The 66,225-nt window shown below is 31.4% G+C and overlaps 6 protein-coding genes and 2 long non-coding RNA genes across 10 annotated transcripts in view; 5 read left to right on the top strand and 3 right to left on the bottom strand.

The window, feature by feature from the left end:
* The window catches only part of LOC130806819 (transcription factor TCP19), a 3,199-nt gene extending 1,028 nt beyond the window's left edge, over positions 1-2,171 (top strand). Inside the window, exon 1 of the mRNA XM_057672023.1 lies at positions 1-2,171. This exon is cut by the window's left edge and continues 1,028 nt beyond it. Within this exon, the coding sequence (XP_057528006.1) occupies positions 1-417 (417 nt within the window). The 3' untranslated portion in view covers positions 418-2,171.
* Positions 2,172-8,541: 6,370 nt separating this feature from the next.
* LOC130806302 (peroxidase 66-like) lies at positions 8,542-10,123 on the top strand. Its single transcript, XM_057671319.1, has 3 exons — positions 8,542-8,982; positions 9,226-9,414; positions 9,515-10,123. Exons 1-3 carry the CDS (start codon positions 8,740-8,742, stop codon positions 10,100-10,102), a joined length of 1,020 nt encoding a protein of 339 aa, XP_057527302.1. The 5' UTR covers positions 8,542-8,739; the 3' UTR covers positions 10,103-10,123.
* A 2,786-nt stretch (positions 10,124-12,909) lies between these two features.
* Positions 12,910-14,727, top strand: LOC130806304 (peroxidase 66-like). Its single transcript, XM_057671320.1, has 3 exons — positions 12,910-13,267; positions 13,369-13,557; positions 13,804-14,727. Exons 1-3 carry the CDS (start codon positions 13,055-13,057, stop codon positions 14,365-14,367), a joined length of 966 nt encoding a protein of 321 aa, XP_057527303.1. The 5' UTR covers positions 12,910-13,054; the 3' UTR covers positions 14,368-14,727.
* A 3,487-nt stretch (positions 14,728-18,214) lies between these two features.
* LOC130806301 (peroxidase 66-like) lies at positions 18,215-20,338 on the top strand. Its single transcript, XM_057671318.1, has 3 exons — positions 18,215-18,572; positions 18,961-19,149; positions 19,627-20,338. The coding sequence occupies exons 1-3, from the start codon at positions 18,294-18,296 to the stop codon at positions 20,188-20,190; spliced, it is 1,032 nt and encodes a 343-aa protein (XP_057527301.1). The 5' UTR covers positions 18,215-18,293; the 3' UTR covers positions 20,191-20,338.
* Positions 18,466-21,840, bottom strand: LOC130806305 (uncharacterized). 2 transcript variants are annotated; one of them, XR_009040298.1, is made up of 3 exons: positions 21,640-21,840; positions 20,453-20,548; positions 18,466-18,597 (listed from the first exon to the last, which is right to left on the bottom strand). It is a non-coding gene; the product is annotated as an uncharacterized LOC130806305 (long non-coding RNA). The 2 variants fall into 2 exon arrangements; XR_009040299.1 differs by having other exon boundaries at positions 18,567-18,854.
* Positions 21,841-34,355: 12,515 nt separating this feature from the next.
* Positions 34,356-37,693, top strand: LOC130806889 (uncharacterized). Its single transcript, XM_057672115.1, has 4 exons — positions 34,356-34,783; positions 35,048-35,121; positions 35,209-36,213; positions 36,597-37,693. Exons 1-4 carry the CDS (start codon positions 34,540-34,542, stop codon positions 37,338-37,340), a joined length of 2,067 nt encoding a protein of 688 aa, XP_057528098.1. The 5' UTR covers positions 34,356-34,539; the 3' UTR covers positions 37,341-37,693.
* Positions 37,694-45,741: 8,048 nt separating this feature from the next.
* On the bottom strand, positions 45,742-57,072 carry LOC130805945 (uncharacterized). Of its 2 annotated transcripts, XR_009040244.1 has the most exons (8): positions 56,502-57,072; positions 56,372-56,403; positions 54,461-54,558; positions 53,756-53,838; positions 52,354-52,431; positions 52,183-52,281; positions 51,011-51,331; positions 45,742-46,096 (listed from the first exon to the last, which is right to left on the bottom strand). XR_009040244.1 is itself a non-coding variant. In XM_057670800.1 (7 exons), exons 1-7 carry the CDS (start codon positions 56,589-56,591, stop codon positions 51,071-51,073), a joined length of 741 nt encoding a protein of 246 aa, XP_057526783.1. In that variant the 5' UTR covers positions 56,592-57,069; the 3' UTR covers positions 50,861-51,070. The 2 variants fall into 2 exon arrangements, 1 of the variants encoding a protein (XP_057526783.1); XM_057670800.1 differs by lacking the exon at positions 45,742-46,096 and having other exon boundaries at positions 50,861-51,331; positions 56,502-57,069.
* Positions 57,073-63,385: 6,313 nt separating this feature from the next.
* Positions 63,386-66,225, bottom strand: part of LOC130807029 (uncharacterized) — a 2,984-nt gene continuing 144 nt past the window's right edge. Inside the window, exons 1-3 of the long non-coding RNA XR_009040436.1 lie at positions 65,923-66,225; positions 64,901-64,973; positions 63,386-64,480 (exon numbers count right to left, since the gene is read on the bottom strand). The exon at positions 65,923-66,225 is cut by the window's right edge and continues 144 nt beyond it. This is a non-coding gene — a long non-coding RNA (uncharacterized LOC130807029). The remainder of the gene's footprint in view (positions 64,481-64,900; positions 64,974-65,922) is intronic.

Here is a 66,225-nt window from a genome sequence, read left to right as displayed (position 1 = left end):
GGGGCCCAAGGACTTGTACCAATTTGGCCTGCTAATATCTTATTGTTACCCAATGCTGGTGGTGGGGCCCAACAGACTCAGTTTTGGGCCACCCCTCTTTTTGGGTTGGCTGCTAGGCCCATATCTAGCTTTGTGTCCGAAGTGGTTAGTGGTGGTAGTAGTGGTGTTGGTGGGGTCAGTGTGGGCCCTTGTTCATCACATTCCGGGACTAGCAATGGAAATGCTAATACTACAACAAATACACAATTACTAAGGAATTTTTCAATGGAAGTAAATGATAAAAGGGAATTACAATTGATGAGTGGTAGTAGTAGACAAATTAATAATGAAAGTAATCATAATCAACAAGGAATGTCTAAAGAACAAGTACAAGCAAGAGGGAGTAGTACAACAAAAACAAAATCTTCACTTTCTTGATCATAATGGATGGATGGATGGATGATAGATGATGGATGATGGATGATGAATGATGATCATGTTATGTTATGTCATGTCATGGCATATAAGATGTAAGTATTGGTGGGATTTTTTGGGTTATTTTAGAGGAGTCAATTTCATAAAATTAAGTGTTTGATATTGTTAACTCCATTACATTATGTTGGATGATTCTATTGGTGGTGGGTTTGTTTAGCCACTTTAGGCTTTTAATTAGTCATTAGTAGCTAATATGATGCTTAGTAATTTGCTTTTTGCTTTCTAATGGTCTTTCTAATGTGATTATGCTAAACTTTTAGCTAGGTTTTAGCCGTATAAACAATCTAAGTTCAGAGGATTGTTCTACCTTATTTATTTCATAGAAATTACTATATCAAAGTTTAAAGCTCTTGTTTCAATTGCAGAACGCTAGGATCTTAATGAAATGGAATTAAAGTTTCTGTAAATTTAACATGCTTTCGTACTATCTAGTTACCGTCATGTTACCATTTAGTGTTTGCAAATCGAAATTGTTTCTCATGCCAATAGTACGTCAAAGTGAAATCAAAATCAAAGTCTATCTAAATTATGACCCGGATCATTTAATCAAAAATCTATTTATATGAAATTGTAGAACTTATTAGATATAACATAAAAGATCGATAGTTTAATTTGTTTTATAGAAATGTGAGTAGACTCATTCACTCATCTTGTAATCACATCCATGATCCCTAATGCTAATGGTATTTGGAAGTTGTGATTGTAAAGACTTATTCATCCTCCTCCATCACTTGAATTGAGCTCCTTTTGCGTAAGTTGAGATCATACTTCTTTGACTACTTTTGTCTTGCATACATTACATCATCACGCAACTTCTTGAATCTCTATTTTTCAAAATAATATTTTATTTCAAGGTCAAATTATTCCAATTTTAACAATACATAGTAATTTTAATCCTAAGAGTACCTTAATGGTTTATTTAGCATCATACAAACTAGTGCACATGTGCAATCGGTAATTGGTTAATGTTATTGTATTATATATATTCTATATATATCCTTTAAAATTTGTTAGTACATCACAAATATAGATTATATATGCCTAAATGATTTACTATTACATAAACGCTAACAAAAATGTAAAATCAAAAAAGATTTTCAAGATATTTACTTACTCTTAGAGCTAAAATTAATCTAAATTGTAACATTATATCTGAAATCTACTAAATAATTGAATGTACACCTCTATACGACCTCTTTGAACACCTCTTGGTGTGCACAAATGGTAGGATCAAACCCACCAATAAGAACGAAGAGCTTATAATCATCGCAAACATTCTTTAAATTTGTATAATATCATAATTACTTTTCTACCCTTATGCAAAGAAGAAAGTTAACACACAAATATGATGAAAATGAGTGATTTTGGTGGGATCCATCACTAAGTGTGTGGTCCTTTTGGGGAAAGCAAAAAGTTCGCACGTGAGCCCTGAGTATTGCACGTGTAAGGTGCTCTCTTCTTTGGAGATTGTGCTTGGTAAAATTATGGGTCCTACTTTATGGTGGGTCAACAAATTAAGGTGGTGGCCCGTGGACCAAAAGCAGAGTGGTTTTAATTGTGGGGTCCATCCTATTTGTGGGGGACGCCTTGCAATTTGTGGTTCTTATTTTTTTTTTCTTGGAGTGTGGGGCCTCATTTCTTTCTTCTAGGCGGGTCCAGTGGTGGTCCCTACATCTCCCTTTATGTGGTGAGGGTCTACCTCTGTATGTTGACACGTGGCTTTCTCCCTGCTGTTAGATGAAACTAACCATTTTATTTTGTGAACATGGATTAAAGCATTCTTAATTCTCTATCTGTCCAGTTTGCCGCAATTATAAATTTTGTGAAAATTAAGAAAAAGAGAAAAGTATGGGAAAATATGTGATTAATGGGAGGAGAGTAGGCCAAATGGTTAGTGAGAAAAACAATAATTGTATGGATGAAAATTTTTTTTGTAAGAAAATGTGGATTAAGATCAAAATAAATTTAAACATAAAATTTTGTTAAACACATAAAAATAAAAAATGTAATAAAAGCCCTAGTACATACTGAGTATATATTTTTGCTTAATGCTTTTGGAATGCAAACAAAGAGTCTATAATGCTCCTCTAATCTTAATGAATATGTAAATCATAAAAAAAGTTATGCCATATTTAATGTCTGATATATAAATTATTGAGATTTGTCTTACTTATGATATATTTCAGGTCTTTTGTTTATATTTGTATGTATTTCTCAAGTTAAAAATCTCATAAATCACAATCTCGTTATTTCATTTCATAAATATAAGATACGCAATTATTTATTCTTTCTTAAAACGCTAGTCACAACTTATTTGAAGGGAATTTTTTGAATATCATAATGGATTGAGATATGACATTTATAGGAGTATTATTATACTATATATTGGGTAATTTTTTTTACTGAGTTACATTTAAGTCTAGTCAAAGTTTAAAGCGTGTCACTTTTAGATTTAATTATTTTTAAGTTGAAATTGTTTTTAATTTGATAATGGTTCATGTTGAGTCAACAAATAAGGTTTAAATTTTTTTCTCTTGTCATTAGAAAACTAACAAAAGAAAAAATATTCAAAACAATCTAATTTAAATTACATTTGGTTTTGAGCCACTTTGCAATCTTGATTCTCGTACTCGCTCATGTTGGGAAGTCAAGTCAAGTTAATGTTTAAGCTTCATACTCGCTCGCTAAGTCTTCATGCTTTATTATCTACTTGTCAGCATGTTCCAAATTAGTTGTAATATGTAAAAATAACACTATTTATTAATCATTCTTAATTTGTGATTAATTTTTAATTTATTGGTTAAAATATAATTAAGTGAGATCTTTTTTGATTTGTTTCATTGGAAAGATTATTAATATCAAATTTTTATAATTTTTTATTATACATTAATATCAAATTTTTATAATTTTTTATTATATATAATTAGAGATATTAAAGATTAAATTAGTGCATTGGACTGCGTGAAAAAACAAACGTTGCAAGTAATACTTCCATTATATTTGTATTTGGATTGGGTCAGTAGCTCTAATTAGGGATGTTTAAGATTAAATCAGTGTATTGGATTGTGTACAAAATCTAAACACTAATTCTTTATTGAGACCGTGTCACCATGAGATGGCCTCAATTAGGTCAGCCTAAACTTAAAAAAAATGTTGCTTTTTACAATTCAAATTTCATTGTTTTTTTTTTATGTTTCTTCTTAATGGACTGCTTATATGGGCTCGTCTTACGATGAGACGGTCTCATACAAGACTTGTTGAAATCTAAATGGGACAACTGATGTGAATTGGAGGGAGTAATAATTTCTCACAAACTTTTATAAAAGACAGTGTCTTTGAAAGACCATTTCTAATTGAGTGAGCCTATTATCATTCTTTGTTTAATTAAGCTTTAGTAGACTGTGCCTGACAAACGAGGAAAATTTGAAAAAAATAAGACAATTGAACAACTTTTTTCCCAAAATAAGCTCCGTGAAAACTTAATTCCCAAAATAAGCGTTCGTACATCCAAACCTAGGTTTGGTAAAAGTCGCTATTAGTAACAGCGAAAGACAAAAAAAAAAAAAAAAAAAAAAAAAAACCCATAAGTCGCTGTTACTAACAGCGACTTAAGGAGTTGACTTAAGTCGCTGTTAGTAATAACGACTTATGGGTTTTATGTTTTTCCAGTTTCCTTTTTCTCATTTCAGTTCACGCATTCTGTTTTGGTTTTGCTAGCCTTACGAGTTCTTCTTCTTCATTCCACCATTAAAATCAACTTCAATTCTTCAACTAAACTCATCAAATTTCAAGTTTGTACCACTAATTAGTTCTGTCATCTTCCTACATTGCCCTAAGGTACGTGTTTTTTGTGTTTTTTCCATTTTCGAAAAATTAGGGTTTACAAACTTTTAATCAACTTTCACATAAATGTAGGTTCATAAACTTTCAATTTACTACTTCTTGTTGATCTACAGCTTATTGAGGTACGTTTTTATTACAAATTTTTTTATTTGGTGTTGATTTTAAAATGTATGTCATGTATAGTGGTCATTTACACTTAAACTCTACGAATATGTCGAATGTAGTTTTTATTTACCTTGATCTTCATAATTAAAAGTTTGTTCGTGAATTTGTTGTTGAATTTAAAATGTATAGTGGTCATATATTTATGAACATGATGGTGATGTTGATTTTGAATGTGTTGTTGTAGAAATGGATTCATTTCGTGTGACTGTTGTATGCTTTTGGAATGGTTCAATTCGACCAACTAGTAACAATGTTAAGTATGTTGGGGGTAGACGTAAACTGTTTGCATTCAACTCATACATGGATTTGAATGAATTTAAACATTTTATATGCTCTAAGATTGGCATTGACAATACAAGATTGTCATTTTATATGTTTAATTCGATCGAGGCTGTAGGCGCACCTACTTCTGCGGATTACATGCCGTGGTTCCTCTCCATCACTCGTCGATGGATGACACCACGAGGTATCATGGCGGCAGCCCAGTACGCTCCCGCAACACCGACGATGACACACTTTGTAAGTATTTTTCAACGTTGATTATTATCCATAGAACTTACACGTTATACATTTCATTAATACTTACCTCTTACTGCAGGCACATGGCATTGCATTTGTCATCAGCTCCTCCCAAGAGGAGCCTGTACGGGAGATTTCTCAAGGCATACTCCTAGGGATGCAGTTTCAACACTTCATTCCGGAAGTTACTGCGCCCGACACCACTATGTACGAGTACGGTTCATCTCCTCATCATGCTGACGTTCATCTTGAGGAGGTTGACTTAAAGTGCCCGGACTACGGTGCCTGGTCCTCACAAGGTGCCACATCATCACATTATCAATCACCTCCCCTACCCGAGCGTCATGCGACGGCCTCTTACAATCGTAAGAGGCGTCGTAAACCGTCACAGTTAGACAGGGTACAGGAGGAGGATTAGCATTAGAATACTGTTTGTATATTTTGAACATTTGTACATACTCAATATTTGTAACATTTGGTCTTTTGTGTATAAATTGTAACATATATGTAGATGTATATATTTTTATCGTATTATCACACGTTTATTATGAATGCAATGATGTTAAGTACTCAGACTTTTCGGCGATGACTCATTCCGCCAAAAATGCAGTATGAATTTAATCAAAAACAAACAGACAATCATATTCAAATAGGGAAAACGCTATCGAAAATTCAACACAATTTCATTCATGTTCAACAAATCCATATCAAATTACATAGTTCATTCGTTAAGTTAAACTACCGTCGCTAACTAAGATTGCTTCTTAAACTTTCTCATAATCCTTTCAGTCTCTTCTTTCCTATGTGCCATATCATCTATTTGTGTCTTAAGATTAAATACCTCATCTTTAAGCTCTTATTTTTCCTTTTCAAGCCGTATTATTAAGTCTCTCTGCCATTTGGTACCCTCCGGAGCAATCCATCTAAAGTATGTGCACCCTAATCCTTCAACCAAATAAAAAGGGCAAGCAACAAAATCACGCCCTGGATCGAAGTCGCTCCAATCTGTATTAATCTCAACTTCATAACCACAATCACAAAGCTCTTCAATACAATGCTCCTTTGATATCTACAAAACACATATAATATAGTAACGTATTTAAACTTTCAAAAATAATATTAACATTTATAAATTGAGAGTAAGACTAACATAATACCTTATGTTACCTTTAAAAATTGATTCAATAGAACAAGATTGATGTAGATTGGATATAATGAAGTAGGGAAATGATGGAGTTATTTATAGAACATCATTACAACGGTTATTTTCACGTTCGTAACGGCTATTTTTCTAATTAACAGCGACTAGTTTAATTCGTACCCAAAAAAAAACAAAAAAAAAAAAATTAAGACAGATGAGTCAACCCCTTAAGTCGCTGTTACTAACAGTGACTTATACCAAACCAGTGGTTTGGATGTACGGACGCTTATTCTGGAAATTAAGTTTTCACGGAGCTTATTTTGGGAAAAAGGTTGTTCAATTGTCTTATTTTATTCAAATTTTCACAAACGGGAGATGCTGTAGACAGGCTAATTTTTTGACCCATATAATATCATGACTTAATTTTCAAGAATACCGGATTGGGTTCTCCAATTTCCCCACTCTTTAATAATTACTTGGGGCCTAGACTCCAGGAAATCACCAAGCTAGATGCTGGCTAAAAGTATAAAATGTAGTTTGTTCGAAGAAGAGGCCCAAAAGAAAATTTAGTCCAAAATAAAACTAGTGCTTGATCTGAAACTTGTATAATTATGGTAGAAATTGGAAGATTTTTGATTCATAAATTATTTAGTGCGTTAATTAATTTTCATTAACATAATATATTGAATCACATATAACATGTGTATATATTATATCTAAGTTAATGTATATAGAGAAATTTCACATGATAGCATCCAATTTTTATGAAATGTAAGTGGTAGTACTTTTTCAAGAAAATTCCACATGGTAGCATCCAATTTATGCACAAACTAATTGCCGTAGCATTTTCTGTTAAGTTCTTGTTAAATTCCGTTTAATTCATCATTTTTGTAAGTTTTTTCCACATGGTAGCATCCAGTTTTTGTCTAATTCACAATTTTAACGTTTAATTCACCAATTTAATGTTTAATTCACCGTTTAATTTATTAACGCCCATAAATGTTGTAATAATTTTGTTTTCATTCAAATTGTTGGCATTATAAAATTCAAAAGGTAAGTAGCCAAGCACTGTTACTAATACATTTACTTCAAGCAAAATTAGAGATAATTCTAATAATAATAAAATGATGCACAAGTGGATACAACAAAAGACTAAGGTTTTGTTAGGGGTTATGAACACTGGTTCCCCATCATCTCCATCAACACCAAATCCTACTTGCCATCTTCCTATTTGTTAACGGCGTTAATCATTAGCTTTTTGTAATATTGGTTTATATATTTTTTTTTCATAAATTGTAAAGAAAAAGATAAAAAATAGGTAACTTTTTTGTAGCAAATCTTTTTTAGCAGGAAAATACTTGCTTTTATTATTAAAATTATCTCTAATTTTGCTCGAAGTAAATATGTATTAGTGTTAGTGCTTGGCTACTTACCTTTTGAACTTTATAATGCCAACAATTTGAATGAAAACAAAATTATTACAACGTTTATGGGCGTTAATGAATTAAACGGTGAATTAAACATTAAATTGGTGAATTAAACGTTAAAATTGTGAATTAAACAAAAACTGGATGCTACCATGTGGAAAAAACTTACAAAATGATGAATTAAACGGTATTTAACAAGAACTTAACGGATAATGCTACGAAAATTAGTTTGTCCATAAATTGGATGCTACCATGTGAAATTTTCTTAAAAAAGTACTACCACTGACATTTAATTAAAAACTGAATACTACCATATGAAATTTTCCTAATTTTTTTTTATACGAACGCATATACCAATTAAACTTCCACCTAATCAGTCTCAATATCAACATCAATAGCCAACTGAGGTGATTCATACACAACTCAATGTTAAAGAAATACCATGCCTTTGTTTTAATGTTTTCCTTTTCTAGTGAGTAGTCCCTCCGTTTCCTAATGTTCTTCTCGTTTAAAATATTCTATTTTAGAGAAAGAAATTTGATTAAGATTTTTAAAACATATATAAATGATAAAATATATTCATGTGAGATATCGTTAGATTCGTCTTAATGTATACTTTTTTATTATATATTTTTTATAACTTTTTATGATGCGTATTTAGTGATATTAAGACTTAAAATTAACGTTAAAAACTGTGAAAAAATAAATAGAAAGAACAAATAAAAATAAAGAGAGTAGTTTTTAAAAGCGTAGTAACAGACTATATTTTTTTAAAGACCACCAACTCTTATGAAGAATAGCACTTAAAGTACATTTATTACTTTAAAAAGATACTTAAACAACAAACAAACTCATAAATTAATCATTTTTCTTGCATTATGGTAGGTACCAATTTTCAATACTTATAATTCCCTATTTATAAAAGCACACAAGAAATTTTGGTCTAGTTTTAGAAATTTCATAAGAGTGACTCTACATACTTCAACATACCTTGATGTTCTAATTCAAAATAGTTCTATACTTTAGGCTATTTATAGCATGTTGTAGTGAGGTAGTGGTTACTATAAATAGAAATCCCATCTTCACAAACAATTCTCCAACCATATAGTAAGTGTATTCACCATCTACTCTTATAGTAAAGTCAAGTACTCCAAAGCTAAGCTCTAATCAATGGCAAGTTTATTACATGAGAACTTGATCATCTTCCATATCCTTGTATGTCTTTCAATTTTGTTGTTGCATGTGGAGGCAAAGCCAAAGCATCATCATCATGGCCTTGAAGTATATTACTATAAGCATACATGTCCATTTGCCGAGAAAATAATTAGGGAAGAGGTTCATAAGGCATCCATACATGATTATAGAGTTCCTCCTCGCCTTCTTCGTATGTTTTTCCATGACTGTTTTGTTAGGGTACGTATGCGATCTAATAATGCATTTACACATATACAAACACATTACGTTCATGTATTCTTTCGTCTTAATCAAATTGCTACTAATACATTTTACTTGTAAGTTTTTTTTGCTTAATTGTAGCAATCTGATTGGATGGAGTAATAGGGTGCATAATTAAGTTAATATATGTATTATATTTTATATTAGTTACTTGTGTATATGTTTGAGATGATTTTCAATGTGCATGAAAAATTTTTCTAGGGGTGTGATGCTTCGATTTTATTAGACTCTATGAAGCACCATGATGCAGAGAAAGATGCAGACATAAACATGTCAATACGATCATATTATGTGATTGACAAGATAAAAAAAAAGCTCGAAAAGGCTTGCCCTAAGACGGTATCATGTGCAGATATTATTGCTTTGGCTGCTAGGGACGTAGTTGTTCTGGTAACAAATTCAATAATAAAAATCAAATTGTACGTAGAAAAAATCCTATCAAAACTTGTATTGTTGATATGATTACTTTGACTTTGCTAATGTAAATCAGGCTGGAGGACCATATTGGGATGTTCCGACTGGGAGAAAAGATGGAAAGATATCGAACGCAAAAGAGGCTAAAGAGGAGCTACCAGTACCATCCTTTAACACAACAAAGCTCATAAAAAATTTCAAGAGAAAAGGCCTAAGCATCAAAGATTTGGTTGCCCTTTCGGGTGCCCATACAATAGGGTTTTCACATTGTTCATCCTTTGAAGCTCGTTTACACGATTTTAACAAAGATTTCGATTTTGATCCTAGCATGGACTTCATCTTAGCACAAACACTTAAAGAAAAATGTCCTCATAAACATAAAAGAAGCAATAATGCAGGGTATCACTTGGATTCGAGTTATTTAGAGTTCGATAATGAATACTATAGAAGATTAATTGCGCGTAGGGGTGTACTTCATTCGGATCAATCTTTATACAATGATTATCGGACTAAGTTTTTGGTTGAATCATACGCTAAATATGAAACATTGTTCTTCATGGAATTTTCTGATGCCATGGTTAAAGTCGGAAATTTGGGTGCAAAAGATCATCATAAGGGGGAAGTACGTAAAAATTGTAGATTAGTGAATAAAAAACGTGATTAGTCGTATGCAATGCGATAATGAAGGGGAAAGATCAAATTAAATGAGAAAAATATTTTTTTTCTTAATACTTATGTAATTTGTTTGTTTGGTTTACCTATGGTTTTTCTAATTTATGCTTCGGATGCATAGGTTTAGACAATAAATTTGAATATTATTTGAAATTACATTCAGAATATTCTCTGAAATGTTTCTCTCTCTATTCCTTATAGTTGTTCCTGCAAACAATGTTTACATTTCTTAAAAAAACTATAATCTTTTAGATGATAAATATATTATTTTATTAAAATTAAATTTAATAGAGAAAAAGGAAAGTCCGTAAACTTTAAAAATATTAAAACAAATTAGTGGAAAAATAAAGGGACCACAACAATTAAAAAATATTTTAACAAAGTTAGCGAAAAACATATAAGGAACATAAGCAATATACAAATGTTAAAATGAAGTTCGAAACCATAAACATTATTAAAGTATTAGAATGAGGATGAATAATATTAATTATGTTCGATAACCACGAATAGAACAACCAGAAATGACAAATGAAAACAATTTTAAAGGAAAGAAAAGAGTATTATATTTAGATATTTTTTAGGGAAATTTCACATAGTAACCCTGAAGTTTTGAATTTTCTATATGGTACCCAAAACTTTTAAAAAATCCACACGATAACCCTAAGGTTTACCAAATTATTCTACCGTGACCTTTTTGAACATAAAAAGTTAGTAAATGTTAAATTTGAAGTTTTAAGGCTGTTGTATGCTTATTTATGAGACTCGTCATTTCAAATGCCATCAGTTTCAACCTTATCCCCAAAACATAAACCCTAACTCTACAACTTTTCAAACAAATCATATTTTTTTTCCAAATACAAAGATGGTAGAGTTAGGGTTTATGTTTTGGGAGAAAAGGTTGAGATTGATATAATTTGAAATGATGAGTTGCATAAATAGGTGTACAACAGCTTTAAAACTTTGAAATTAACATTTTTGCTAACGTTTTGTGTGTAAAAAGGTTACAGTGGAACAATTTGGTAGACTCAAGGTTATTGCGTGAATTTTCTAAAAGTTTTGGTTACCACGTGGATAACCCAAAACCTCAAAGTTACCACGTGAAATTTTCCTATTTTTTATTAGAGTCAATAACTACTAGATTTATTGTCTAAATAAAAATTGTTTTAATTATATGATGTTATGATTTATTTGTGTAATGTTTTATTAGGTTAAGAAGAATATGCAAAGAAGAATGCAAATATTGCCTGTAAATCTGCTTAACTAAACCCTATATCACTCTCTTTGTATTAGAAAAACAGTTCAAATGAATGAAGCAAGCCGATTAATTGGCCAAAATTTTAGTCATACACCATTTGTTTAAAGTTTAAACCACTTTCTTGAAAAAAAAATTCTCATTCAAAGACTTTTGTATTGAGCGTGTTCGACAATTAATAATTACTGTAGTATTGACTTTTTTTATTGATTGTTAAGTCATTATTTAAGTCAACTGCTATAGAGATATTTTGTAAAATTAGTTGTAAGTTATTGCCTATTTATAAAAGAAATAATTAGTCAAAAGATTATTAGTCATGGTAATTTTTTATTTTGGCTTCTTATTAGTGTTCTTATGGCGATGAATTCACCTTATTAAGCTAATTGGACTCCAAATTGAGAGTTAGAGACAAGGCAAGAGCACATGACAACACGGTCTGCTATTCATAATAACGAGTCATGTCATATCATGTCGGTTACCCTAAAAGAAAATGACGACTTGAGAGTTGAGACAAGGTAAGGGCGCAAGGGTCGATCAAGTTAAGTAGAGTCATGCCCGAGTCACAACACAAATTTCTAATTTTTCTTCATAATTATAAAATGACGGATTTGAAGATTCATACTTGGAATAGTTTTTTCATGAACAAAACAACTATCGACTTCAATAGTTAGAATGCTAATTAAATTAGTATTCGCCGTAGTATGAATAACTTGTATTCCCATTAAATTACACTTTAATGGGAGTAGTTTAAAACGCTAATCAATACTCTCTTATCCCTCTCAATTTACATTATTATTTATTTTAATTTAATCTATTGATTTTATACACTTTTTTTTGACAATGGTCTTATTCTCCTTTTAATCTCATCAATAAACTTATACTCTTTCTTCATTTTAACCCCTCATTTTTATCATCTACTTGTTTTTTTTTATCTCATTTTCCAACTTAATACTTATTTCCACTAAGAGCATGCTTGGATTGGATGTAAGTATTTAAGGGGTGAAAAAAGTCAAAGTAAAAAAATAAAGTTGATAATGAAAAATTAGTGAAATTTGATTGTTATAGAGGTGAAAGAATAGTTGCAAAGTGATGAAAAATAAAGGGAGCTCTCAATTTTGTAGAGTAAATATTTATCCTAGGAGAGGGTGGGGGAATGTATTACCTCCATAATAGGGAAATTATCTTCTTTTTCCTTTATTATTTTTATTTTATGCTCATTTTACCTTCTTTACATTTATCTCAACTACTTCAAATGCATCTCTATGTGCTGTTATTTCATTAATTTGACTTTATTTTTCCCCGTAATTATTTACACCAAATCCAAGCATGTCCTAAATTTCAACCAGTTTGCAGCTTGTACAAAATGATATGACACAGGGAGTATAATCTTCCCAAAATCAAGGACAAACCATAAGAAAGTAGTACAACTTATTTAGCAAGAACATACTTAAAACTTTCTCACAAGCTTTGATAACAACAATACTTGATCTTAAAGCACACTATAGAGTTGGTCTAATTTCCTGGCTTTACAAAGTTCAATGAGTGCCTTGAAAGCTCAATCCATTCCTAGCCAAAAAATTTACCTTTTACTAAAACTGTATCACCAAAACTATAAATACTTCTCCAAGTTTAGGGCAATTCCATAACAATCAGCCAAGCACAAATTCCTCTCGTTATCTTGTAGGACTAGACATGGCTGCTCTATCAACCAGCAAAGCCCTTTTCGTCGTTCTCCTCTCCATCGCAGTGTTCGGTTCACAAGCAGCACTCGACGCTCACTATTATGATCAAACATGTCCACAAGCTGAGTTTATTGTAGCACAAACGATTCGCAATGCTTCTATATTTGATCCTAAGGTTCCTGCTCGTATTCTTCGTATGTTCTTCCACGATTGTTTCATTAGGGTATGAACTATGAACTTACTCTAACCCATCAAAAGGCCTTAATATGTTCCTTATTTTGCTCTTAACTAACATTCAATTCTTTTGCATTGACGCAATATTAGGGGTGTGACGCATCACTTTTACTCGACTCAACACCAGGCAACACAGCAGAGAAGGACGGCCCTCCTAATGTCTCAGTTCAAGCATTCTATGTCATCGATGATGCAAAAGCTAAGCTAGAGAAATCATGTCCACACACAGTTTCATGTGCTGACATAGTCGCCATGGCTGCTAGAGATGTTGTCGCTATGGTAAGTCACCAACTATTTTATCCATGATCATTTACTAATAGACTTTCTATTGTTGGAAAATAACCCAACATCGAACTATCAAAGAGAGGTTGACTAACATATATATACTTGATGGGCTACTTCTAATAACATTTTGTTTTAAGATGGAACTGCATCGGGTATATTTCCATTCAACTCTCCTCTTGTATGAGTCTTGTGTACAAGTCCAAATTTATCATCTGTTTCATTCCCTTTACTCGTTCTCAGACCGGAGGACCGTCTTGGGGCGTGCTCAAAGGAAGGAAAGACGGAAGAATATCAAAAGCAAGCGACACCATAAATCTTCCAGCACCATTCCTGAATGCGACTCAACTAATTCAAACATTTGCAAACAGAGGATTAGGGATTAAGGATCTAGTCGCGCTATCTGGTGGCCACACGCTAGGCTTCTCACATTGTTCTTCCTTTGTACCTCGCCTTCATAACTTCAGCATCGTACATGACACTGATCCGAGCATGAACGTTGAATTCGCTAACTTACTGAAGGCGAAATGCCCTTCACCGAACAATAATGGAGCTGCAGGACAATTCTTAGACTCAACTTCAGCACAATTTGATAACGACTACTACAAACAGGTTATAGCAGGAAAGGGTGTTTTTGGAACGGATCAAGCTTTATATAATGATCAAAGGACTAGGCCAATAATCGAGTCATTTGCCAAAAATCAAAACTTGTTCTTTACTGAGTTCGCGGCTTCAATGATAAAGCTTGGAAATGTTGGAGTAAGCGAACAAGGAGAAGTGCGAATGAATTGTAGAAGAGTGATTTAATTTTCGGAACTTGAATTGAGTACTTACATGGGCGGACCCAAGTGCCTTCTAGGGTCTGCACGTGAGGGCACTTTATTCAAATAATGTGATTTCCGATGATAATTTTATGTGTATATTTTTGTATTGGATTTTTTCTGTATCTACTAATGATGTGTGCTTTTACTAACTATTTTCCTGGGTTTGCCGCTCGGTATACATGTACCAACGTACATGGAAGCACTTCATCATATTCTTGAGATATGTAATAATGTTCAAGTGTACGAAGATGATTTACAAACTAATCAATTTTCTCAACTTGAGAGATGTAAAGGATTGGTATCATATATATAACATGGTTTGTTGACTTGTGTGTATGAGGCTTTTAAGTTATTGAAGTTACAGAAATTTTGCTTAGCAATAGTAGAAATCCGTGTCCCAAAAAGGGTAAAAATCCCAACAAAATGGCTACATTAATAACCATCCCAAACTATAAAAAATTATCTCAAGTTCAATTTCTATAAGATGGTAAGCAATAAGCATCTCAACGGTACTACCTTTCTATGTCCCATAAAATTTGTGTCACTTTTTATTTAGTCATTTCTATTAAAGTTGAAACATTTTTATTTTTGGCTATGAGTTACGCTCTTTAATTGTCATCAACATAATTAACTTTTTTTATCTAATCCACGCATTTTTTTCATCTCTCTGTAAAATATCACTTGTATCTATTTTTCTTGATTTATGTTCATCAGTTATATATAGAGTAAATTTAGTGGGATTAAGAAAGTATGAATTAAGAACGTGCTTGCACATAATTTAAAGTTCAAGCTAGTCGACAATCATTCATTTTGATTTTGTTTTGTTTCATATAGCAAATAATAATAACTGACATTTGACATCATTGTTGTTTCACTAATCTAACATAGACTTAGTTAAGCAACAATTTTGCTAAGTCCGATTAATTGTTTTTAGATTCGTACAATTTGCAAGCTAGTTCTTAATCGATGTTGTTGGTCGTTGGAGACGCACAAGCCCCTTGTATATGTGAATCAATTAATCATACATCCTGTCAAGTTCATATAGGTCGAAAGTCGAAAAATTACTATTTTAAGGATTATTGCCTAGACTATGCAAACGGCCCAATTGGGTCAGTGTTGGGTAGGGCTAAAACTCAGCCCGGTCTATATGGGTTAACTCAGCTTCATGTTGGAAACGTTTTGGGTTAAGTCATTAATTGAATTTTAAGTATTACTAACTCCGTCCCTTTGTTTTTGCTATATTGCAAAGGTCAAAGTAAAAAAATTTATGAATTAAGTCGTAAAAGGGACTATATATATAATAACGGCTTGTTCTCTTCGTCTGATCTGATTGGATCTAATCTGAATTTACTAAGATCTGATCTAATTTGATTTGATCTGGTTTGATCTGATCTTGGCTGGTCTGATTTGATGTTATTTGGTTTCATAAAGTTATTATTATTATTATTATTATTATTATTATTATTATTATTATTATTATTATTATTATCATCTTATAAAGAAATTAATTAATATTAATATTATTTAATTAATTAATTAATTAATAAATTAATAATAATGTCATTAACATTATTACAATTATTAAATAATCATTTAATTTAATAATATATTTTTATTATTTAATTAATTAATTCAATTTTAAGTTTCTTTTTGTTATTATTATTACTCCCTTCGTTTCTTTTTGTTTATTCATTTTAAGTTTTTCCACTTTATGAGAAGGAAAATTAAATTTGATTTTTGAAGTATATATTCAAAACAAAATATATTAATGTGGGATTTTGTTATTAATTAATAAATGATATTTGTAGTGTCTCTTTTGTATATGGCAACAGACTCCTTACTTGAATGAATCCGAATTGAACGATAACACCATAGAGAAGATTAGTTCGCGACGATGAACGTCACCAGAAATCTTGATATAGATTGAAGGTGACTACAAGCTTTCCTATTGTGATATTTCCCTCACAAAGGTACTTAGGTTATGAGACCGAAATTCACAATGAGATACAATCAATCACATCAACCGATTAGTACAAACCGATTGAAATAAATGATTATGTGTTTATATAGAGATTAAAATCAGAAAACAATAAAAGATTTGATTACTCTCTTCTATGTTTCAAGAGATTGAGAAAAAGATGACTGAAATGGATATTTCAAAGATGTAAAAGATTTTCATGCACTCACTTTTATTTATAGAGTTGAAGTGACATATGGATTCATCCAAAACCATACATCAATGATAACTGATGATTATCAGTATATTATGATGTAAAACATTCGTTAATAAGAACACTTTATGATACAAAGTTTCGTATCACGAACTGATGTTCTGTTTCAATGTGCCCGAACGAGTATAATATGTGCTCAAACGAACATAAGCCAAAATACTTTCTAGAAATTTTCTGACGCGAAAATTCTTAAGTGCTCGAACGAGCACATGCCCAGAACCCCAAACAGATGAAACACACTGCCTGACAAAACAAAACATGCTCGAACGAGCACCTGTTTGCTCGAGCAAGCTGGTGTCGAGCATGCTTGTTTTGGTTACGTTGTTACGTCTTTGCTTAGTCTATGCATTTCGTACATGTCTTAAATCTTTGGATATGTCCTATATGCTCTAAATACTCAACAGAAATTTTCCTAATGAACTTTGTAAAACGGATGAAGACATGAAGTAATCTACAAAACGAGTACAGTTATGGATAAGTTGTTTAAGCAAAATATAAACAAAGATAATAGTTAATGACAAAGCCAGAGGTTATCTCCATATTCCGTTATACAATAACCTCGATCCCCTTAAAGCTGTCGTTGATAAAGTTTTCGACTTAGTTGGTGTGGATAGCAAGAACAAATAAAATGTAGTACAACGTATAAACGTACATGTACTACGGTTTAAGAATCACCAGCTGTACTCGTTCAAACATACCTGATCTGATTGATCAGTATGAACCAACACTCTTAGACTTATCTTTGGGCGAAATTCAATATTCTTTCTAAAGAAGAGGCCTTGGTGAACGCTTGTAACTAAGCTTGGGTAATAATTAACCAATCAAAACCATCAACTATACGAATTAAATATGCTTTTTCCGTTTTTATTTGATGTTTCCGTAAAAAATTTAAACATGGACTAAGAAATGTATTTTCTTCATTGATTTAGTATTATTTGTTATTTGGTCAGTCCAACAATTTGGAGAATAATTCACAATTCACACGTAGCACCGAAATTAACGCAAAATTGGACATTAGAAAAAACAAAAGAAATGAATAGGAGAAGATGCTAAAAGTAAGGATGGGAAAGAAAAACTTTTTCAACACTTCCCATATTGGTTGCAAACTTGCAACATGCTAAGGTTTTTTTGCACATTATTATTTTAATAGTTAAATAGAATTGAATGGATCATATTAGGTAAGGTTTGATAAGTTTACTACATAAGCAAAATTTTAAAACTAATTAGAGATAACAAAAAAATATGTGTTGGAAAATGAACAAACCAATTTTACGCAGCATCAGACGTGTAACAGATGTGTAACGGTAAGCTCAAAATTCATTATAAAGCGGTTGTAAAGTGACAAAACGACCTCATTTTTATTCCATGGTTACACTACATTACTCTAATATCTTTACATTGATAAAAAAACAGAGGTACGTAACTTTACCCTTGCAAAACCAAAAAGTCTGTTTCCCATCGGCTAAAATTAATAAAAGGGGAATGTATTTTTTGTTAGAACTTGGAAGTTTAGATAAGATTAAAAAGAAATACTTGATCTCAAAGTGCAATCTGGACAGGTGGTTTCCTGGGGTTCTAGAGTTCAATGAGTGCCTTCAAAGCACAAAACATTGCCCTTACATTACCAAATTTGGTTCAGTCACTGTACTACATTACCTATAAATAATACTTCAATTTAATGGTACTTCCATCACCAAAAGCCTGGCTAAGAACAATAATCTTCCCTTCAAAACACCAAATGGCTACTCAAAACACCAAATCCCTCTTCTTGTCAGCTCTTATACTTCTTTTTAGCGCCGTTTTCGGCTCTCAGGCAGCACTAGATGCTCACTACTATGCAAAAACATGTCCACAAGCTGAGTCTATTATAGCGCAGACGGTTCGTAATGCTTCCATATATGATCCCAAAGTCCCTGCTCGCCTTCTTCGCATGTTTTTCCATGACTGCTTCATCAGGGTAAGAAAATCTCCCTGTTGGAAAACTGTTGGGATTTGTTATCCCACATCGATGAATTAAAGATGGTGTGCACACTTTGTAAGTTATTAGAGTCTTTCTCGTAATTCCATATGGTTTTGTGATGGTATCTCCTTAGCTTATGAAGTGTGTGCACTTATGTTTTTCCGATTATATACTTACATTGACAATAAATCCAGCCAAACTTAATAGATCCTATTTAGATTACTTCCTCAGGTTTGAGCAAAATATTCCAGTCTAAAACCTGAACCCGCTTAGGAAGGCCTACATATAAACAGATTTAGCCATAATAGATTGTACCAGTTCAAAATAGGCTGATTTACATTTGTTTCTATACTAATACAATAACTAATGTACTGAATCATGTTAGGGATGTGATGCATCGATTTTACTAGACTCGACACCAGAAAACAAAGCAGAGAAGGATGGGCCTCCTAACATCTCAATTCGAGCATTCTATGTTATTGACGATGCAAAGGCCAAGCTAGAGAAAGCATGTCCACACACAGTTTCATGTGCAGACACAATTGCCATAGCTGCTAGAGATGTAGTCACTATGGTAAGTTCTAGTTAGGGGTGTTCAACGGGCCCGGCCCATAGCCAGGTTGAAAACGGGCTCTACTACAATTAAGATAGAGCGGGCTATAAAGGGCCTAATCAGGGCCGTAAACGGGCCTTTATAAATTAGAAAAAAAAACTCTACTACAATTATTATAAATGACAATGCAAATGTGGATTATCAACGTTTCTACAATTTAATTATTATAAATTGATCAATGGAGATAATAATAATTTCAATTAATGAAAATGGATCGTGCCGGTCTTTTCAAGCCCCGCCCAAATAGAGCCCATATTAAATTTTAAGGTCCCTTATCCGACCTGACTTGACCCACATTTACTCAGACCCAGCCTGACCCGTATCATGCCCATGGAACACCCCTAGCTAGTCATTCACCTATCTCTCCTCTTCCTCGATCCTGAAACTCAATAAATCTTCACTTAATCCACTGACGGACTTTCACTTCCGATTTCTCAGACAGGGGGACCTTTCTGGAATGTGCTAAAAGGACGAAAAGATGGAAGGATATCAAAAGCTAATGATACTATCAATCTTCCACCTCCATTTTTGAATGTGACACAACTAATTCAGAGTTTTGCTAATAGAGGATTGGGAATTAAGGATCTAGTGGCTCTATCGGGTGGCCACACACTAGGTTTCTCACATTGTTCTTCGTTTGTAGCTCGCGTCCACAATTTCAGCTTAGTACACGAGACTGATCCTAGCATGAACCCTGAATTCGCTAGCTTGCTAAAGAAGAAATGTCCTAGGCCAAACCATAATGGAAATGCAGGACAGTTCTTGGATCCAACTTCAGCAAAATTCGATAATGAATACTACAAACAGATAATCGCTGGAAAGGGTGTGTTTTTAACAGATCAAGCCATGTATAATGATCAACGCACTAAATCAATGATTGAGGCATTCGCAAAAGATCAAAACTTGTTCTTCGGAGAATTTGCAGCCTCAATGATAAAGCTCGGAAATGTTGGGGTTAATGAAGTAGGAGAAGTGCGACTGAACTGCCGAAGAGTAAACTAAGTTCTGACACTGGCCGGGATTGTGTGCAAATAAAAAGGGACTAAGAGACAGAAGTAAGGCTTTCTTTAGATACTCAAGAGTTGAGAGAGTAATAATGTACGAGTTTTATATTCTACACTTTGATTAATATAACGCAACATTTATCGAATTCTTCCAAATTAGTACTAATTGTGTTTGGTTAGACCTTGCATAACATTCTTGACTATCGATAAATAATGCTTAGTAAGATCAAGCAAAAACTACATCTGAACGAAAAACATACTTGACCGCTTTGGTGACATTCCGAGCTTTATGCAGCATACACTTGTCCCCATGGATATGATCATACGAACAAGTGCTATCCCCTCACTGGAGCCACCTGCATATGAAACATTTTGGTTTTGGTCATATATAATCTCAAAACTTTGCATCAAATTATTAAGAAGACAAAGGCACATTAGGCCATGCTTGAAATGAGGTAAAATTGAAGGAAGTCTTAAGAGAACAATATTGGTAAAATGATTGAGGTAGGTGGTGGTGGTTGAGCGAGGAGGCGAAGGTTGGGAACTACTTCCCATTTAAGAAGTTTGACGAAACCCCTTCATTCGCTAAGGTGATAAATCCCCAAAATACTATACACGAACAATTCCAAACACCGCCTGTGCTATTTCATTCAGTAATCCCCACGCAATTAGCAAATTGAGACGAGCAATTTATGATTGGTTTGGTATATTTTTTAGGGAATTATGTAAATACTAAACACGACCATATAATCATCCATTACAAGCATTCATACACATATCATTCAACATATGCATAACAGAATAACATGGACAAACATTGAGTATATGTTCTGTTTTCACACCATCAGAGACTAGTGAATAACACCATACACCAGTAGATCCATACATATCTTCAAGCCTCAACTATCAGCTTAAGCTTTTGGTTGAATTGGTTACTTGACATGGACACCTTGTATCAAAAGCCAACGTGACAAAAGGTCACGGGTTCGAATTTCAACAACCCTCATTTAAAGTGGAATATTCGGCACTTTTGGTTGCGTTAGTTTCTTGATACCAACCGGCCAACAAAAATTTAGCATTTTTGATCCAAAATGAAGAAATGATAGTACATAACCATGTTAGAAAAACTTGTACCATCAATATAATACCCATTCATCTTTCTCTAATGCAAATTCATTATCATGCAAAATTACCTTAACCCAAAAGGGAATCCTCCATTTTTCAACTAATAGTTCATCAAAAAGAAAAATACTTCTCAACCCTAAACCACAAAAAATTCACTAATTTACAAATTTTCACCGAATTGATTAATTCCCTGCATTGATTAGTCCTCGGATTATGATATATTGTCAATTAAAATTTAGTAAACGTTCAAGTATGTATCTAACAAAAGTACTAAAATTTAACACAAACAGATGAAAATGGAGAAAAGTAGAAAGATGATTACAGTGAGAAAACTTTGTACTTAAGTTTGATAACAAGCCATTCCATTCTCTAAATCTTCGTCTTTGATCTCCTGTTCCACTTCATTTTCTTGTTCTGAAGAGAAAACGGGTCGGGTTATCTGGGTTGAGTTGAGTTAAGCAGGGTTGAATTGGGTTGGGTTGTCTTGTCAGTTATAGAGGTGAGACTTGAGAGTTGCGTTTGGAATTTGTTCATTGGATCGAGATTTTGTTACACAGCCTGATTCTTGGGCTAAACTAATAATAAAACTATGATTTTGTTATATGGCCCAAATTGAATGAGACGGTCTCACGGTGAGACCATTTTTATTGGGCTGGCCCAATATATATTTTTTGTCTTAAATTGATCACTTATAACACTAAAGTGATCACTTATAATTTTAATATATATATTTTTATAGCCTTAGAGTAATTACTTATAATCTTAAAATGACTTATGATTTCAAAGTAATTAATTGAAAAAATGGGCTATTATATGGACCCGTCTCATGATGAGAAGGTCTCATACAAGACGAGCTGTTTGTATTTTGCTGTTTGAGAAATACTCCCTCCAATTCAGAATTAATTTGTTGTTTTTTTTGCCAATACACTAGTTCAATTTATAATATCTCTAATTGCGTATAATTAAGAATGATAAAAAGTTGATATTAATAACATGTACATTTAAGATAGATTAAACAAGATTTCACTTGACTATATATTTTAAGTTATAGAGTTGGAATTAAATACTAATTAAGAGTGAAATGTTAAACAGTATCTAAAAAGCAAATCGAACATTAACATTGAATTGAAGGGAGTACTTATTTGTAAATAGATTCACCACTTTTTTATAATTTCATTCATACCTTTTAACTATCTTTAAATTTTATGCACACAATTTAATTTTTTTTCTTTATTTATTAGCTAATACCTATATTTTCCTTAAGAATAATTTATTTTCACTTTTACGCTATTTCAAAGAGAGGGATTGGTAAGACTTGAACTAAAAGACAATAAATAATGTTAAACTCAACTTTAATAAACTAAGACAAACAAATAGCTATCTCTTGGAGATTGAAAGTTTGATACGTCACTATATGGTCTTCAAAGACCACTAACCTTCAAAATAAGAAAACAAAAGGAATTATAAGAAAACTTAAACAATTAGAAAATTGAACAATTTTAGCTCAATCTCATAAAAAATATTTAAATAGAAAAAAAATCCAAAAATTATATAATCCTAGTAAATTTGACAATTAATGTATCATTTTATTCATGTCAATTTTTGTTCAATAATATAAGCATAAAGTGTAATCAGTATAATTTTAAATTATCCAATATTTAGTTATATATTACTTCTAATTTGAAAATTAGCAATTTATTATGAAACATTATTTTCTTAATTTATTTATTTTAGAAAAAATTATTATCATCATGCATCAATGCACGAATACTAATATAAACTAATTAATTACTAAAACTATTAACATGCATACAATTAGAGATTGTCATTAAAATTAATATGTTACTACCTTACAAAATTGTACATTATTGTATGAGACGGTGATCTCATTGTAAGACGTGCCATATATATGAATTATATGGTCCAACTAATACAAATTATAAAAATATAAACTTTTTATTTTAAAATTGTGTTATATAAAGACGATCTCTGCCTTAATTATGAAAAATAATGGGGACAATAGACGAAAATTCACCACATTTTCCCCAATTTCTATGCTTATTTTCCTGTGTTCAATAATGAGTCTTATTTGTTTTCACAAAAATATTGACCCTATTTTTCTGTAAGCCTCAAACAAACGCTCCTAATTATTGTCCTTTTTCCCACATTTGTTCCCAAATAGGAGTATTATTCTATACTCTTTATTTTATTGTCAATTGTCTTAATATATTAATAAGTAACATGTAGCAACTACATAGCAAGCTACACAAATCTCATAATATACATACTTGTACATGTGGTAAACCTTTAATTTATACATATATACATTAAGTTTAGGTTTAGCCAATAATGTAAAATATTATTTACCGTGACTGTATGTTGTAAGCTAACATCAACTTGGTGCTCCTCAAAAGCACTAAGAAGTCAAGTCGGCTTTTTATCGTACGCCCAAAGTTTTGATTCATTAGCTAACGTTGAGTCGGCAGTAATAAGGTTGGCCGTAAAACCGATTTTCATGTTCCAGTAGGTAACGCTATGACTAACTTCTTGAGATAATTTTTAAGTCGTCATGACTAACTTCTAAAATTCGAGTAGGCCTTTTCTTCTAGAGATAATTTTTTACTTAAGACAATTTAAGCTTTTTTTAAAAAAAAATTATTTTGATTGAGTCCTAGCATTAGTAATCAACCATGACTCGCACCAAAATATCTGAAATAACCAAAAATAGCTTGAATGCTCATAAACCATCATAAATATATAATTGCACTTATCAACCACTTTCACCTGCCCTAAACCTATTAACAGATTGAATTCGTAATTTTTTTATTATATTAACTTCTAGTACTATATAATTTTTGAAACCAATAGAACCAAAAAGATTAATTTTATAATTTTAGCTCCACGATATATTACCTATTCTATATATAAAAAAAAGTACACTTATTACAACACAATTCATTTTATATCACTAAACTTTATACTTCCTCCGTTCCAATTTACTTGCATTATTTTTTTTTCCACGCAGTTCAATGCACTAATTCAATTCTTAATATCTTTAATTAATGTATAATAAAAAATTATAAAAATTTAATATCAATAATCTTTGCAATGAGACGAATTAAATAATATTTCACTTGACTATATTTTAACCTGTAGATTAAAAACTAATCACAAATTAAAATTGATGAATAAACAGTGCCATTTATGTCAATATTGTAACTAATATGGAACAGAGAAAGTACGTTTAATTACCCCATCCACATTGTAAAAGTCTTTGTATTAATCTGGTACACACTAAAATATGATACACCTATTCATATACGGATGAAAGTCAAGTGATACAAGTAGAAAATAAGAGAATATTAGAAGTATTAAAGGGGCACAATATTTTAGTGTGAACTAATTCTACTTAAAAATTACTTATGCCATTAAATAGCTCTTTCTAAGGTGAGTGGAACTTGAAAGGTTGGATGTATACAATCTTAACCTTATTAGCAAAGAACTTTCCAACTAACCTTTGTCTTCCTTGTCATTGACATTATACTCCCTCCTATTCTAATCAAATATCTCATTGATATTTTAGCTTTTATTCATCTATGACTCTTAATTTATATTTTATTCTCAATTTATAAGTTAAAAAAAATTAAAGTGAGATCTTCTAAATTTGATTCGTCTCATTGTAAATTTTATTAATATCAACTTTTCATAATTTTAACCAAATGTGCAAAATCAAAACTGTATATTAATAAATGTTCAAAATTATACAAAATCGAGTATAATATTAAAACAGTTATATTAAAAAATGTGCAAAATGAAATAGCATCGAGTATAAAGAGTAGTGACTAGTCAAAAGACATAATGAGACATTATCCTTATAACACTATTACTAATTTATGGCATAATATTAATAATTTAGTTACACATCCCTAACTTCAAATTTTGAAACAGTTCTCTCATCCTCTCCCCTCCCCCATTTCTTATCTGTGTTTGTCAGTGCTAAAGGGTCCTTGATTTTAGTGATGGGTCAGGAATATCATACATTTAAAAAGGAATCTTCAATGAATTAAGCCTAATAATTTTTTTCTTTTTTTTTTTTGGGTTAAAGTTTTAGAATCTAATGCCATGTTAAAATATAGCCGTTGTACCAAAATTTTGGATAATAAATTATAGTTTTTTTTTTTTATAAATTGTGCATCAAATAACAAGTATTTCTCAAATTTCAACGATTATACTTGATTATATCTGTCAAGTAAAAATATTTATTATTTTTTTTGAGATGAAATACTTATTATTTTAATACCTTTTAAATTTAATGCATACTAAAATGGTATGGACCAAATCCATATACAAAACATCCTTATAATAAGTACTCTTTGTATTTCTTATTATAATCTTTATTTTAACTTTGCAATATTTCTATATAAGCTAGTGTTTCCACCATATTTTTAATCATATCACATATTTTTTCTATTTTTTCTCACTTTTGATTATAATCACACAAAATTAATGAGTATAATAACCCAAATAATTTTTCAATATTTGTATCACGAGACACAATATGTATAATATAACCGTATTGAATGAATTAATAAAGTGTTTGCATGAAAAAGGTATGCTAATTCAGTTCTGGTTTGGTTGCTACTCTTTCTTCCTTTTTGGTTAAGAAAATCTGTGTAAAATTTACTGTTGTTTGGAATCTGATAAATATTGCTGCTTTTCAGCTTCTTCTTTTGCTTTTTGATCTAACTTTTTTTGTTCCTAAAGAGTTGCATGCATGCATTTGGTTTGTAAGACTGTGTAAACATGAAAGTACATGCTAATTATTAGTAATTGGATTTTTTTTTATTTAAATTAAATTTATTTGCGATTACAGTGTTAAAGTTATTTAGACCTTTTGTAACTCACACTTATAATAAATTTTTGTGAACACAACCATCAAATATCATTAATCATCTACAACTTTTAGGCCAGTTCACAAGATTTCTACCATTTTAGTGGTCAAAATGCTATGATTTGGCCTGAATGTAATAGACGTTGATAACATTGAGAAAGTAATTTGCAAAAAATCTAAATTTTAAGGTTGTAATTCGCAAATTATTCATTAAATTATATTATATACTCTAACACGCCCCCTCACACGGAAGCCCTTTAGGTTAGAAGTGTGTGTGGATGGAGACTGAGGCACTGACTCTCCTCATACTTGACGCGAAATATTCCACTTAAATTTGAAGGGCAGTTGAGATTTGAACTCGTGATCTTTTTATCACGTTAGCTCTAATATCATGTCAAGAAAACAACTCAATTAAAAGTTTAAGTTGATATTAAGACCCCAAGACATATTATATATTCTAATACATCCACGTGACGATTAGCTTGGTGGAACCGAATTAGGTTATTGAAATAGTAGTAAAAATGATGTGTTGGACAGCTATATATATGGAGTGTATATTAATTAAACTAATTATGTCGATTAATCGATATAATAAGTAGATTAATATGTTTCATTATAATTGTACATCGTGGATTATCCCAAACTTATTGGGACACACATAAGATCGCAAGTGTTCCACATCTATAATTTATATTCCCTTACATAATTAATTGGGCATTGGGTCCAAATGCATCAGTAGTTATGCAGCAAATACATAAGATGAATAGGAGTAGTTTCATCTGCAATCCATGGCCTACAAGAAACAGTAGGTTGCTAAGAGTACGTACATCAACATGAACATCATCGATGATGGAACTACCTACTTATTCAGAAGCCATTCAATTTATTCAGAACGGTAGAACCATAACTAATTACATACATTTAGTACGGAACTAGTATAATACCAAAGCAAGAGCGTTTTTTGAGGAATGCACAAAAGTGCGATAGACAAGAATTTTATAGAATAACACGGCCCACTAAACATAAAAAATAATTTTTTTATTGTAAATAAATTTTTAATTTATATATGACCGATGAAATACGTATTTTAGTATATCTTCTGGTCTTAATTAGATACAACACTTTTACTTTTTACACTATTTATCAGTTAATATTGTTTGAAGTTTTCTCATCAATTTATAAGATAAATTATAATATTAAGTGGAATCTAGCTTGTTAGATACTTAAATTCATCTCAAAGTATGATTTTTTAAATATCAACTTTTTATAATTTTTACATATACGTAGTCATATTAATGATTTAAATTAAATATTGCATTGGGTTACGTAAAAACCCTAATATTGCATTTCAATATGATTATAGTCAGCATATTTTTTAATGATTAAATTAACATGTACTTTATGTTTTAATAGTTTTTTAATAATGTTGCAAATTAAAACGACATATGGAAAACTACGCGCTTTTGACAGCTGAGTCAAGAACATGAACACTTCATAGAAGATGTTGCCCTTGCTAAGGTGTTCTAGAAAGTAGGCTGAGCAAAGGGGATAAGGATCGAACTTTAAATCTTTTTTTTAAAATTAGTGTTTGCTATCCAACTGAGATAAGACCCGAATCTAGCTCAAGCAAAATAAATCCAAAGAAACAACTAGTTGCACCAGAAAAAAAAAATCAAACTTTGTGAAAATTATTTGGTAGGTTAATTCATATGGCGGTCATATTAGATTAAAATTTATTCAACCAAAATAATTCGATTTTAATTTTTTATAATAAGTATACTTCTCTCTTTTAATTTTTATGTGAAAAATTTTGGAGAACATATAAATATAAAAAAACAGAGGATTGTTAGTATGTTTAACACAACAATAAATATATCAATAATATGTTGATGTATCAATGTATGTATATCAAAACTTACCTCTAAAAAACCATGTAATGTCACAACTTATTAGTGAAAGGAATAGTCGAATCAAGTGGTGACAAATTTACAATACGAACATTATTTCAAAATTATTGAATTATAAAAGTACTATGCAAGATCAATTGGAGCCTAACAAGCTAGGAACCTATACATAAAGAGAAAATAACGAGGGTTGATCAAAAGATCTTCTCTTTCACCCTTGTGATAGGAGTTTGATTCTTAATACCTACGTATATGCATGACGGATTGTTTATCTTTCTTCTTTGTCAGTAAGGATTTTCTAGAATACCTTAAAATTATAAAGAAGAAATAATTAATTAAAAAGAGAAAATTAAAGATCAGATGTTGAAAATTAATAAGGAGCTAAATTTTTCTTTGAAATACATTTTTAATTTAAAAACAGTTTTTTTTGTTAATGGAGTTGTTTTTTTAATGAATAATAAATGATGATTATTTTTCTCTTTTGTACTCAAAGAAAATAATTATGCTAAGGGGAAAATGAAAATGTGTTCAATGAGAGAATAGATGAAAATTAATTTCCTTATTTACTGTTTTTATTTTTTAAATAGAAAGAATATAAAATTCTAATGTAGAGATATATAAAGGGTTTAAAATATTGAACACAATCAAATAATTATTTTTAGTCAAAAACTGAAATATTATATCATAGAGTATACCATAACAACAATAACAATAATGATAGAGTCTTAATTTCAAAATATTGAATTCGTAAACAAACTAAATATAGGTAGAAACAGTATAGTAGTATAACGTGCATGGGATTGGGATGGGCGAGTATCATGAATCATTATACATTTCAAACCAAAATATGGATCGACATATATATGTTTTTTTTTTTCAAACTTATTTTGCTTAACATCAATAATCAAAATCCATCCCATTTCATGAATTATATATATGTCAAATCAGATTGAAAATATGATGATGAACATGTATTAATTAAAATTAATTATGATCATGGTATTCTATAATTGACCTTATCTTAATTAGAGTTTATGTTTATAATTTTGTGTTTAATATCTAATGACTTGTCTTAATCGATGTCTTTTTATAAATAAAATTAAAGATCATTTTTGGAGGAGGAGCTTAAAAAGTAAGAACAACCTTTAGTATCTGTTTATTTAATTGAGTTGGTTTCTTAACATGGTATATTGGTATCAAAAATAAACATTGCAGGAGGTTACGGATTTGAATTTCAACCATCCCTTATTTAAAGTAAAATATTCAGTGCCAGATATGAGTAAAGTTTGTGTTACATCCGCATTTCTAATCGAAAGGATTCTCGTCTAGAGGAACGTTTTAGATTAGATAACATATCTTGAGGACTCAAACTATCAATTTAAATTTTTAATTGAGTTGTTTTCTTGACAATTCAAACATGTCTATGTCTGTATTATGTATCGTATAAGAAGATTTGTTTGCGATAAAAAGAGTTCTTGTATTTAAAATTTCTTCTCTCTTGAAGTTCTTGTCAAAAAAGTTACTCAATCCATCAATTTAAATTATTTCAATAATTCTATCATATTTGCTATATATATATATATATATATATATTATAAAATAATTATAAATTGTTTTATTTATCCTTACTTTATTAATATATCCAGTATTCCGCATAAGATAGGGTTCGCGTGAGGTATTTGTTTCCTAAAAGATACGGACAAATCATACATATGCCCCTTAAAAAAAGAGTAAAAAGAATGAACGCAGTCAAAAAACTCCCTAACTGATATCTGCACCTAATAAGAATCACATTTTAAACCTTCTACTCAACATGCATTTTTTGTTCTCAAGAGGAAGTAAAATGCGGCAAAATCTGAACGAGCAAAAGCGAAACTCATGTGGTACACCTGATCAGTGGCCTCCCAATTCCCAAGAGGAATGGTTGAATGTGATTTTGATCTCATCTTGCGTCATCCATCCAACCAAAAACCACAACATAAAACTAACGGATATAATTTTGATTTAATCAATGAAGAAGTATTAATTAATATAATACAACATACACAAATCTTACCAAGATCATGATTATGTTTAATTTAATGAAGACATTAATTTTTAATTAAGGGATAATTAGCTCTTAAAAGGACATCACATGAGAGTAATGGTTGGTGTTAATTTTTGCAGATCCCCAATAAACAATCCCCCCTCACAATCACCTTGTTCTTTTGACTAATTTAAACTCCCAAATTGAGCGGTTTTAATATTTGGAGGGATATCTTATTGTTGAAGGAGCTCAAATTTTGAACTAAAGTTAGGTATGCTTATGGGGTATGTTGAATGCATAGTACATTTGACATATTCCCCAAATTTTCCATTTTAGATTGGGTATTGGATCTTGACTTGATTAACCAAACAATGGGAAAAGGTATATACTCATCTCTCCAATTAAGATTCCAATATTACGTAAATTAACGTGAGAGCTTTTAAGAGTAAATGTTGCAATTCCAATGAAACAGAGAGAGTATTTTTCTATACCCAAAAGAAATAACTCCCGGTACAAAAAGAGTAAGAATATAAAAAAGTGAGTAAAATTGATAAAAATATTTTTTTATGGAAAAACGAGAGAAATATATAGATAGTTTAGATGAAAATGTAAGTTAGATGTGTAGATGAGAATTTGAAAAAAAAAAAGTGTAGATTATGGCCAAAAATAAAAATTGGACAAATTAAATAACACATTAAAATTAAAAGAAAAATAAGGCTATTTCTTTAGAGTAAAGGGAGTATGTAAATTATTAACATTTATTAAGGTTGTATACTAATAGATTATATATAAATATAAGTAAATATTAAAATGTGTTTTAGACACTCTAAGGTATGATCGGTGATTTTAATGATTTTTTTCGATAATAATAATTTTGTTAATACTTGAAAAAACTTTAGCATCAAAATAGCAAAATAAAACTAAAATAAAATAAAAATGAATTGTACTAGAATCACAAACCTCACCAAAACAAAATGATTTCAAACAACATAATAAGTTAGTATCCTTAGCTTTACCAAGACAAAATCATATCAAGAAACATAATTATTCTTAACTAGGATAGTAGTTTACATATTTCAAGTAAATTCTTCAAGGATTTCACTACTTACTTACATGACACAATTATTGTTGAATGTTCCTAATAAATATTTATAATAATATATATATATATTTACGAGATGACATATATTATCATTTTTAAAATTGTGAGAATTTTAGGCAGACAAAAACTACAAATAATACAAAATCAGGATAAGTAAGTCTTTTATATCATGGAATTATAATGTGGTGGTTTATATATTTTGATAGGATTATTGTTATATTTTAGGAATTGTCACATCTACTAGGAGTATTCTTTAAATGGACAAATAGTTTCAGCACTGTAAGGACTAAACCTATTGATGTCTGATGAGACCTCCATTGTCAATTTGAATTCTTTTTTATCGAAAACTTTAACAAGTCACAATGTATTGCTTTGTCATAAGAAAATGACTAATATTTATTAGTTTGATGAGTTTAAAATTGAATTTTCACTTAGTTGAAATAAATTTTTTAATTAAATTTAGAATTTTACTCATATAATTTTTCATAAAAATATGACATATTTGATGAGATAAATTAAACTAAATGGAAAAATAAATTAATAAAATTTCGTGTGACAAAGAAAGTTATTATATTTGACATTGCTAAGATTTGAATTTGAAATTTATTGTAATATTATACTCCTATAATTATTGCATAAATTATTGAGCTCACTTGCAAACAAAATATAATAGGGACATAATAATAATTTAGTAAAAATAGACAAAAATAGACAAAAATGAGAAATGAATTGCAAATACTTGTATGAATTCATTAAAGTAATGAAAAAGCCTAAAAGGTCTAGAAGGAAAATCATGTAGTAGTGGTGATATAGCAGCATATCCATAACAGCTATACTAAGCCAGCTACTTAAAAATGATTTTGTCATACTCATAGCCATTGGGACTTTATAGGATGGTCCATCACACACCAATTAAACAATCTTAATCTCTAATTTCATTGCACTAAATTTAATGCAAAACATAGCTAAGCTAGCTAGCTCATTGCAACCCTATATTAAACAAAGAATCTAAGTTTAAAATTTGTATTTCAATATTTTTAAAATTTTTGCATTTTTCTATACCATATTCTCATAACGAATATTCATAGAATTAAAAAAATTGAATTTTTAAGATAAAAAAAATATATTATTTTATTAAATAAATTAAAAGAAAAAATGAATGCCATAAAGATATATAAAAAAATATATAAATTAATTAAGTTAGTGAAAAAAATAAAGGAAATGCAAACATTCAAAAAAGTTAGTAGAAAATTTGTGAGGGCGACCATAAATACTGAAAGTATTAAAATTAGAGTGACTAATGCTAATTGTGTCTAAATAAATGTGATATAAGTAAAAGATTGTTCAGATGAACAACAAATAAAATGCAAAAAAAAAAAAAAAACAATAAATAGAAACGAAGCGAGCATTACTTATAAAATCTGAAAAAGGGACGTAAAAGTCTATCTTCTACAAAATAATACTATCAATAACAATATAAAAGAGATAGAAAATATATTAGAATTATATCTTCTTAAAGAAATTCTCATCAAATCTTATACTTTTGTTTTAATAGTTCTACTGTATTGTAATAATGGGCCTTGGATATGATCCAAATTTAAATGTAGTTCTTAAATTATATAAGTTATTTATAATATTAATAATTTTGAATATTTACCTGTAAAATTTGATTATTTCAAAATTTCTTTAATACTACTCAATTTTCTTAATGAGATTTTATATGAGAATTTTTAGTAAAACATGTAAAACTCTATATTTCTAAATAAGTATGCATTATTATCATTATAAATATTAAAAATACCACTCCCATGCCTTTTTTGAATACAAAACTTCATGGACTTGTCAGCAAGCTAAGTTAATCTGATTAACTTCTGCACATCCACAAAAGAAAAATATATATTGAATAATATTCTATTTATAGTTTATAATATTATTTATAATTTAAAAAATTACATTCCATACAAATTCAAATTCCCAATTGAAAAGTTAATAAATGGGTCTTTCCAGGTCTTTGCTGCAGTAAGCACACTTAAGGGTGGGAAGAAATAGTACGTACCCCACAATGATTATTTGACTATTTTAATTATGGAAAATAATACTCTATTTGTTATTATGCCAATTTTATTCCCCATATTTTCAGATGTGAGTTGTTTTACATAGGAAAAATATAAAAATAACTTATGATATTATTAATTGGTTTTAGTAGTAAGTCTCTTTAAGGCTTATATACGGGTCACATTTTCGGTTTGCAGCTTGATGTTTTCATAAAACTAAATCAAATCAAAAAATTTTCATTGTTTTTTTATTTTTCAATCCAAATCCAAATAACATTTTTTCACAAATCAAATTAATTTGGTTTAAACTTTTTTAGACCAATTCAAATAAAAATTTGAGCTAATTAAACAAATCCAAAGTACAAATAGAAATAGAAAACTAAAATAGTAAATAAAAAAATTTTTGAAATATAGCAGCTAAAATAAAGGTGGCAAAATGGAACTTAAATTCATGAATAAAGGGCTTACTTTGCTATAAGAGCACCCATAGACATTCACAAAACAAGGAGCTCATATGCATACAATATATATTAGTTGGGCTATTTAGCTCATATGTGAGTGTGTCTCACGGTAAAACCACGTTAGATAACAATTTCTTTTTTGGATAGACTTGAATCCGTACCCTTCTAGTGGGTAAAAGTTCTAAGGACTCACATGTGAATGAAGCAGAGTGTTAAAATACCAATATTATTTACATGACCATTGGAGAAAGAGAAGAGAATATATTATTTCATAAACTAAAAAAGTAACTTTCACTACTACCAATTAAATTTAGTACTAAATCTCTTTAAAACTTATAAGCAGGTTACCTCTTCTCATTCTTAAAAGTTATTCAAAACTATATCTTAAATTCTAACAATATTTATAACATCAACTTCATATATTTAGTGATAAATCTCCCACTCATTTTTTAAATAGATTTTTATGAAATTAAATTCAATTTTAAAAATAAACATTAAAATGGATACTTTCTTTTAAAAAAAATGGTAGACACTAGACAATGTCAGTTATTTAAAACTCTCCATAAATGTGTAGCACATATGATTGCTCAGAAGTGAGTGCTCTCATATAAAAACAACCCAACAGTTTCAGACCCCCCCAACATATACATCACACTTCTTACTTCTTACTTCTTATTATACCATTTCAATTTTTTCAACACTAAACCATCTTTCCACTTTACAAATTTCTCAATAAATATTTAATTAAACCCATAAAAAAAAAAGAATATTTGAGCTAGTACTAATGGGTAGAGAATGGTACCTAAACTGGGGTACCAAATCCTCCTCCAAGAAAGGAAGGACTAATAATAAAGGCGGTGGCGGAGGAATAGGAAGAAAATCAAGTACTCCGCCACCAGTTGCAGCAGCTGCAGCGGCAGCCACTGCAGGAGGATGCATGAATGCTGTACTTCACATGTTTGATTTTCAGTTATGCTTACATCCTCAAGATAGTTCTTTTCTCCCTGATGATCATACTTCTTTAAAAGGTATTATTCATTATAATTTCTTGAAACTTTTCATTTTTATAGTCAGGAGAAATTTAGACTATTGCGCAAGTTATTTGATTACAAATTTTATAAAGCCTCGGACCCTTTGAATTTGTATATTTGCGTTATATAGTAAATTCAAAAGTATATTATTATAGAATAATAACAGTCGAGTTAATTCAGTATTTGCTCATGGAGTTGTAGTTACAATTTCAAAATGAGAGGTTTTAGGACTAACTAAGTTTTATTAATGTTGTAATTCAGGTCTTGAAGCACCACGAAACAGCTTGGAATCAATAGAAGAGAAAGAAAAGGATGATTATCAAGATCAGTTTTCTGTAAGGATTATCATAGTTTACACAAACTATCACTTAATTTAATCTTTTCTACGTACTTATACGGTTAATTAATTTATTTATTTTCAGAAGCGTATTCAAGTGAAAACGAATCGAAAAGACACAGGGCTGAAGCTGGTACAAACACCCAGAAGTAGAATAGAAGACTTCTCATCAGATGGCAGCTCACCAGCAAGTGTAAGGACTCCAACCCTTGTTGCAAGACTTATGGGCCTAGACATTCTACCTGAATCCAACACTACCACTCCAAGATCATCCCATTCTCATATCTTACCTCATCTCAAAACAACCACTAAACCCACCACTAATAAGCCCAATGGGCCTAGCCCAAGCCCACAAAGATCATCATCCATCTCGACTCGAAGGCGGGCCATGGATGTTGTTGATCATCATAGACTATCTCTTCAAATCAACAAGGAGAATAGTATTGTGAAGGAAATGGAGTTGTCTAGGCCATCTTGCTCATCAATAAGTACAAAAAGAAAAGAAGGGAAAAAATTTTGTCATGAAGAAGAGGTTACTAAAAGTCCTAGCTATTATGCTAGGCAAATTATGAAACAAGTTAGGGAAAGTGTTAGTAGAAGAGTTGGTGTTGATATTACTAATACAATTAGTAATGGTAATAAAAAAGATCATTATAGAAGAGATGAACATCTTTTGTCATATTCATTATCAAAAACAAGATCATCAAAACCCAAAAAGATCAAGAAAAATTCATCATATCATGATGAAAATAATAAAGTTATGAGTATGAACTCAAAAATTGATCATCAACATCAACAGCAGCAACAACAACAACAGAAGACTATGGTTGATAGAGATTTAGAACAAAAAATGGTGAGGGAAAATAATGAGGATATGAATGTAAAGAAGATGAATTTGGTGAAAAAGAAGCCCTTTTTGAAGTCTTATGATTCATTAAAGAATAAGAAAGATGAACAATTTGTTAGAGCTTCAATGAATAATAAGAAGAGTAAGACCAAGACTATGTTGTCTAGTGATCTTATTCATGGTACAATTCCTTCAGTTGTCACACTCAAGAACAAGACTACTACAAAATTACTTGACAAAGAGGTAACTTTTTATTATTTTTGGAAAAAATTAATTTTAAAAATCTCACATTTTATTTATCTTGTAAATATCCGGCCTTTACTTCATTTTTCTTTTAAAGGACTACGATATTATTTTTTTTTTTAATAATCTAACTGCCCTTTGAAAGTAAATTAAACACAAAACCTGGATTTTGCTAGGATAAATAAAATGTAAAATTTTTAAAAGCTGAATATTAGAGTTTTAAAATTGTTTTTATTTTATTTTTATGTGAGTTGTTTGTGAATTTTCAATACAATATTTATAAATTTTAAAAAGCATAAGATTATTTTTTAATTTTTAATTTTGGATTGGATTTTTCATGGTCAAAAAGAGGTTATACTAATATAAAGGTAAAAAATTCATAGGGAACTTCATCAAATGTTCAATTTTCAAAACCTATCATGAAAAACACCAGCATTGGAACTACAATCACAACCACGACCACAACCAGTCCAACAAGTCGGTTATCTCGTTATCCGAGGCAAGGGATAAACGAGAAAATAAAGGCGGAAGAAAAAGCGACGCACGTACCCGCGGACCATTGGAAAAGCAGGCCAAAAGATGCAACAACCAACTCTGTGATGGAGTTTCAGTACATCACAAAAATCCTTAAATGTACTGGAATTGACAGAGACACACCAATTTCTTTCATGAGATGGTTTTTACCTTCTCATCCATTAGACCCATCAATTTACCATAATTTAGAAGCTACCCATTATCTTACAACAAGTGATAAATTTGCTTGTGATAGATTAAACCTTTCTATTAATAGAAAGTTAATTTTTCATCTGGTAGATGAAATGTTAGCTGATATATTGAAACCTTACGTTGATCATCATTATCATTATCTTAATTATGTTGATAAGCATCATTATCAACATATTAATGGGTTTCAATTAGTGAAGATATTGTGCACCAAAATCCGAAGTTTTCCTTGTTCAAATTGCCAAACTCTACAAGATATTGATGCATTAGTTGAGAAAGATATGCAACAATTTGGAAGGTCAAGTAACTTGATTGATGATGAAGATGAAGGTGAAGAAATTGTTTCAACAATGGTCGGCGAAATTATGGATTCTCTAGTACAAGAAATTTGTTGCACTGGATAGATCGAAAACAATTTTTTTATTTTTACAAGAATAAGGTTGTATAATCGACTCCTAAAAACCGCCAGCGTTGTTAATAGCATTAAGGTAATGGAATTTGAATCGAAATAGCAAGATTATTATGGTTAATATTAGAATAATTAGGAATTGTTAGGATTATGTCAATGATAATGTAAAGAATAATAATGTTAGTTTTAGTTAGTAGAGGTTTTTTTTCTTGTTTTTATCAAATTTTTTAGGAAATGGTGAATGGACCATATATGTAAATAGTATTCAAATGGGTGCTAATTAGTGATTTTGTAAGATGGTTTTTGTTGGTTTTTTGCTAACATCATTATGAGTTATGTAAATGGGGGCCTAAACTAATTTTAGTCAAAGGGCTCTTTTTATGAAGCCAATACCATATTTTGTTGGTTGCTCATGTTAGTATGTATTTAACTTCTTACACAATATATTAAAAAAATTACCCCTATTTAATTATTTACATTATTCACAAAAACCTATGTGTTAGGCAGCAAAATGAATATGAAATACTTGATTAATTTGTTTCTTGAGTATATGGTTCCAAGCTTAATTCTAAGGGCATTTTTTAGATTATTCATGTCATCCTTTCTAGGATAAAGTCCTCATTCCTAGAAGGTTAGAAGGTAAAAAGTAATTTAATTTTCTTGATATTAGTGAACAATAAAAGTTCAAAATTTTTATTGTCAAATTAGTCAAATGCTATTTTGTGGTTGTTTGACTCTATGGTTAAGCCCTTCTCCTTGGAGAATGGAAGACTTTGATTAGGCTCTGTTTGGTAAGATACCTACTAATTGAACGGGTAACTAAAAGTTGAAAACAAAGATAAAGTGAGAAAAAATGTTGGTAGTAAAAAGTTAATCATAATATAAGGGGATTGAAATGGTACCTTTTAAATTTTAGAAACTTCAGTTTCGAATCGGTACGGTGTTAAACGGTCTGGTTTAATTTGAAAAACTTTCTGGTATGATTTTATTGTCAAATCAGACTAAATCGAACCATGTGCACCCCTAATTCCAACCGTTAAATCATGTTAATATAATTATTTTAGTGTAATGAGAATTTTCAATAGGCAATAGTGGATGGAGAATTGATCTTCATAAAATTAAGTGGGGAAAGTCAAACTCTTATCACAAAAATTATAGGAAAAATCTTCAATAAATAGGCTAACTCATAATTCTCTAATAAACTCGATGTACTTTTTCTAATCATATCTTTTTATGAATTTGGAATACAAAATTGAAATTTATCAATGTGCACACTCACATATACATACCAACTTGCATATCTATCAATTTTGTATTTCGTATAATATATCTTAGGTCTATAAGTATCAAGTAAACTTTTAGTTAAATTGGTTCTTTAACATCTTTGTATTATTATGTAGAAGGCAAAACTTCCACGTATATATTAAAATCTACTACATTTAAAATGGTATTAATATTTCTAAAAACCTAACCTTTAGTAAAATTAACTATACTAGATTCATTTATTTGTAAATGAGTATATATATAGCTAGAAGTTTGTGTACATATATTCTATATCTATTTTAATTTTCAATATTAACCAATATAAAAAAAAGAAATTATAATTTAAAATGTAACAAATAAATTAAAATGGAAAAGTATAAACTATTCAAATTAAAATTGATGAATCCTACGTACACCTGAAAATCTGAATGAAAGGGAGAGTAAAAAAATGTATGGGTTTGGAAAAGGTTGACATGGGCCATTCACGTGGAAGGTGCTGCAAAAATCTATTTGTTGGTAATGGTCCCAAGCCCATTGATAGACTGATGAAATTTTTGAAAATTACACGTGAGATATTTGGATTTTTCTTTTTTCAAATATATTAATTTCTTTTTTTAATTCCATATTTGTATTAATATTTCATTTTCGAATACAAAAAAAATTAAAGGTTTGGGGACAATACTGTGGCTAGACAACAATAACTGTTGTTATTGCAAAGCAAAAAGACGACAAATGACAGTAAATTTAAAGGATGATTCCTTCTCTTTTGGTTGTTTGTTATTTTTGCCTTTTCTTATGGTTTCATCCTTCACTTTTTTTTTTCTCCATGTAAGTTTTTTTTTTTTTTTTTTTTTTTTTTGTAAGTTTTTACTATTGTCATTCAATTTAAACCTATTCAAAGTATCATTATGTAGACTATTATTGGCCCGTTTGGTAGTAATGTTAAATAGTAAGAAAGATAATTAAAAGTTAGTGTAATTTTAGTAGGAAAATATTTTGACAATTTTAATGGTTATGTTTGTTTTTCTTGAATCATCTCATTTTTTCATAAAATTCTTTTTAAAGCATTAACATTAAGAAATGTGGTATTATGTGATAATGAAAATTCTGAAGAAAATTATTTTTTATAATCAAAGTTTCATTACCATGGTAATGACATGATATATTTTGTCGAAAATACTTTACATGTGAGACAAGATCGCATATTAATAAAAAAGTAGGTTGAAAACTTACATATATATTGGGTGGGCCAATCCTCCTACTACCATATGGTTTTGGAAAACAATGAACCTCACCAAGTGTATGTGCAAGTCAATGCTCTTGATCCGTGAGTTTGTGGGCCCGAGCTCACAGGTATCTTGTGTCCAAACGAATGGACCACTGTGAGATTATGTGAGAATTGTCACGGGCTAATACATTTTATTAAAATTTATATTACAAATCATTCTCATTACCACCTTTATTTTAGTACCAACAACCAAATGGATTAAACAAGTTCACAACAAATAATAACAATGTCAAAATTTTAATAAAATACTACTCCCTCCTGTTCAACTTAAGTGTCTCATTTACTTTATGCACTCTATCCAATGCACTTATTCAATCCTTAATATATCGAGTTATGTATAATTAAAAATTATATAAAGTTGATATTAGTAATCTTTACATCAAAACGAATCAAATAAGATCCCACATGACTATGTTTTAACTTATAAATTAATAATAAAATGCAATTTAAAAGTAATAAATAATAATGTCTCAAAAGTAAATGGGACACCTAAGGTGAATAGGAGGGAGTATTAAGTTAGTAACGACCATTATAAAACATTATTACATGTTATACAACGCAAAAAAATAAAAAAATTTAGAAGAATTATGAATTAATTGGGTAGGTAGGTCAATTTGGAGACATGACCATTCAAACATGTCCTTCTTCCCGAATCTTTCAATTTTTTTCTCTTGTGTAAATGTATGAAAATACTTGCATGTACTAATAATTAAATAAATCATTATAAAGTCTCTTTAATTACCCAACAGCCAATTGAATTTCCTTACAGATTTTCCGGGGGCTTTTAGAACTGGCATTATTACCATTACCATGCTACTTCTAATATCTCACCCGTAGTAAATACCACAATGTATTGTCATTTCATAGAATTTAATGAGAATGGTAGGATGAGATCAACATTTTTTTATCAAAAACAGATAATAAATTCACAAATTCTCGAGTTTTGTCTAAGTTGAAGAACAAGTATTATTATTCGCTTTTTCAGGTAAGATCATCAAATCGATGATTCTATTTTTATATAGTCTTTTCCTTCCCTCATCCTACCCTCAAGGCCTTAATTCCCAAAAAATAACAAATTTTTATTTAAGTTGATCTTTCCGTGAGATAATCCAAAATTAGACCAAATTTCCAACTACATTAACTAAAATATTAACTTTTATATTTAAATTCTCACATTAATTAATTATTTAATGTTTAACTCGTTTTCGAAGTTATATTGACACTTTGATATTGATTAAAACGCTCACTTTATTAGTTTAAAAAAGACGATGTGGATGTAATTTACTCTTTGTATGAGCTTGTCTTACGATAGAACGGAGTAAAAAATTTATTGAGACAGAACTGTAAGATATTCTTACATGTATCACGCATTTATCTACCAATTTACTATTTATCTGAGAGAACTCTTTAAATTTGCAGATTGTCAGGGGAAATTGAAAATAAATGAAATTAAATGTTGAAATCTTTACTACAATATAAATACTACTTCATTATAATTAATAAAAAATTAAAATGCATCCAAAAGTATTTTTTGTAAAAAGGGAGCATTTTTAGAAGTATTCAGTGTAAATTTGGCAGGTATTTCGCAGGTCCTGTTTTTGTTATTGGTTTCCTTTTACTTTTTTTTTTTTTTTTTTGTTTTTTACTAATTTGTAAAACTAAATTTGTCATTAAAACATTTAAAAAAAGATGCGTTATGAATTGAAAATTGTATCATAGTTTTGTAAACTGCCTAGTACCTTGGGTAATAACTAAGAGTTGGTGTATGATGCTGTAAGTGTTAAGGAGCTAAATTGAGCTTATTATATTACTATAAGTGTTTGTTCTCTTCAGCTAATTAAAATAAGATAGAAATAATTTATAAAAGCAAAAAAATAAATAAATTGATATGATATGATTGATATTGAAAATAAGTTGAAAAGAATAGGTCTAAAGTTCGATTAGTTTTCACAGTGTACGTGAAAATAAGTTCTGACTCTGTATATTTGGACTTATTAAAATCTAGAGCTTAAGATGTGAGTAAATGAGTTAACTCGTTTGTAAAATATCTTCTTTATCACTCGTTTTGAAATAGGGCATCGAAATCAAGCTTATAGACAAAGTGCACGAGTCAGATGTTTTTTTTTCTGTCTCTTTGATTTTGTACCATATAACTAAATATGTGAGAACTTTTTTAATCATACGGTGAAAACTCAAAAGTATAAAGAGAGTAGAGGAAAGATTGCCATCTACGAATTTCCTGCTCATTGTGGCTTGTATGTTCACTCCCTTGGACGCTGATTTTACTGTGAATGTAACGCATCCTCTATTTAAACATGGTGTCAAATATTTAATTTGAAATGAGATTTAGATGAAATTCAAACTTATAATATTTTATTACGTTGGTTTTTAATATCACGTCAAATAATCAAGTTAGCTAGCTTAAGACCTTCTAATTGGTTATAGCCCAAAATAATGATTAACACGTAATCATTAATTTTTATAAATTTTAAAAAATAAAAGTTACAATAATATAATTATATATATATATATGTAAAATTTTGTAACAATTCTTTTTTCACGCTATCTTTTACTATAACAACCGAAAGTGATGGTTACAGCTGATCTAGTAATAATCTGTCAGTAATTGGTATTTTTTATTTTCTTTTATAAGACTCCTAGTAGTATACAATATAAATACATTTATCAAAGGTATGAGAGTTTAAATAAATATCGAAAAAAGAAATATTAATTCTAATTGTTAATATGCAAGTTGATCAACAAAGAAAACGAGCATCAACTGATTTCTACTTTTCTTTCTATTCTTTTTATATATTTTCTAGAATCTGATTCTTAAAATTCATTTTTACAGTCTTTTTCTATGTCTGTCATAATTGACACCTTTTTGTTATTGTCAATCAAGTTATGTGTAAATTGATTTTTTTTTTATTTTGATTAAATATAACATTAGATTTTTATAGTTAAACTAAGTAGTGAAATTACTTAAAAAAATGCTAGAATTAGTTTACATAAATATAGCCATATAGGTGCGCCAAAGTGTTTTTAAAATATATTTCCACTCTTTGTACATGAAAATGAATAAATGAATTTTCACCGTTCATAAAATAATAATGATTTTACGTATTATTACCTTTTAGATACCTTTTAGATACGCTGAAATACAAGTATATATTTCTATTACATATGATATCATGTTGAAAGAATTGATTATGAAAATCCTCAGTTCTCAAGTATACTAAAATGGTCCACAAATTCATCATAATTTTCCATCATATTAATATTTTTTTTTCAATTAAACACATTAAACAGAGTTAAAACGAATTTAATACATATGTAAACATGCAATGAAGGTATAGTATATATAGTTGAAAATACTTATTGAAATACTAACATTGATACATTGTTCACCTTATAAAAATATTTATAAACCCTAAATGAAAATTAATTATGTGGAAAGGTTGAAATAAATTTCCTTACAAAATTAGTTGAGATAATAATATTTTGGGATTGCCAAACAATTAATGTGAGTCGGCTTTAATTGCTCGACAAGTTGGATAATGCAGTGCATGATCGATCTAAATTCATTTAGTATATTACTGTAGTAGTTAAAGATTCAGCTGAAAGTCAATTCATTTTTAATGCTATACCCTTCCTTTAATAATAATAATAATAATAATAATAATAATAATAATAATAATAATAATATTATTATTATTATTATTATTATTATTATTATTATTATGATAAATTTAACTACTTTCCCTTTGCACACATCTGACATCACACATGCTGTTGATGATGCAAACTCAAAAAAATTCTAAAACTATCAATTATCTCGCATAGAAGTACATTATTATATCAGTCGATTTTGCAGCTAGAGCTACTTACTAATTTAACTAGTTTTAAATATATTGGAAATAAGTAAACTATTTAAGTCTGCTTTTATCAAAATATTTGATGTTATTAATTGTTGGCTGTTTATTAACGAAAATATACATCAAAATCAAAATCCAATAAAAAAGTTAATCTAAATAGTAAATACGCTTTAGCTTTGGCTTGATAGGTAGATTTGCAAAAAGTTATTTAACAAACGTCTTTTTCAGTTATTTGACCGATTAAAAATAAAATTAATTTTTTAACTATCTTTAAAATTATTAATCAATTTTAATTATATAAAAGGCCAAATTTCAAAAATCAAACTGAATTTCATTCCACAAACACACTATATCTCTTGTAACTCCTGAATAGAATTGTGCAACAATTTCAGATTCTACTGTTCTAGTAACAGTTCGATCATGGTGCTAACCTTTTCAAAAGGATCAAAAGGGCTAGATTGGTTAACGAGTTGTCAACAATCCACGGTTGAAATTCTATAAAAATCAAACTTGGTGTTTAAAATTTAGTTTTTTTATTGGTTTTTAAAATTATGTTTGACTTCTGACTTTTTAGTTGGTCGAACAATCAAAAAGTGTTTAATAAGTAGCTTTTAAACTAGTTGAAAAGTCAACATTTAAACCAAAACTAAAAATCTACTCGTAGTTATTTTTTCATTGGTTTTTAGTTTTAACTTATTTTTATCTAATAAGCAACCAACAAATAACAAATGATTTTTATCAAACATTTCTTTAACAGCTAATTTAAATAGTCATCTTATCAACCATTAATTTTTACTGATCAAATTAATTAACAGTTTCTGCTAACAGCTTTAGCAAACAATCCTATTTAAAAAAAGCCGAAAATCTATACTATCAAACACCTTTTTTATTCGAACTATATAACACCGTATTAGTGAATAGTGATAGAGAGATGGAGGGAAAATCATAAAAGAGCAAAAGGAAAAAAAAATAAATAGGAGTCCCGCAAAAAGAGGAGATCTGATTTGAGGTAGGGGCTACCACATGAATTGTCAGCAATGAAATGATTGGAGATATGCATGAGGAACAAGTATCACTCTCATGATGTGAAACGTAGTACTCCACTTCTAATTACTCTTTTCTATCTCCTAATTCCGGTATTTCATTATCTGATATTTTTCTACTGAATATGTTACTATTAATAATAAGTATTTCAGAACGAAAAAAATATATTAAATAAATTTTTTAAACACAGTGATTCCTCCATTTATTTTACACGCTATACAAAAGTTTTGTATAGGAATTAAGAAATTAATATGTTTGTATTTAAAAGAGCATTATAATCTTACAAAGATAGGTGTAAAAGTTAATAATAAAGAAAAAAAACAAGGTAAAATAAACATTCACAGATTTACTTAGTTATTTTTTAACAAAAATAATAATATAGCAAATAATTTAAAATCGTTAAATAAGAAAAACATAGAAGTATAATGAAACATATGAAGTAATATATATTACTTTTCATTTAATTTGCTCCATTTTTATTTTAGCATGTCTTAGTAAATTTGCTTTATTTCTATTTTTGGATATAATTTCATCACTATATCTTATTTTTTAATATGCATCAAAAACAAATGGAGTTAAAGGGCTGAAACAATAGAGTATAAACAATAACATTCCATTACTCAAATGTCATTAAGTATTTTTCACCTAAAGTGGGGTACGGTTTGGAGTTCGGGTGTACTCAACCTTATCTTTATTGGTGTTGACACTAACAAAAAAGTTAATTTCAATTAACCTTTGGTAACAAACATCATGTGCAACTTGATATGAATAAGAAGTACACATCATTGAATAAACTGTATAATAATCTATTATAATTTAAAAGCAAATAACTATATATATTTAACCCCATTAAAATAAGAGACCTATAATATATAATACTACTGTAAATAAGGGGAATTTAGGTTTGAATTTTCCCAGGTTATATATAGCTTTGATTATTTTATTAAAAATCGATTTAATATTAAATTGTGTATATACAACATAAGAGTAACACAAAATAATAACCACATTGATTCAATGCTCTCATATAATACTAAACCGTCAATAGCCACGGTTATCAATAGCAAATTCAAGTGCAATATTTTCATTTTTGATGCACTTAAAAATATGCACTTACTTGGTCAATAGAACTGACAGAAGGAGCTTCTGAATTATGCTGATGCAGAAACAAATGGAAGTTTATTTAGGGGAAAAAGTTGTGCATCTCTTTGCAGGTTGAAGATTGTCTATCCCAAATACTTTCATCATTTAATGTAATTCACTTCAGTTTAATAGCTGTATCTGTATGTACCAGACTATCAGTCAATTTTGCAGGATCATAAATCATAGCCCGAGTTTTCGACTGTTCATTGTCAATTCCGTACAGTTCATTCACATTTATTTTTACTCCCACAAGAGAAACTTCCCAAATCTTAAACGTTCAAATAAATTTTACAATAAGAAAATTGAGGGAGAGTATTAGCTATGCAACTGCACAACTCAATCCACCGCATAAATTATTTTTTATTTCATAAAATAATTTAATATCAAGTAGAGGAGTTTAAAACAGATCCAATAGTTACCCAACTTGTAACTGAAACCAACTTTAATCTGACTTCAAAAATGAATTTAAAATCATACAAAAACCAACGTGAACACAAGTGTAAGCACCTAACCCGAAATCAACCAAATCACCCGAATGAACACCTCAACTACCTAGGGTCAACAGGAAACAAATAAGACTCGTATCCGATCTATATGAATCTTGCCTGGTTGGAAAGCACTTAATAATATTCGAGTGAAGAAATTTTATTACTTGCCTAAAAGCTCAAACTCGAGCATACCAAAAGTGTGTCATGAACTCATGAAAACGACTGTGTAACACAAAACCCATATAGAGGTGTAAAAAGTAACTGGAAAAATGAATAAGATCCAAATAACCGAGAACCAGCCTAGCCAAGACATATAAATGATACACCCTCGAAAGCATTCTATGAGCAGATTCACTGGGTACGATGATGATGATTACCCTCAAATGAACTAATTTCACAGGTTAAAACACCTGAGCAAAGAAAAACACTTGCAAGCTAAAAAGATTAGCAGTATAAAGTATAAACAACTCTAACAGGGAAGAAAAAAAGAATAAAAACAAAGAAGATACCGCATTGTCTTAGAATGAATGCAGATTAGCAGTATAAACAAGAATTTGAATGCAAAAACCAGTCACAAACAAGAGAAGGATCGTGGGCAACTAAGAAACAAAAAGGACTTTCACATTCAATCCTCAGTGAAGAAAAGGTTTTTCTGCACTCCTGTGACTTTCAGCTGATGGTGGACCATTTCGTGTCAGCAAAATATAAGCTGCCAAAAATGAATGTGATTGAAACCGTTATTAGGTGCAACAAATATGTACCAGCATTTGCACTAAATCGTGGCTGAACTTCCACTCTGGAGTCTGGATAGTTTTAGTACAGGGGGTTGGGTTAGTTGGGTAGATTGGGTAGTTGAGTTTCCCTCTAGAGTCTAGATCGTTCTAACAATTTGGCTTTTCTTTCATTTATGAATGAGACTGTGATGGGCTGTCATTGGCAATTAAATCTCTCGAAGTGGCAAGAAACAACACAAAAAAATTCACCTAATCCAAGTTGCATCATCATTAGTTCCTCTTGTTCAAAGCTTATGCAAGATTTCAAATGGCTACGTAAATCAATCTCATGTTCATTTCCCTCATGCTGAACAAGCCACACAAGAAACAAAAGAACCAAGGATTTATAATGCATTCTCGACATTTCAGCGCTTCAATAACATTCTGGCTATCACTCGTGGTTGTATACCTCTAACGTACCAAAAAAATCATCATGGCAATGAAACTCTTCTTTCCTATTGTAATTGAGCCATCTTCAGGCATCTACATAGTCAATAACAATCTTCAAGAGAATGTAGTGAATAGATGAATACCTACATTATCAAACTCGCGTGATTTCTCCCAAGATTTGACAAGCTTGTGAATACTCACCTAAGTACAACATAAGTGTTTCAAAATCATAGAACCTTCAACTTTCCTTTGCCTGGCTAAATACACACATCCGAATAAGGGTAGAGGATCTATTCCTGCACTTCATTCCTCATTTCCTATTTCTTAATACGAGTAATCACAGTTTCTCCCATTTTCCCCGCTTGTTAAAAATATCATAAATCTATCCTCAAAAAACAAGAAATGACGTGAATGTAGCTTAATTACAATCAATCGTATGCACAGATTTGACAAAAAATAACATAACTTTCTAATGAAATACACAAGCAGGAGTAGTGCGAGGAAGTTATAGAGTGCCTATGGGTATTAGTTTTAGTGCAAAAGTCAATATCTAATCTGGACAATGTACAAATATGGCACTTAAGAAATCCAGGAACTATTAAAGAGATTACGATAACCAGAATACAAAAACCATCATTATTGTGTAAGAAATGAACATAAGAAATAGAGGGCAGACTATAACCAGCTCAAAATACAATTTGCTCGTCTCATTAGTCATTATTCATTACGTTCTAAGCATATAGTCCTGAAGACAAACCTACAATGAGGCCTAAACTCTGAGAATCATCATGTGACAATAACGTCAGAAAATTAGGTATCAGTACCACTCAGTACCACTCAGGACCATATTGTTAAATGCCTAAATCTCTCTCAACTATTTCAAGGACTAAAAGATTTTGATCAAGCTGGCTAAAGGTTACAGATTACAAACAGAAACATATCACATGTACCAATAAGTAGATTAGAAATGTAAGAGAAGCCAAAAGGTATAACTAAAAAAGCTAATGCATACAACATCCAAACTAGGTCAAGGACCATTGCTATACCTTGGTGCTACACTAAGAAGTCATAAGCACTAGGTGTCAGATTATTTGGGAAAACAATTTTCTTGAACCAAAATCAGACTTTATTCTCTCGTGATATCCCCTAGGCCGGCGAGGGACACCGTTTACACGAAAGAGACAAGAGACTAGTAGAGAAGAGAAAGACAAACATACATATGACAACTCTAATTAAAATAACACAAGTGTTCAACAATCTACCTCTTAGTCTATTGCACTTTCTTTGGATTGAGGAAATTGAAGGAAATGAAGGGGAGGAATTCATAGGTATATTATTTCTTTTGTTTGGATTACCAAATTTAGGAGGGGATAGATTTGAAAAAAAGAGATTTAAAGGGATTAAGTTCCTTAATCTTATTAATCAAATCTCTCCAATTGTGGAAAGATTTGGTAGGAGAATGCTATTTCTCTCCCTCTCTCTTCCTTTCCATCCTAAACAAACAAGGGAGAATTTCCCTATTATTACCTCCCCTTCCTTTCCCTTCCCTCCCTCCTTTCCTTTCTCCCCTCATAAATTGTTATCCAATGAAAGTGTTACTCTTCAATGCCAATTTTCCCAATACCGTTCAACGAATCTCAGTTTCCATTCAGTTTAAGCGTGCAATAATCCCATAATAGCAATATAAAGCAACACTTGTATGTTGTTGTAACAGAGGTAAATTCCATCCATTACCAGCTACACACCATAAAACGCCAGCTCACATAGACCAATGAGTCTAAGCAGTGTGGGAGGATCTTAGGGATATAGGTCTTTCTCCTTCTGCTTAAACCACCCTCTTTTGTGTTTTGTTCTTCACCATGACATCAATTCATGAAGAAGCTAGAATTACTCGGAAAGGAAAGGGATCTAGCTTTTGAAAGCATCTATTCTCTTTGTAGAGGAAGAGGACCATTAAGAATTGGCCCTTTTGCATGATCGAGAACGAATAAGAAGTTTGCTACTCAAGGCCACTAAACTCCTCCCTCACGACATTGATGAGTGCTGCGTTTTGAATGGGTTTGGGGTATCCCCAACTCCATAGGTCCTTGTCCAATCTTTTAATGAGAATAAAGGTCCTTACACGGGCTTCCAATCTCTAATCTTAGACTTGCTTGCTCTACAAGCTAAAAATGACCATAGACCACACATCCAATGAGGATGTAAAAACGGCAGGCTATACTGTTCTTACAGCTCTAGATGCACCACCGAACCCCAAGCCTTTGTGGCACATTCTTGAATTGTAGGCTACTTGAGCTTCACAAAGAATAAAGATTCTTCAAACCATTAAAGTGTATCCCAACAAGTATCAACACAACAGACCATAGTACAAAATATTGCCTGCACCACCGTATCACAACAATGTTGTTAAGGTTTTTGAACTTCGTGACCGACCTATAAGCCGAGATCACCACAAAACCATCCAAATTGACCGCGACCGTCACTGCGCCCGCACCCAAATCTGAAATTTTGCACTATGGATTGGCCTCTTTAATTAGCTCATGGAGGTTTATATTAATGCCCTAAAATGAGAATAAAACCCTAAAAGAGGCTCACTTAAATTACCCTAATATGCAAGCAATTTTCAAGAATTGAACTAGTGAATCAACGGTCGACTTTCAAGTTCTATTTGACAGCCTTCTTGGTATTCATGCCCATGGGTGAGTCACAAATGTGGCCATGCTAGATTAGAATGTGGCATATCCTTGATTTATACGTCTCAAAATATGCCCATCATAAGACATACAGCCCGTAATTCTAGAGGACTAAAAACAAACGCAAGCCATTGCCATCATCGATAGACGTAAACCCGTAGCTCCTATGTCAGTGATCTATCCCAGATACACCCAGAGAACTGTAGACATGTCAAGTCCATAGACACTGGCACACTGCACACTGCACACTGCACACCGTATCCATGGCTTGGCCAAGAAAAAGTCAAAATCTTCAACCTTAAAGGACGCAACACTAGGGTTTTATTCGTCAAAATCTAGCATCCAAAATTTTCTTCCTGGTAACTTTCTTTGTACAAAGATAGAAAGAAGGAAAGGGGTTGAGAGAGCACCAAAGCCTACGAGAAACCATAAAAAATAGGGGGAAAAAAGAGATGTCTGGATCAATTTTAAATATAAAGTTAAATCCATCTTAAGGTAAGTGTGACAAGCAGAAAGGCACAGTCACTAATGAATAACTACAGTCAACAGCCAATGGTATACTTATAAGAATACATTTTTATTTAAATGGAAGTAATGATAGTAATGACAAAGTCTAGAATCAAACATAAAAATAAGCCAATCACTATTCACAATGTAGATATAATAGAATCTATAACAGGATGAAAATAACCTAGCATTTGAAAGTACCTTTTGAAGAATGTGCAGAAATGTTTTCATCACAAAACTTGACATAAAAGCTAAGTCCTCTCAACTTCCAGTATCCACATCAAATCCAGCACCAGTCCAGCCAGGTGTAGAACCTCTCCCTTTTGACAATATTCCAATTCCCCTTCCTCTACCATGGTAAAGGGTTTTCTTCTTTCCTCTTCCTGCTCCATCAGTACTTGGTGGCTGATTATGAACTTTAGTTGGTGAGTCTTCAGCATTTGCTGGACTGGGAGAATTTGAAGTTACTCCATTTACTTCTGGCGTCATAGAGGCAGGTGATGCACTAATTGGCATGCTGTGCTGCAAAATTCCATTATGATATCAAATAAAAAATCAGCTGTAGGATCCATAGAGTATCAATCGTTCATCATATCATGAAGAAATTTCATAGCTAATAAATCCAAATTCAATGGATATAATTACTAAAATTATTCTTGCCATTAGTTTTTCTCTTGTTCTTCCTATTGCTTCATAATTCAGTCTCTCCTTCAAGGGTTTCATTTAGAAAGAAGTAAAGAACTTTAAATTAAACGCAATAGATTTAATTACTAAATCTATTCTTGCCATTATTTTTCTCTTATTGTTCCTACTACCTACTGCTTTTTATTCACTCTCTCCTCCAAGGGTGCCCTTCAAAAAGAAATCAAATACTCAGACCCCAATCTAACAAAGAACTCACTCAATCATTGTGATGATAACGTCCATTTTCGTTACCATTACATACAACTGCATTGTATATACATTCAGGAAATGTAGCTAAGTCCGATAAAACTTCAGGATATCAGATGAGAAATACATAGAGGTTTTATGGGACAATTGAATCATACAATGCTCAGTTTCTCACCGCTCTCTAATTCTTTTTCAGTTCCCCATCCAACCCCCCCCCCCCCCCTAACTCCTTCCAATGCGATGGGGATTTAAATTCCAGACTGTGCAATGCAATTATTGGAGTATCGGAAAATCTCCTTGACTTCTCTATTTTGCTTGTGTGAACAGGGAATAAAGGACCATAGAATTGCTCATAATGTCCTCAAAAGAGTATAGAACTTAATGCTGCATAAAAAGATTGAACAGTGCCAAGCATAATATGTGAAATTCTAAACCAGAAGAGATAATTACACCAAAGAGTATACATTATGGAAACAACTTACCGGCATGATTGAAGTTGATACTCTTCCTGGATTCAAAGCTTCAAGTCGCCTTTTTAACTCCTCAAGTCTTGCATACTGGGAGTTATTGCTTTCTTGGACCTAGTATACATAGAGGTGTCAGGAAATATGACAAATATCCACGTAGTCAAGCACATGAAAAGTGAAGTATACCAATTGATTCAAGTCCTCACATAGCTTCTGTTTAACTTCTTCCTCATCTTGTACAACTTTTAAAGCAACTTCCCACATCTGAAATTTATATGACAGTTAATAAGATGCCATTTCTACAACCGAACTCTATTTATCAAATTAATCCATCAGCAATCATTCTGCATTCATAAAAACAGATTATAATTGTAAAGGTGTTAAAAACATGATGCATTTGATATACACATCCAGTAATAAAATACTAGACAGCAGCAATCCAGTATTGAACCCCGTGCAGTGAGCATTATGTATTAAAGAATCTGAAGTACAAATCAAATCTTGATACTAACCAAAATAACCTACCAGAGTTATACACAGAAGAATAAGACGGATCACAAACAAGAAAGCAGAAACTCTCACCAAAGAAAGGTTGCAAAGACTCTACCCATCCATTACTTTCAATCAAAGGGTATCTCTTTCATGTATTTTAGGCTTTGAGCAAGGCCAAATACAGCAATAACATATCCATATTGATCCCATAGAGGAATGGGTACCTTGTCTGCGTAAATCCACTGGTATGCAGCCTTCTTCTTATAATAATAGAAGCATAGACTACTTATTCTGATTCTTGTGGGGTCTACCCCTTCTTATATAGACCACTTACAAGGTATTCCAGAAAACAAAAAATGCTAAATTCTGAATTCAAGTCAAGTCCTCCGTAGTCCATTGTCCTAGACCAAAGTCTCCTTAGAGTTAAGATAAATGTCTTCAATGATTAATGCAGCAATACTAGCCCCAAAACAGCAGCCTAGCCCTCTGATTCTCATGAACTGCTCGGGAAATGTTGTTACCACATTATGAATAGATTCATAATGGACTAGGCAAGTTCCACGTAATTCTTGTTGCTTTAGTCTAAATTGAAGTGCCCAACTCTCAAAAGAAACAATTAAAAAAGTTGAAATAAACTTTTAATTCTCAATAAGGCACTTGGTCGCTTCAGATTAGACTATAAAAAACCTTGTAGAACTTTTAGAAACTCACTGAGCCCAAGTGGATCAAAATTTTCTTCTCATAGTCAAATCCATGAAACATATCCTACTGGACAAGATTTCAAAAAATGAGAATGGAACATTTTGAGATTGATCATAGATAATGTCTTAAAAGAGATACATAATTTCGCATATGAAGCAATATGTCCTCATATCCAAACTCCAAATTGTAACATGTAGTGAGGGATAAAAGGATGCTACAAATTTTTGCACATATAACAAATGAATACCCTCTTCCACCATATAACGGGAATAACAATCTAGCACTCCAAGCATAGACCCTTAACAGACTCGAAATAACATGAATATAGCAGGGTCGATATGAGAATGATCACAAGAAAAAATCGTGCCATCTCAAGTATAGACCAAGGAAATACCTTTTTTGCTTGTTCTTCCTTGACCTTAGCTGCTTGAATTTTGTCATTTTGGATCTCAATTTTTTTTCTTAGATGTTCAAATGCTGGAAAACAAAACGTCACCAAATAAGTACTTCAAAGAATTACTATTTGCAAGAAACTTAGATATTCATATGTACTCCCCCCATATATAGAAAATTTTATCTCTATTTCTTTCTTCCTTTGTTCCAATGACTAACCTTTTCTATCTATATCCTTTTCCATGCTACGTCATTGCTACTTTGCTAGAGTAAAAGGGTATAACATTTTGGAACAGGAGAGCATATAAAGTGACTCGCTAAACCATATGCGCTTCTTTGCTATGTGAAGCATCAGATAGTGAAACCCTTCTTTATTATTACAGAATTTGGTTGTGTGCATTTGATCTCTCTACCTTGCCAAGATAAAAGTCATTTAGTGGCAAAAGGGTGTAATTAATTCTTAAAACAAAGAATCATGGGCCTAATGGTTAAACGTTTTCCCTTTCACTCTTGTGACAAAGATTCGATTTTCACTACCTACAGAAATGATTCATTCCCCTTCCCCTTGCCAGTAGAGATTTTTCAGTGTTACCCCCAACAAAAAAAATTCTTAAAACATTCCTCTTTATGAAACACTAAAAGAGGAGGAAGCCAACTCAACAAAAATATTGATGTCAATATACAAATATAATGATAGAAAACTAACCGGCATTTTTTGAACCAGCAGTGAGTTTTAACTCCAAATTTAGGTTAGCAAACTCACGCTCAACATCACGAATTTTTGAATAATTTTCCTCTATATATCTGAAGAATACAGCAACAACAAATTCATTAAGTTCAATAAGAACACATTCACTCATTAACGTGCATCAGTTATTAAGAAGTACTAACAGCAGCAGCAAAAGATAATCGAGATAGTTCATTGCTGACTCTAGCAAGGGGGTCTGTTAATTACTTTTACTTGCCAGTTTGTCATATTGTAATATGTTGTTATAAAGTCTAGAAACTGAGAAATTTGATCAGGTAGCTTACTGTTTTCTCGTTCAGTTTCAGTTAAATATATTACCAAATTACTTTTTCATTTCATTTTTGCACAGTAATTACACAAAAAATATGACTCCTGCATTGAGCAGAAATCAAGAAAATTGATTTGAAAAAACTCTGTTGCTTTCTCTTCAACAATAACACAACAACAAAGTATTGTGACAAAGATTGATGCAATTTTCTCATTATGCCAGGCCTAGATGCAATGACGATTAATGGAGAATTATCCTAATAGGGCTTTTTCAAACGCAAAGATTCAAAATATATGAATCAATTACCATAACTTCTCATGTAAAAATGGGGACGAAGACTATTACTCCTTCAAATAGAAAAGTTCCTTCAAGGCACTTGCATTCCACCAAGATCTCTAGATTTAGTACCAACAACCACATAGGCCGTCAAGCTACTTGCATTCCACCACAATCTCCAAATAATGTGCATCTCAATAAGGTAAATGACATCAAATTTGAGCAAAAATCTTTAATCCCAAAAGATGGGAATAGAAATGCATCAACTTACGAGGTCTTCTATGGAAAGCAAAAATGAAAACTAATGCTTACTTAAGCACACCAAAATTATGTTTTCTAAGTCTAACTTCCAGTTTGACTACAGAGCAAAGTATATTTTGATTTGTGAGTGTAATGAATCTAACAAAGTAGCAAAAGCTAGGAGCTAGCTAAAATCGTCTTAAATATTGTGGCTTTGTGGGTTTAGCAATGAACTCAATATGTATGCAAGTAAAAAGATGAAATTCCATGAAAATAACAAACAAGAAAAAACAAATTTTAATGAGATTTGCCAATGCATATCTCTTCTTAGGCTAGTGTTTTGTATCATGTATTTAAATGAATTGTGGAGCTACAAGCTCAATCAAGATACAACACTGAAACTTTGAAAATAATAACCAAGAACACCAAATTTAATGAGATTCACCAATGAACTAGACATTGGACAACAAAATGCATGCTTCATCAAACTCCATGCTCAATACACCAAATAAGTCATGTACTAACTTGACCGTGAAAAAGTACATGCCCAAGTAAACTTAGCAAATGACTTAATCCAAAATACTTTTCTCCATACAAGCATGGGAAACGGAAATCTCCCATGGTCATTATTCCAAACAATGAGTCAAAGACTTTGACTCAAGTCACATTTCGGACAATGACAAAGATATATACAAATTTCTCCTAATGTCACCAGGTCTATATGCAATGATAATTAATGGTGAACAATGATCTAATAGACTCTTTCGAAGACAAAGATTTGAGATATATAAACCAACTCATTATAAGTGTAGCACATAATTCACTGGCTAATTTGCTTTTAGAATTCACAGTTTACTCAAAATGGCCCAGAAAATGACCAAAATCCATCATAATTCGCTTTGCTCAATTTCAATTCCCTTTACGGTTAGCAAACCATGTGACATTACTAAATTTAAAGCCTTCAATTTTCACTCACAAAATTATAAATCATTTCACTCAAAATTGTAATGCAAACAACGATATCTCAAATTATATCAATTCGAAACAGAAAACAATTAAAATGAGTAAAATAATTCAGAACTTACTTCTTAAGTTGAAGCTTTTCTTGCTCAATAACCTATAACCAACACAAAAACCTACCATTAGAAACTGATTGTTTAAAATAGAAACACTTAACTGATACTTCTATAATTTATGAGAAAATGAGAGAGAAACCTTTTCAGTGTAGGCGATAACAGGAGCTTCACGAACAAGTCCATCAGGGCCAATTTCCGGCATTAAAGACGGATTTACATTGTTCGCCATTGATCTTGTAATTGTTCCTTGATCTTCTCTCTTAGGAAATGGAAGTGGATCTGGAGTTGAATTTGTAAAGGAGAGTTATCAATTACGAGGAGTGAGCGGAGAAATGTTAGGTCAGAAGCTTTATGAAATGAAATGAAATGAAAATAAAAAGGTTAGTAGCACTAGATTAGTGATGCAGCAAGTATATTGATTATGGGAAATTGGGAATGTGGAATTAGTCTTCATGTGGAGAAACCATCAACTGTGGAGATTGTGATCTTCCATGGACTATAATTACTATACGCTTCCTTTTACTCCACCTTTTTAGGCTAAACTCAAATATGAAATTGGATTTTTGTAAAAATGAAATACTTAAAATTTTTTTGTCTAAAACTATTTAAGGAAATTACTTTTTGTTAAAGACTATTGGGTTAACAATAGTTATCTAAATTTCTCGTAAATATAGCACATATAAATCATGTGTAATTTACCTAAGAAATAAATGGTAGTTTTTAACAAAAAAAATAACTTAATCTACATAATTTTTAGAAAAAAAAAATTCTTTGCGGAAAGAGAAGGAGAAGGCCCAAAATAGAGTTCATTCACAAAGAAGAACACTTATTATTGAACACTTATTAAAGTAGCCAACAGAGTATAAGAAAAACAAGAGAATAAAATAGAGGTTTTGAAGCTCTAAGTTGCCTAAAGTTCTCAAAATCATAGCCAAAGAAAGTGAGAATGTAGTTGGGTCAAATTCTTTATGATTGAACTCTAGGCTAGATACTTGTGCAATCAACGTTTTATGATCTAACCTATATTGGCCCTCCTGTTTAGTTAATTTTTTTAAGGTAAACTAAAAGGGCCTTAATTTGGTTGATATATATCACCTACACGAATGATTTTCTAGCTATCTACCTTCCAGAGAATCTCTATACGACCTATGAAAAAATTGAGGGAAATTTCACGTAGTAACTCTAAGGTTTTAGATTTTTCACGTGGTAACCAAAACTTTTAAAAAATCCATGCAATAACTCTGAGGTTTACCAAATTATTTTACTGTGACCTTTTTGCACATAAAACGTTAGCAAACATTAATTTCGAAGCTTTAAGGCTGCTATACGCCTATTTATGCGACTCACCATTTCAAATGCCATCAGTTTCAACTTTTTTCCCCAAAACATAAACCCTATGTAACACCCTGAGATTTTAATGACGTAATTATTTAATATTTTAATAGTTTTTAAAGATTTTACAATTATTATTTAATTATTTCCGAATTAGTTTTAATAAATTTCTTTCATATACGGATTTAAATGTCGACTTATATATATATTAAAAATATAGTTACGACTTCTCCAATAAAGAGGTTTGAATCGAAATGATTATTTATTAAAATGTGTGAGCCCTCGAAGGTGAGTCTCTTAGTTGGGTCTCGTAAGAAAACAAATCGAGATGAAAAATAAATAAATAAATATATAATAATAATAATAATAATAATAATCATAATAATAGAAATAACGAGTATAAAAACGTTGAAACCCTAAACACTCAAGAGGGAGCCGTCACTTCTTTCCTTCTTCTCCTCCTTCTTTCTCTTCTTCTTCCTTCCTCCCTCACTCCCGCATTTTCCCCCTTCCCGCACAGCAGCCCGGCAGCCACGAGGACACCAGCAACCCCTTTTCTCCCCTGCGCCACCAGTGAACGACCAGCAGCAGCCCGCCTTCTCCTTCCCGCAAGCAGCAGCAGCAAGGCTGCGTTCTCCTCTGACCAGCAGCTGCGTTTTCTTCTCGCCACCGCAGCACACTCCCTCCTCCCTCGCTGTGGCTGGCCGGCAGCAGACCCACGAACAACCGCCAATTGCTGTTCGATTTAAGGCCCTCTCCAGCCCTTCTTGGCTTTCGTGCACCACCACCACGACCTTCATCCTCCTCTTCACCATTCTTACTAGTTTTAATCTTTGTAAGCATCTCACTTTCCAATTGATTAATTTACTAATTTTAATTAGAATCTACCATGTTCATGAGTTGTGTGTTGATTGTGTATTGTATTAGTCTCATTGAATTCTAGTATGGGTAGTAGTTAAAAGAATTGTCATTGAAATGAAATGATTAGGGTTTTATTTAGAGATGTGATTACTAGTAGTGTGTGTGTGTGTTTGTATGCTACTTTGGTGATGTGATGATTTATTCAATAATCTTATAAGTAGTTGAGACTTTGTTGATTATCGTGGTGGCAATTAGTAATGTTTTGATTACAATTGACTATAGAAATGGTTTTGGTTGTTAATTGGAAGTAGGAGTTGCTAATTGTTATTGATTTAATTGTAGAGAATTACTACTACCTTATTAGGTTGTTATTGATGTTGTAAATACGTAATTTCAATAAGTCATGAGCATAGTGTCTAACTTATTGTTGAGAGTTGCTAAAGTTACTAGTTATGATGTCGTGATTGTAGTTCTTCCTAACCTTGAAGAATATAATGGATGATATTGCGATGTGATAAACTTAAGATTCGTCATTGTCGTCATATTAGCACTACATGAACATCGCAAGATTTAAGTGTGAATTGATATGTTATCCTAAAGTAACGTGGATCGCTATAACTCAAGTTGATTAATGTAAAGAAACTATTCACACATACTTCTACTTTAAATTGATGGAAAGACTTATGTTGTATTGAGTTAATAATTTTTGACTTGTATTGAATGGGTTGTGTGCGTGCTAGAGTAATCGGAAACTCATGTTGAATGGGTGATAGCGGTTAAATTGGTATTTAGTTTGGTATGTCAAAGTAGTTAAGGGAACTTAATAGTTCTACTCATAACTTATATAGGTGCCTATTACGTAAGAGGAAAGTAGAGCCTTAGTTGGGTGATTTTGTGACTTTTGATCGTGCGGTGACACTTACAGGTACGTACACGCAGTAACTAACCCTTATACGCAATTTGCTTTAAGACATTATTGTTTATTGTGATAATATACATTGCATTGAAACTATGAGATACTATTGAGTACACTTTACATGAAGAGTTATCGACTATGAAATCCTTGCGCTTAGAATAGTTTAGAGAATGAGAGTTAATAGAGGGCGAGAACTACCCCTTATTTATTTAAGAATTAGATTATGCCTAATTGGAGTTAGAATGACTCCTTTATAGGTGAATTTCATATTCTATTGAGCGGCTCAGTGGGTTTTAGCGCGCTGCTATCCCAGGGCGCTCATTAATAGTTGAGAGTGGAAGTTATTCCCATCTGATAAGGTACTATATTATGATTAGCTGGCGTGACTTAACTGGATATGTCCGGTTGTTTTATTAGTCCCCTAGGTGAGGTTCGACGGGACCACCGTAAGGGGGGTATGAGCATGCTTGGGTCATTGGGCGCCGGGAGGCCGATAACGCCTCTTGACCAAGGTGTTACCATGCGGGCCTTGCAAACCCCAATATGGTGGCCTCTTCACTGGTTTAGTACCCCAGTGTGTTAGGTTTAGCCCGAAGGTAGGACCCGAGAGGGTCAGCTGGAGGGGGCATGAGCTCATACTTTGCCATTGGGCGCCGGGAGGCCGATAACGCCCTTTGGAGTGTCACTATGCCAGGAAGTAGAGAAAAGATCCACTGATAGAAAACTATTCAGTGATAGAAAGTTTATTCATTGATCGAAAGTTATGTAATGATAGAAGGTTCATTCTTTGGTAGAATATTTACTCATTGATAGAACGTATACTTATTATTGATAGAATAGTTTATGCTAGTGAGAAGTGTGCCTAAGTTAAGTTACTTCAAGGGTATTACGAACTATGATCACGCTTACCTTAAGATAGACAAGCTCTATAAGGGTATGAGTTAGGTATTCTGTTAATGCCTAGGTCGAGTTAATCTATGCGTGTTTTGCAAGAGTTTATGTTTGAAGAGAGGAACGTGAAGACCTGCATTCTACCCGAGAGCACATGGTTCGGGTTGGAAAGCACGTAATGAAATTAAGAAGTATAAGTGGCCGATAAACGGTTACTATCCGTGCTTGCGTTTTATGAAATCATCTTATTTGTTTTATGATATAATGCTATCTAGTAGTTGGCCTTATTCTATTTGATGTTAGTTACTGACGTGTATGTGTTTGTGTTTATGTTTGTTTGTTGACTTTCTATGATTGTCCTGCTATGACACATTGGCCCTTGGTCTAATGTCGAGCAGCAGGGGGATCATAGACCAGCGTAGCAGGTACTGGAGCTTCTTATGCATTGCATTGCATTTGGGGAAAGTGATGAGGGCGAAGCATAACTTGTGTCATTACCCTATCTTTCGATTTTGTATCTCTTGTTATCTTTTGTAAATTTCGGTTGTATATGTTTTGTTATGAGGCCTTGTGTCCTCCCACGTGTATTTGTATTTCCGCTGCGTAGTTTATAACTCTGTATGGTTTTGAGTAGTTAAGTCTTTTTAAAAAACGCAAACGTCGACACTGGAACCACGATCCATGTTTGGCATGTTGATTTGAGAAGCCGGCGACGAATCATTCCGCCGTGATATAGTTTTGATAAGCCGTTAGTGCCTTTACTTTATTAGCTTCTTAATTAACTTTTGTTTTTCTACAAAGGCGCACAGTTTTAAGGCAGATGCTGCCAAAATTTCCACTCACCTTTTAAAAGTTAATAATTAAAGTTTATCTAAATTCTTTTCCTTTTTCTTTTATGTAACACCCGAATTTCCTCCCGTCCTTTACGGTTTTGGTTTCGTTAAGGGGTCGGAAATTCTGAGGTGTTACACCCTAACTCTAAAATCTTTCATCAAAATCATATTTTTTTTCCTCCAAATCATATTTTTCCCCCCAAATCCAAAGATGATAGAGTAAGGGTTTATGTTCTGGGGAAAAAGGTTGAAACTGATGGAATTTAAAATGATGGAATTTAAAATGATGAGTCGCATAAATAGACGTAAAGCAGCTTTATAGCTTCGAAATTAACGTTTGCTAACGTTTTATTTGCTAAAAGGTCACGGTGAAACAATTTGGTAAACCTCAAGGTTACCGCGTGAATTTTTTAAAAGTTTTTGTTACCACGTAGAACACTCAAAACCTTAGAGTTAACACGTGAAATATTTCAAAAATTATTAATTGTTATTAAAATTGAATTTGATTTGTTGATACATCACAATTAAGAAAATTACGATAATTGTAGATGATATTGATCTTTTGTAACCTTTTGTTATATTATTGTTTGATATAATTTACTTAAGGATTTTTTTGTTATAAAAGAAAATTTGATATTATTTTTTGTAAAAAGTGAATCTTCTTTTATCAATAGATTAACTTTTATTATATAAACTTATATCAAGACCAAAAAATCTCCTATGAAAGACATCACTATCTAATCTCTCAAGTTATTAATACGTAGTTATTCGTACCTCATAGAGTCATAGTTCACTTTGTAACAATGTCTTCCAACTTATGATTTTGATGACATCAAGGGTGATAAGTTCTCTGAAAATGTATGACGTTTCTTCTTTTCTTAGAAAAATAAGTAGAGTTAGGCTAAAAATAGTCTCACAGATTTAAGGAAATTAAATAGTTGATAGTTATAATTATAATTATAGTCATAGTTATAATCATAATCATCAATCTAATATTTCTCATAAATTGATATTTAAAAAAAAGAAAAATAGCGAATAAAAAAATAAGAAGAGTAAAAAAGTATGCTTGCACTGAGGATGCTATTGTTGATAATTATAAAAAATTGGATTTAGTGTTAACCATACACCTATTGTTAGGAGGTGGAGGGAAACATATTCTTATGTTGATGCGAAAGATATCATTAAGAGGGATATGGATACGATGGTCATCTTAGATGTACAATTAGTTCCTAATACTAGCAAGGGCGGAACCAAGATCTGTCAATGTTGTCGACTGATATCATGTAACTTATGTATAAAATTATATATAAATAGATGTTTATATATATATATATATATATATATATATATATATATATATATATATATAGGGGAGGGATCCAATGAGAAAAGTGTTAAAAATAAGAAGGGTAAGAAGGACTCTACACCCTTGATTTCACTAAAATAAAAATAACTATTGTTTATAACATAGAATTTTTTATATATATATATATATAACATAGAATCTTTTATATATATATATATATATATATATATATATATATATATATATATATATATATATATATATATATATATATATATATATTTTGTTTAAGTTGGTAGGATGTATGTGACAATATTTAACCCGAATTCAATTCCTTATAAGCATATTTTTTATAATAATATTATCGATACTATTTGATTTTATTCCAGATCTGCTATTGATAGTGAAGCCTTTTGCAGTCTCTTGACAATAGTGGGAATGGGAGGCTTCGGAAAAATGACTCTGACCCCAATTTCTGATTAATGATGATAAGATTTTGAAGGAGTTTCAAACCTTAAGGTTATCGGTTTGTGTATTTGATCAAGATGGGGTTGTTTTGTGTAAAAACAGTTTTATATAAAATTTTAGATATTAGCTCCTCAATGAATTGGTGCAAAAGCAATTTCAAGAGCAATTTAGAGGAAAACAAAAGTACCTTTTAGTTTTTGAACAAAATTTTAGGAGCGGAGATTAATCAATACAACCAAAACTCATAACATAAATTTTAAATTAAATTGAAGTTCGACGCTCTTTTATCACTTTAAAATCATCTTAATTTCATTGACAAAATATGTTTATGCTATTTGTTTCTGAAAGCGCAAGCCTCAAAGAGGTTCAACAAAGAAAAACAAATGAAAAATATAATGCAAAAATGAACACAAGTGTTTATAAGGTATCTTGAATACCTCCCCCTCAAATATAGTTTATTATAATGAATTCAACAATTACAAGTATAATAAACCTCCCTTATCTTGAGAACAATCTCTCAAGATCACAAATACTAAAGCAAAGTAAGAACACTCTCAAGTTTTTAACAATGCAATAGCCCTCTCAACAATATGTGTGTTTGTGGTGAATGTTACTATGAGTGATGAATCCTATTTATAGGCAAGATATTCATCACTCTTAGTATTCCCTCATAAATCACCATAAATATACATGTAACATCTCAATTAACATTCTAATTAACTATGACAATAAACATTACAATAAACAATAGAGTAATGCACCACATTATTGAATAGACACTACAAATTCTGACCAAAACAGAATCCAAAGTAGTCTGCTGAACTTCCGCTCGACCTGAGCCACTACCTCGCTCGGTCGAGCGTGCTTCCAGGAAAGCTACTCACTTGTTCTGGACTTCTTGCTCAACTGAGCCAACACCGCTCGACCGGTCGAGCCAGACATAGCTCGGTCGAGCGCCTGGTCGAGCCGCTCACAGTCTGTTTCTCTTCTTGTTGCTTTGATCAAACAACTCTTATCAACCGTTCCAAACCTTAAACCACCCATATTCGACACATCTTTATCGACCCCCTCTAAAGTACAAGACAAAGCATGTTCGATTAAATGTTTAAAGTTGACGTCGTTATTAAGATTATTGGCACTTGCTTTAACAGTTTCTCAACGTATATCTGTAACAATCCGACTCACCGTTGACTGGGTAAACAGGGTAATCACTGGGTTCATTTTCCAAGAAACTGAAATCACACTTCCAAAACTCAAGCAAAATGGGTCACAAGCTCTTCAACGTGACTAACTCAGCTAAATCCCAAAACCAACATCTAACTAATACACAAGATAATCATATAATTCTCTACAAGTCCGATATAACCAGCACAGCCAAAAAAAATATACATTTATCCAAAAACCTAATACAAAACTACAAATTCCTACGTGCTCAGCTCAATATACATCCTTGGAACGCTATTCAACACCGTTAACCCATCGTTCCCGACCGGTTCCGATCTGCGATCAAACTAAAAGATGGAAACAACAGGGAATCAGATTAAACTGAATGAGAAGTAACAATCCAAAACAATAAAACACAGCAATTCAAATTATAGGTTTAAAAGCAACATCAGTTCCCTAGATCTATGTGTGCACAGGGAGTCTAGTTTGAGAGGTGCCCCATAGCTCTAAGGCTATGTCGCTCTCGGGTGAAGCTAGTCAATATCTCAATGACAATTCGCTTCAAAAACAGGGAGCAGGGAACAATGTTCCTCAACTCCGTCAATGACCAGCTCGCAAGCCCAATCCATTGACCATATCATAATATCAGCATAAACATTCACAACAACATTTGTCTCAACAATTTTCAATTCAAAAGAGCTTTAGTAAAAAGTTTATTTTCAATAATGTAGTCTGATCAGACCCTTTAAGGGACTGCTACTACTCACCAGCAAGACGCTTCAAAGAGCCGTGATCGATTTGCAGCTATCAACTAGAAAGGTTACTCGATGACGTCGCCTCCTGAAGCATAACAAACATAACATCACAACAAAGTGTTCGATACTACAAACTAGGATCATATAGCTTATTGTATCTCCTCCTAAGACCGTATCTTAGTCATGGATTATATTCTAACATTTCTAATCATACAAGGATTGTGCAATCCAAGCTTAAACACTCTACATGTCCTCAAAATATTATAATCGCCCTCTAACTTGTTTACATATTTTGTAAAGATTACTCACCTTCAGCATTCTTTATAATTTTTAATTAAACTTAACGTGTACATTCAAAGCCAACCCTCAAAAATCCTCAAAGAATCTGATAATCCCTTCAAGAATATCAAACTATTCAACCACACAACCAATATTTATCCCACCATTAATGATTTCCACAAGAAGCTCCTAATTCAATCATGAATATCAAAATACTTGATATTTCACCAATACACCACATTTTTCAACAAAAACTCATATCTCAATATCTCAATGTCATGTATTCTATCTCTTCAAATTGAATTACTCAATAGCTTCTAGTTCCACTTTATAAATCTCGTATTAGTACCATTTCAAGACATATCATTACTAAAACAGACATAACTTTCTCATACAAACTCATTTTGAGCCGATTCAAGTGCCCACGCGACTGCGACTCGGAGCTCTACAAATTCTAAGAAGACACCAGAACCTAGAAAAAATCACAACTAACCCGAAAATGGCCAAAACAGAATGCTCAGTTTTTGAGCTGAAATTTCAATATCCAAATACTAAATTTTATACTAGAAACCAAATAACCCAAATAGCCAATTCTAATCAATCCTAAAAACAACTCAATTACTAATTGAATCTATATACTCATCTTAAATTCAAGTTGATACCCAAATTAAATCCATGACCCAAATTGAATCCACAAATACCAAACTACTTTAAAACATTCAATTAATACTTAAATAGAATAGTTTATGGGTTACCTCAATCACCATTGAAGGACCTTTCAACTTTCAATCTTGAACTTCAATTCACTAATTTTTCCCAAATCAAAAACCCTAACTTGATTCTTCAATAAACCAAAAATAAAGAGGTGAAGAAGTGGTGATTGAAGTGGCGGCAAAGGTGGTGCAGCAGCTTCGTTGACTGTGGAGGGAGGACAAGAACCGGCTGCTTGCTGGCGGCACCACAACTGGGTTCAAACGCAACTTGTGGTTGCTGTTAGTGGGGTGAAACCCGGCTGCTGCTGCTGGTGCTGCACGAGGGGAGCAGGAGTGGCTGGAGGT

The sequence above is a fragment of the Amaranthus tricolor genome, chromosome 2, assembly GCF_026212465.1.
Source record: "Amaranthus tricolor cultivar Red isolate AtriRed21 chromosome 2, ASM2621246v1, whole genome shotgun sequence".
In the NCBI taxonomy this organism is placed as follows: domain Eukaryota; kingdom Viridiplantae; phylum Streptophyta; class Magnoliopsida; order Caryophyllales; family Amaranthaceae; genus Amaranthus; species Amaranthus tricolor.
The sequence above is the reverse complement of the archived record's forward strand: the minus strand, read 5'-3'. Positions and strand labels throughout refer to the sequence as shown.

Excerpts from the sequence above, each read along its gene's own strand:
- LOC130806302 (XM_057671319.1), top strand. The coding sequence starts at position 8,740 with ATGGCAAGTTTATTACATGAGAACTTGATCATCTTCCATATCCTTGTA. Across the intron at positions 8,983-9,225 it reads TCCATGACTGTTTTGTTAGG|GGGTGTGATGCTTCGATTTT; the intron begins GTACGTATGCGA and ends AAATTTTTCTAG. Across the intron at positions 9,415-9,514 it reads CTAGGGACGTAGTTGTTCTG|GCTGGAGGACCATATTGGGA; the intron begins GTAACAAATTCA and ends AATGTAAATCAG.
- LOC130806304 (XM_057671320.1), top strand. The coding sequence starts at position 13,055 with ATGGCTGCTCTATCAACCAGCAAAGCCCTTTTCGTCGTTCTCCTCTCC. Across the intron at positions 13,268-13,368 it reads TCCACGATTGTTTCATTAGG|GGGTGTGACGCATCACTTTT; the intron begins GTATGAACTATG and ends ACGCAATATTAG. Across the intron at positions 13,558-13,803 it reads CTAGAGATGTTGTCGCTATG|ACCGGAGGACCGTCTTGGGG; the intron begins GTAAGTCACCAA and ends ACTCGTTCTCAG.
- LOC130806301 (XM_057671318.1), top strand. The coding sequence starts at position 18,294 with ATGGTACTTCCATCACCAAAAGCCTGGCTAAGAACAATAATCTTCCCT. Across the intron at positions 18,573-18,960 it reads TCCATGACTGCTTCATCAGG|GGATGTGATGCATCGATTTT; the intron begins GTAAGAAAATCT and ends GAATCATGTTAG. Across the intron at positions 19,150-19,626 it reads CTAGAGATGTAGTCACTATG|ACAGGGGGACCTTTCTGGAA; the intron begins GTAAGTTCTAGT and ends CCGATTTCTCAG.
- LOC130806889 (XM_057672115.1), top strand. The coding sequence starts at position 34,540 with ATGGGTAGAGAATGGTACCTAAACTGGGGTACCAAATCCTCCTCCAAG. Across the intron at positions 34,784-35,047 it reads TGATCATACTTCTTTAAAAG|GTCTTGAAGCACCACGAAAC; the intron begins GTATTATTCATT and ends GTTGTAATTCAG. Across the intron at positions 36,214-36,596 it reads CAAAATTACTTGACAAAGAG|GGAACTTCATCAAATGTTCA; the intron begins GTAACTTTTTAT and ends AAAAATTCATAG.
- LOC130805945 (XM_057670800.1), bottom strand. The coding sequence starts at position 56,591 with ATGGCGAACAATGTAAATCCGTCTTTAATGCCGGAAATTGGCCCTGAT. Across the intron at positions 52,432-53,755 it reads AGGAAGAACAAGCAAAAAAG|ATGTGGGAAGTTGCTTTAAA; the intron begins GTATTTCCTTGG and ends TATAAATTTCAG. Across the intron at positions 52,282-52,353 it reads GTGAGGACTTGAATCAATTG|GTCCAAGAAAGCAATAACTC; the intron begins GTATACTTCACT and ends TATGTATACTAG.